This window comes from Meleagris gallopavo, chromosome 7 (genome assembly GCF_905368555.1).
Source record: "Meleagris gallopavo chromosome 7, MGAL_WU_HG_1.1, whole genome shotgun sequence".
In the NCBI taxonomy this organism is placed as follows: Eukaryota; Metazoa; Chordata; class Aves; order Galliformes; family Phasianidae; genus Meleagris; species Meleagris gallopavo.
In genome coordinates this window covers 6,540,875-6,612,353 of record NC_139410.1, presented here as the reverse complement: position 1 = coordinate 6,612,353, position 71,479 = coordinate 6,540,875, and the positions used below count along the sequence as shown (strand labels likewise).

The 71,479-nt window shown below is 46.5% G+C and overlaps 1 protein-coding gene across 1 annotated transcript; it reads right to left on the bottom strand.

Annotated features, from left to right (window-relative positions):
* Positions 1-16,606: 16,606 nt before the first annotated feature.
* Positions 16,607-70,816, bottom strand: COL6A3 (collagen type VI alpha 3 chain). The gene is given in 47 exon segments (XM_010713244.4): positions 16,607-17,494; positions 17,656-17,826; positions 21,007-21,060; positions 21,173-21,352; positions 23,512-23,586; positions 25,309-25,401; positions 25,404-25,568; positions 26,636-26,916; positions 27,009-27,111; positions 28,083-28,781; positions 29,095-29,194; positions 29,817-30,310; positions 30,477-30,488; positions 30,601-30,637; positions 30,751-30,783; positions 30,924-30,986; positions 31,120-31,182; positions 31,288-31,323; positions 31,580-31,630; positions 31,961-32,023; positions 32,237-32,299; positions 32,472-32,534; positions 32,767-32,829; positions 33,544-33,579; positions 34,023-34,076; positions 34,212-34,277; positions 35,009-35,071; positions 35,198-35,251; positions 35,353-35,397; positions 35,510-35,536; positions 36,371-36,442; positions 37,403-37,456; positions 37,872-37,964; positions 39,160-39,305; positions 39,646-39,724; positions 40,202-40,548; positions 41,305-41,907; positions 42,294-42,896; positions 43,660-44,256; positions 45,300-45,920; positions 48,978-49,544; positions 51,162-51,761; positions 54,262-54,864; positions 58,923-59,525; positions 63,486-64,103; positions 64,579-64,728; positions 70,510-70,816. Coding segments are annotated over 46 exon segments (9,642 nt in total). The 5' UTR covers positions 64,667-64,728; positions 70,510-70,816; the 3' UTR covers positions 16,607-17,453.
* Between the last annotated feature and the right edge of the window lie 663 nt (positions 70,817-71,479).

Sequence of the window (71,479 nt, the reverse complement as noted above, 5' to 3'; positions counted from 1 at the left end):
GAGATCCAAACTCGCAGTAGAGGTAGAGTCAAGAACTGCATGAGAAGAACTGAATTTGTAGCTGATAGCTTAAGTGTTTTATTTAGGCATGAGTTGGATGGTTACTACAGGATAGATGCTCGTAAGTGTGATTATGAGACAAATGTGAAGGATCTGCCTCTTTTCTTCTTTCCCCTTCCTATGCCTGATTTACTTATTCCAGATAGCAAGAAACATACCTGGCTATGTCTTTGATCAAGCCAAGGGAAAGGACATAGTCTGTCTCAGAACTTTCAGATAGCTAGCAAGTAGCAATATAATGGGAATCAACAATAGAAGTAAAACTAACATGTCTTTGCTTTACTTCTACCGTTGATTAGAAATCTACAGGATGTCATTGCATAGTTGGAGGAGGACGTCCTGGAGTCATGCCTCAACATACTCTGTTTGGATCCACACATCCAACAGCATTTCAGCTATTTTGAGAAGCTGGCCTCTTAGCTTAGAAATAACTGAGTGCAAAGGAGACCGGGAGATCTGCTGATAATTAAAAGCGCTGTGAACAGTAGAAAGTGTTGTGAAAGGGTTCAGTCCCTTACCAATATCAAGTTGCGTAAATCGATGTTGGCCAAAAGAGTGAAATAACAGCTCACTTCCTAAAATGGAAATATCCCAATGTTTTTCCTGGCAAAGGACTGCTCTCGGGGGCAAAATCAGCAAGCGGACAGCAGTGACGGCAGCACATCCCTCGCCACTGCTGGCCTGCATGGTGCAAGGGAAGCAAGAAAGCAGTGTTTGCCATAGATCTCCTGACAAATAGCACACAGCTTTGCACTTAAAAGAATACCATTATTTTAGCTGTAACTGGCAACTAATAGCCTCCAGCCTAAGTAGTATGCCTTTCTTTTGAAGAAGCTAATGGTTTCTGGCATGCAGCCTCACACAGCTGTGATGCTCTGATGCCCCCTAGAACTTAACAAATGTTTGGGGATTGTTTAGTACAGCAGATAAAACTGGGAGCTTGGGAAGTCCCACGGTAGGAGTTTATGTGTACAGTCTTGCAGCATACTGTAGACTTCAGTTGTGAAGGACAGGCATGTGTCCATCTCTCAAATCCATTGTTGGACTTTCCACCATGGTTTGGTCCAACAAGATCAGAGCAACTAACCTCTCTCTCTGCTTGAGATCTAAAGATTGCAGGTCTTTCTGGATTTTAGTTGAAACCACTCTCATCACCTTTAGCTCTGCCCTGAGGTTTGGGCAACCTGGCCTACACAAAGTCAGGCAGAATGTCTTGCCTGCAGCTATCTATCAATCTTTCAGTCTCTGCCTTTGCCACAGCTTGTGAATGGCACTTGTCCTGATGTTTATTCCACTGTATTTAAGCTTTTTTTTATCTACGTAAGGGCTAGAATTGTTATGTTCCCCATAGTTTTAAGTTCTTGATCATGCTCTTACTTTATGCTTTATTTTTCTCCACATTCATGCTGCTGTTTATTCTTTGTCCAGCCCTTCATTTCTTCAGAAGTTTCTCTGTCCCACACATTTTCTTCCCAAAAGTTCCTTGATGGTGTCTGACCATGACCACCTGTTGTCTTGGCTTTATTGGGACCCACTGGGTTGGCAGGCACAGCTGTGCAACTGAACCAGAGCAAGGTTAGCCAGTTGGTGAGCTCCATCCTTTGCATGGTGCACAGTCCTCATTTACTCCTGCCCTGAAAATTAAAGTAAAATACAAGCAAATCTGAGCACATACAGATCTAATCCAGATTTGCTCATCTGAGTGATCATGCAGAGTAGCCTTAGTTGCCATAACATGCAGAAAACTGGATGGTTTCTTAGATGCTGCTTCAGCCTTTTTTTGTGGACATGGAAAATGCTTTTTTGAAGCTCTGGTTCTAAAGAGCCTTGGTGTCTTTGTCTTCTGCTGCGCCTGTTTTGAGAAAGCCTTGGAAAGGTCATTTGGAAAGACTTACTTGGCTGCCATGAAAAAAGGTATGCATGAAGATCAACTGGAGAATGAATGAGGAAGAGCTATTTCTCATGCCCCAATTGCTTTTGCATGTTTTCCTGTGCTCAGTTCCAGGTTAGGCTGCTGCTAGCAGAGCAGAGGCAAGAATGGCAGGATAAACAGGAAGCATGTGGCTGCTTTGATATTATTGTTCCACTTATTTTAAGTTCAAGGATCAGAAACAGGGAAATTTGCTCTGGAAGAAAAATCAATGGAGTCATCATTCACATCTCACCCTGGTTATGGAGGTTAGCCTATGGATTAATACATGGTTGTGTCTATAGGTGCAGGAAGATACACGCATGTTGCATAAAGCCAAGGTGGTTCTTCTGCAGTAAAAATGGATGAAGTCTTGCCCTGATTCGTGCTCTGTTCATGAGCATTTGCAGACGTGTCTTCCAGCACAGAGCCCCAGCCAAGCTGGGCATGGAGTTGGCTGGCAGAAGAGTGAGGTTCAGCTGTTGGAGGCCCAAATTTCATCTGCCCATGCTCCATGGCAGACTTAATTCTAGCACTGCAGCAGAAAGTGGTTCAAATGGTGTCAGCAGCCAAAATAGAATTTCTGCTTTAAAAACAAGAGAGGCGTCTGATGGGATTCACTTTTGCTTTACTTTCTTCTTTTCTTTCAAGAAGAGGAAAATTAAGAGTGAAAACTATTGTGGTCACTAGGATAATGAAGCTGCCCAGCTTTACTGAAGGATGCAGGTCTGGGATCTGCCTCAGTGATCCTTGGGATCACCTTATGAGTTTCTACTATTTGCTCAAATCTTAAGTTTTATGGAACTGGATGTTCCTTTCATTTATGGAGAAATTCCCACTTGGTAGATACCTTTCCTGGGGCAAATTCCTCCTTTTTCTGTGCCTCTCTAGCTCGTTAGCTCTTAGCTGGGTTGTAGCCCATCAGCTAGCTTTGGATTTGGTTGTTTTCATTTCTGTCTTCCTTGGCACAGGAGGGACAGAAGCCATGACTAAACTTTTCTGGTGTTAGTGCCAGCACAATCATGTGAGAGGTTCGGAGGCTGAAGAAAATGCTGAAGAGTTACATCTGAAAAGAGAGATTTACAGCTTCTTACACATCAAGCTGTAGATGAAGAGGAGTAAACTAAGGCAAAATTCAGGCAAATGCTATTGCTCCTCAACAGGCACAAAAAACACCCAGCACTTTCTGGTACTGGACAGAAGTAGCAGCGTGGCTTTCAGAATGGAAAATTAATGGGCTTGCACTGTGATAGCTTCAAAATTTGAGCTGAAGATTCAATCTGTAGTTACCATCATATATATATATATGTTTTAAAAATAGAGCGGTTACCTGCATTTTTCAGAATGGATGTTGCTCACTAGAAGCACTAGCAATGGTTGTCTGCCCTTACAGTAATTAACAAGAGTATGCTCCAGAGCTCCTGGTGAAGCTCGTTTCCTCATTGTGCTTCTCCCTGTGAGGCCTTGGGTATCACTTCACCCTTGTTACGTGGTTTCCTTTTCCTTCCACCCTGAGAAAGTGGAGTCACAATTTGTGGGGCAGTACTGGTGCACCGAGAGCTGATACAGAAACCCACATACTAAACTCTGGTGGAGCAAAGAGATCACTTTGCTCCCAGTCCACCACTCAACATCAGTACTTGCACCTCTGCGATGGACATGGTCCAGCTGCAAACCTACAAAATAAGCATTGCATGTCCCTGCTTGCAGGTAACACTCTGGTGGCCTTTCTAGGACTGAGTTCTTCCAAATTGCTTTGGAGACATCCAGAGGAACGTGTGGTGCATGCTAGCAGCACTGGGCTCTGGCCTGCTGCCTGTTGCTCTCTGCCTTTTCTTCATGTTTTCCTACAAACAAATGAAAGGTTTGTGAAATTGCCATCCCTGGGCTTCCACATTCAACCAGTTCACACTTCTGCTTCATCCAGAGGCTTGGCTCCAGCTGAGCTCAGCTCAGGCCATAGAGAACGTTGTGGAAAGCTCCAAGCTTTGCTAAAAGAAAGGATAAATTGGGCTGGTGAGGGATCACACCTTATTGTGTCTTAATTCAGGCAGGTCCCAAATGTGGATACAGAAAAGAGCCATGTCACCTCACAAGCCCTGCCTTGCTGGATGACTTTCTCTCTACTACGTCGATGGAAGAGGGCTTGCCTTGGTCCCCTTATCCTGCTGTGCACTGGATGCCCATATGAATGAGCACGTAACAGCAAGCATCAGCTTATAAGACTAGGAGTTTCTTGTAAAACTGTAAGAATGTAAATGGAAGAACAAGTTTCTCCTTGTACTTCTTTTTTTCCTTTTCTTCTTAGACCATGTGGGTCCAAGCGGAGGTGCAGAGCCACATGGAGGGTGGATAATTTGAGTTTTGGACACAGAGCATCACGGGTGGTGCCTTGGCCAGCTGTGTGCTGAGGTCAGCCTGGACTTGGACATCTTACGTTCTGCTCTTTGCCTTCTCCTTTTGTCCCTCCGAGCACAAGAGGACCAATCCTCTGTCACCCATCCGGCACAAACAGGGAAACAAATCCAAAAAGCATGCGAGTACCTTGTTATCACATTCACTTGATGAAACAAACTGATAACATCCCTAAATGAAAGGCATCTCCAGGGGGAGGCTTGCAGCCAGCAAAAGCACACCTAACTTTTTCCCTCCCACTTGTGCCAGTGTTTGATTTGGCAATCTGTGCTCATTTTCAGAACATTAAGGAACTGAATTAAATAATTAAATCTTTTCCTTTGCTAACGTTGTTTCCTGGTCTGCTGCCAGGCTCATATTGGGAGAGGGAGCAGCCACAGCTTGAAGCAGCAAATACAGCATGCAGTTAGCTGGCCAGGCTGATCACATGTCACCCCACCTCCCTGAGGCTGGGGGTCCTCCCAAAGCACCTCTATAGGCTGGGCTGGGTGACTTTGGGCAGCCTGCTGTGTGGGAGATGTCCCTGCCCATGGCAGCGGTTGGGACTGGTGAGCTTTGGAATTCCTTTTGCCCTAAACCATTCCATAGTGCTATGATTCTATAAAGAACAATCAATTTAGGTTGTGGTTTACCCTTTTGCATCTCCTTATGCCCCCAGCACCCCATGTTCCTGCCCAAACATACACACTGGAGGAACCTGGCTGCTCCCAGGGGCACAAGTCTCTCCACTTCCCAACCACATCCATGTTATTGTCTTCTGTCCACGTGCCAGCTCATCACTCAGAGAGCTTTTCTTCCTCCCTGGAAGACAGCAGGTTCAGCCTGAGGGCAGGTTTTTGCTTAGGAAGGATGGATGATCACATATCACCAAGTGCCTTTGCAAAAAGGCTCTTCAGCAAAATCACAGCCACCACGTAGAGTGGTGTATGTAGGCTTTCACTAGTTTTTTCCTTCCTTATTTAAACTTTATCATACAAAATCTTATTTTCTCCTGTCCTGAGGTGTAGGGGCTGGAGAATTCTGGTTTCCAGCTCTGAACTGGTTCCCTTCATGCAGGGAAGATTTTTCCAGTGCATCCCAGCAGCATGGGGCTACCAGCCAGCTCTGCGCCCTTCGGCCGCCAGGAAAGTCAGGCTCTCATGCCTGGCTTTTATTTGCTGTGAAATATCACCCGAGCCTTTCTGCTGAAAAATGAAAGGGAAAACAGCCAAATGACCAAGCTTTTGAGGACACGTTTTCAGCCCAGTGCTCAACCTTATGCTGCTGGGAGGAAAGCAAAAGGCCTCTCTGCAGCTCTCCCCATTGCAAAGCCCCCAGGGAGGGTCCCCAGGAAATCAGAGGGGACAAAGCCAAAGCAAAGCCTGGGGCATCTCTCTTCTGTGCTCCACGTGGGCAACGTGAAGCATCCACATGTGCAGCCCGAGGAGCATGGGATGCATGACCAGGCTTGTTAATATGTGACCAAAGGTTTGATGGCAGTGACAATTTTAGCAAAATTCATTAACACAGAAATGAAACCCTGTCTGTGCTCATGTCTAGCCATGTGTTTCCCTATCTACCAAGGAAAGCAGGACCCCAGGGGGTCTGAAGTTTGCTGTGTTGAAAAGGTACAAAAACAGCCATTACATGACTTAGATTTCCCTTAATTAACATTATACGTCATCCCACGTGTCTCCAGCAATGACTAAAGTCTGACTTGACAGTGCTTGGCTCTCTGTAAGCACAGGCAGGCGGTCTCTGTTGCAAGAAGGTGTTTGGCACTTCTGTGAAACATGAACAACCTCATGGTATGGGAAAGCTTCCTGCAGAGTCTGGTGTACATGAAGTAAGGGAAAAAGCTGATAACTGGAGGAAATTAATAGAAGTTCTGCCTGGGATCAGTTGGTCGCTATCCTTGAGTTTCTGGAAAATAACACATCCACGGGCTGAGAGAGTTATTATATTATGTATATAAATACAGATATGGATATATTGTTTATTATGTAGAGAGTTTAATATATATATATTATATATCCAGCAGCAGGGATGCAGCAAGCACACCATGAGGAAAAGCAGAAAGAAGAATGACCCCGTGCCAATGTTACAAGCAGCTTCCTGAGAGCAGCTTGCAGCCAGGAAAACCGCTGGATCAAATCCCTCGGAGGAGGAGAAAGTCCAGGGTAATGTGGGTTATTTTGTGTCTTTCCAAAGAATAGATCATGTGAGCTGAGGGCTGCCCTGGAAAAGGTGCAACCCTAGGATGTAGGGAGTAGGGAGGGAGGCTCTCGCCGTGATTTATGGTGGAGCTGTATCCCTCTGGGGCTTCATCAGAGTTCCATAGAGGAGGTTTCCCATTGTTTGCACACCTAAAAGCTGCCCTGGCAGCTGGTAGCCCTGCAAGGATGCAGTGAGACTTTGTGCAGTTGGCCTCAGAAGGGGTCTTAAAATATTTTCCATTTGAAAACAGAGTTGTTCCTCCTCTTCCCTCCCCACCCATCCCACTCTGATTCAGCAGATCTTTTCTGGCCTGTGCTCAAAACCATCCCACTGTAGCTGAAATCCATTTTGGTTGACCTTGGTGGGGTTTAAATGCTGCCTTGTTAGCCCCCAAGGTCTCTGTAAACCAGTCAACCATTGCCAAAACACCTCTATAGAGAAAAAAGAAAAATAGAATACGAAGCTTCCAGCTTTGCACCAGTCAGTTGTATTGGTGTAAGTTGCTTGTGGCAACTTTTAGATGGGAAAAAAGCATTTTATGTCTCTTCTACTCCTTGTCAACAGCCAGGTCCTCTCTGGACAGGAGCATGAGGACCACTGGTGACCATCACCAGATGAATCATAGAATCATAGAATGGCCTGGGTTGAAAAGGACTTCAAAGACCATCAAGTTTCAAGCCCTCTTCTATGTGCAAGGTTGCCAGCCACTAGACCAGGCTGCCCAGAGCCACATCCAGCCTGGCCTTGAATGCCTCCAGGGATGACCTTTGTCCTCCTGGACCCCAAAGCTCAGACTGTATCTGACTCACACAGCATTGGCTGTGGTTGGAGCTGGTGGGATTTTCCAGCTGTCGTGATTTTTCTTGTTGGGTTGCAGGAGGTTTAAGAGGTGCTCAGCCTCAATTTCTCCCAAGCATGCTTCTTGGCTCTCCTAAGGCAGAGACCTCACCAAACCCAAATCTCCCCCACTGCAACTGAATGGGCCTTGCTGCTATTTTCCACCCAGCCTGGGACCCTCCTGAAACACCACACCACCAACACGGGCACAGGAGTTTCTCTTCTCTTCCAGGCTGAAAGCAAACCAGAGCACTGCCTCGCTCTTTGTTGGAGTTTGTCCTTGATATTGAGGTGGGATAAGCTGTTCTTAAATTCATGTGAGAGCGGAAAGGTGATGCTTCCTTGGGCCACACTACCTGGTGCTCCTTGTTATGAGGATTAGGTTTGTGTTTTTAATAGGAAATATGTGTTGGAACTGTAAAGTCTGCCTGCAGCCCATTTCCAGCAGCTTTTCAAATTGCTTTACGTGTCCCTGGCGGCCAGGCTGCTACCATCCCTGCACTGATTGCAAACAGGCCGATAGCTTGGGCGCCCGTCTCTTTCCCCACTTGCTGGCTCTGCTCTCACATCATGCTTCTCATTCCTCAGCTCTTCCAAAGTGCATCGGCTCCACTCCCTGCCCTGTGTTTCCACGCTCTCGGCCCTTCTCGTGGATGTCCTGCCCTGACCTTGCAGGGTTTGGCTGCTCCTGGCCCCAGCAGAATGCGGCAGTGCTGGTGATGAGGTGCCTGGGAAGTGGAGTTTCACCTCCGACATGGGTAATGAGCTGCAATGTTTGGGTTTCCCTGCTGGACCCTTTGGCTGTGTTGAGGAATAGAAAGGGTCTCTGCTGCAGAAGGACAGAGAACAAGCTCTGCATTCCTGCACTGAAGGGGCTGAGTGCCCCATTTTGAGGAGCATCTCTGCAGCATGTCTCCGGTTCCCACACTAATGAGAAACAGCTTGAAGTGTGCCTAAGCCTCCCTTGCTTTTCCCACATTTACAGAAGATTAGCAGGGCTTGGTTTGCCTCAGAACCTTCCAGCAAGCCATCAGGAGGGAGAGCCCCTTACCCATGCTGCCTCATTAATAAAATCACTTCCAGAAACTGCAGTGCAGGTGGGCTGGCCGTCTCCACACAAGGGTTTGTTTTTCTTGGTCATCCCATGTTGGCATCACTGATACTACCTGCATGGTTTCCTGGAGCTGGCCATGCACTCCATCTCTTCCACATGAGCCCACATGTGGACAAATACAGTCCTGTCCCATAAATGTCTCAGCTATTCCCAGGGGATGATTAAGAGACCTTACCAGTGACCTATTCCACATCCAGATGAGGAATACTGGACTCTCTGCAGGGTTCCATAGGATGATTTGAATTGGAATGGATCTTTAAAGGCCATCTGGTCCAACTCCCCTGCAATGAACAGGGACATCTCAGCTCCATCAGGTGCTCGGAGCCCTGTCTAGCCTGGCCTTGAATGTCTCTAACACTGTCCACATGGTGAATGTCTCCATGTAGTGTCCCAAATTCTGCGTGAGACCAGCATGGATCACAATAGTGTTAAACCTGTTGGCTCTGTTGGCTAAGTTCTCCTTTATTTCCAATACTCCTGGACCTCAGAGCAAGCAAATAACCAGGAAAGCATCAGTAGGAACTACCTAATGTACCTTAAGCCAAGGGCTTTGTGACAAAAGCACCTTTCCCAGAGCTAGAGACATTTTTACCCAATGCACAGTTTGACATGTCTGCTGTGTGTAGTTTCCTCCGATTTCTCCTACAAGTAGCGTGGTATTTATTTTCATGTCTTGCTCTCTGAGTGTGTGCTGCAGTTGCATCCCCATGCAAACCTCACAGTTAGCAAAGAGATGCTTGAAATCCCAAAGGGGGACCCTTGGCTCTGTACCTACACCTACAAACATTAAACACATGCAAGGTTCGAAGCACATCATATGATTCAGCAGGGATTGTCTGAACTGAAGCAACAGTGATTTTCCCTCCGTTTCTGGGCAAGTTTTCTGGCAGGCTGTTTTGCTACCCTACCTCAGTGGTTTCCCCTACCCCTTCTCCCCCCCATCCCCATTCTGTCCTTTCCCTAAGTCACTGTAGCCTCATCCAGAGTTGTTCTCAAGCTTCTCTCTTCCTTCTTTCTCCCCTTTCCAGCCCTCCTATCCCCCGTGCTGCCTTTCCCTTCTCTTCCCTCCCACTCCAGGCTGGCTGTGCCCCAGCGATGAGCTAAGGCTGCTCGCTGCCGGGTCCCGGATCTGCGGGGGAGGCAGCGCGACGCCGGCTGGGGCTCAGCCTGGGGATGCTGGGGCTGTTGGGGCAGCCACATGGGGCTGGAGCCGGAGGGTGGGTGGGTGGGATGGTGCTGGGGGGAGCCTGGGGGACTCCAAACGGCTCTAGTGTGCGGAGTCTGCTTTGCGGACGCACTCATCTGTAGTCTGTCTATTGGCTTTGTGAGCAAATGGCCCTTTGCAAACAAATGGCCCTTAGCAAGCGCCTTCTCTTCAACAACAACAACAAAACAACAACAACAACAACAACAAATTAAAAAAAAAAAGAAGAAAATCAAGCTCAGCAAGCAAATCATAATAATGAAGAACTATACAGTTCACAGGGGATAGGATACTGAGAAAGCTGTGGTTGTTCAGGCTGGGGAAGAGAAGGCTCCAAGGAGACCTGAGAGCAGTTTAAAGGGGTGCTACAAAAAGGAAGGGGACAGATGCTTTAGCAGGGTCTCTTGTAATAGCACAAGAGGAAATGGTTTCGAACTCAAAGTGTGGAAATTTGTATTGGATATAAGGAAGTTTTTTTATTACAAGAGTCGGGAAGCACTGGCACAGGTTGCCCAGAGAGGTGGTGGATGACCCATCCCTGGAGACATTCAAGGTCAGGTTGTTTGGGGGTCTAAGCACCCCGATCCAGCTGCAGATGTCCCTGTTCATTGCAGAGTAGTTGGACTGGATGACCTTTAAGTGTCCATTTACCTCAACTCTATGCTTTTACATACACAACAATTGGACACAACAATTGGACAAACTTTGGGATCTAGGCTTACTGCTCTCTTGGCTGCCATCACTCACATCCATGCTGTATTCATCATCCTGTGAGACCAGCTGCTCAGTGGGCTGCTCAGTGGGCTTGACAACCTCTCATGCAGACAACATTTAAATCCTAAATTTCTCTTTTCTCTGTTGACAGCTCCCCAGATTTGTTGTCATTCCTGGGGGATGTGATCAATGACAAGTCTTGGATTGCTGTGTCTCCCTTGGCATAAGTATCTAAAGACATTTACGAATGGCTTTCCAGCACTTGAAAGTATCAGTGAAGCTTTGATTTTCATCTTGCCTTCCTATAACATCCCAGTGACAATCTCCTGCTTGCTGCAATCATTTCGTCTTGCTAGCACCTCTCTCTTGCAGGAAATGCCAAACTCCAGATCTCTCACACGGATAGGAAACGTTTCTTCTCAGAAGGAGCAGTGCTGCAGTGGCACAGCTGCCCAGGAGTGCTGGGGTCACCATCTCTGGAGGTGTTCCATAACAGTGGGGATGTGGCACTGAGAGACGTGGGCAGTGGGCATGGTGGGGTGGGCTGGGGTTGGACTGGGTGATCTTAGAGGACTTTTCCAATCTGAATAATTCTACAATACCTCCAAAAAAGCAACCCCTTGTGCTGTCCCATAGTGCTGAGAGCACTTGGAAGTCTTGGTGCAAATGACTGATAGAGTGCTGTTCGCATTTCGTGCCCTACAGACTGCACTGCTGCAGCTTACCTTGGTGCTCAATAGCAGCACACTGCTGTTTGGTGCGGTGGTCTTTTCTTCTCAGCTCTGTGGGCTGCTAGTGACTTCCCAGGACTTTCCAGCTGGGAAATAGCAGCCATGTCCGCAGAGAGACTGATGTCACAAGATTTTTCAGCCTGATTTCCAGAGCAGTGGTCTGGATGCACTTCAAACTCCTGACTACTTTTTCCAACCAGCCTTATTGCTCGGGATGTTGGGTTTTTTTCTTTTTTTTTTTCTTTTTTTTTTTCTGGGCTCTCCCTTCCCCATCACTCATACACTCACAGAGCAATTGGTGTCCCTCCATAGGCACATCTTTTAAAAAATGCAGAGATTTCCTGAGCAGGGTGCAGTGGAAATTCCTGGGATTGCTGCTGCAGACAGACACGTAGTTAGCTGAGTCTGAGAGGGAGCAGCTCAGGAGATGGGTTTTTTACAGAAGCAAATCCTTTCTGCTCATCTTCTCCTGTCTACATGTATGGGAGCAACGCTCTTCCCACCGACACCCCTCTCTGAATGTAGTGTGGTCCTTGGGGTCCACATTGCCCTGACCTCTCCTCATGGTTTGGGCTTTGCACAGGGATCAGAGGGGCTTAAAACTCATCGCACCCTGCAGTGTTAGCAGCATGACCTTATTTGCCAAGTCTGGCGATGGGACAGGGAGTAGAGATTTCCAACATCAGCCCCACTCGTGGGAGTGAGTGCCACTGCCAGGGGCTGGCTGTCAAAAACATTTGCAAGAGGGGATGTTCTCAGCCCTGTTTTTACGTGACCATTAGCAGCAGTCCTGCGGTGGAACACAGCTGTAGGACAATGGATGGGGCTGACCAGAACACGGCGCGCTCTTTCGCAATGAGCTTGGCTCTGGGCTACATGAAAAAATGTCTTTTTTTTTCTTTTCTTTTTTCTTTTTTTTCTTCCCCCCCTCCCCTGACCCTCCCCCCCCAAAAAAAGAAGAAATGGAGCTTTTTGCAGAAGGGAGAGGGGTGGAAACCAGGTGCCGTTTTCAATATGCTGCTTCCTAATGGTGCCAAAATGAGCAAGACAGGTCTCAAACTGGGAGCGATGGGTGGAGGAGCCAAACAGGACAGGGGTGCTCAGCCTGGAAAGGAGAAGGCTCTGGTTGACAAAATTACAAGTGAAGAGACAGTGTTGGGCAGATTGGAAGCATAGTACCAAGAGTGGGAGGTAGCGCCATGTTGGGCTCTTCATCCTAGGGTAACCTCAGTGCCCATCCCCAAGCTGTAGCCAGCACCATGCCTGGCATCCTTGCTCGTCTATGTTCTACCACTGTGGAGGAAACTGAAACTCCTCAGAGACATGGTGAGGGGTTTTTCACGGTAAAACCTTGGGGTTATTTGCTGCTTTTAGGCCCATACGGACTCATACATCCTGTTCTACATCTGAAGTCAGGTATAGGTGCGAAGGAGGGGTACTCTTAGGGGAGCATCTTTGAAGCTGCTCCTCTGCCTTTCCACCATGTCTTGTTTGTCCCTTCCACCCTGGGAGAGAAATAGCCTGAGAAAGAGTTGCTGTAAATAAAAAAATACCTCTTTCAGAACATCGATCATCATTTACTTAGAAATTGCCCCTGCTATAAAACCTGCCAGATTTCCAAGGAAAAATTCTCAAGTAATGAGCAAGCATTTTTAATGTTCCTTTCTGAATGGCCCTTGTTTTAACTTCTGCTTGCTCCACTGTAAGCAATAATACTTTCATCCCAGATTTGCACATGCTGCAATTAAACTCTCAGTAAGTATGGGGATGCTCCAAGGGCTGGGAGAAGCTGTGAGTTTGTGGGGCTGCAATGGGATGCTGAAGAGTAGCAGTCCATTTATTTGAAAATCAGGCTGTTCCATGCCCTCTGCAAAGTTCCAGTCAACTGAATGGAGTGCTAATTGTTTTTCATTAACCTCCAACGCAACCTCCCCATCTGCAGAATTAATCACCTCTGGAAAACTAGACAAATATTTCAGAAATAACAAACTGCTGCCTTCCTCCCTAGCAACTTCTTTGTGGCCTTTCAGATTTATATGTCCACTCCAGTTCACTGGCCGTGCTCAAACTGGAAGATACCATGCATAGGAGATATGATACATATTGATTACTTGCATGCTTAAGGTATTCCTATCCTGTTTTAGGAGTGATAATGTATTTGGCTTTTACTTTCCTACAGTGGAGATCCTCATGTCTTGGACCATGCTCTGAACAAGCTGATCTAGCTGTAGGTGTCCCTGTTCACTGCTGGGGAGGTGAACTAGGTGGCCTTTACGGATCCCTTCCAACTCGTGCAATTCTATGATTCCACATCCACCCTCAGCACAGGGCTGCTTCCAGAGCTTGCTTCTCCTACCTGCCCTTCCTCAGCCCTGCTCTCCAGGAGACTAGAGTGACAGACATGCCTATGTGCAAATCTTCAGACGCTAATCTTCCTGAGTTGCATCTTTGTATTTTAATGGAGTAACAGAGTGAGGTCATCACAGCCGGCTGCACTTTTATTTCAGCGTGGTTACTATAGCAGCCAACGTCAAAACAAAACATATAGTTCACCAAAGCAAAGTTTCCTGGCTGATGGTGTTCATTTTTCTTTATGAGCTGACTTTGGAAGACAGCGAAGCGGCAGCCAATGGAAACTCAAATGTCTTTCTCTCTCCCCTGTCTGCTCCTCCGTCTCTGCAGCGATCGAGATAAAGGTTAGACATCTGTTTCGGATCTGCTCTGTTTAAGTGAAGGAAAGACTCTCATAAATCACCCTGCAGCTGGAGCACAGTCCCAACTCATTGCCATTTACCCCACGGCATACAGCTCAGCCCTGGACTCTGCTGCTGGGAGGGCTGAGCCTCCTGCCATTTTGTGAGCACTCCCCACCTTGCTCTGCAGCTGGCTGTCGCCTACACAAGTGAGGGGTGATCATAGAGTCATGGAATCACCGAGGTTGGAAAAGACCTCCAAGATCATCCAGTCCAACTGTCCACCTACCACCATTATTTCCCTACTAAGCCATGTCCCTTAGTGTAACATCTAAATGTTTCTCAAACACCTTCAGCGTCGATGTCTCCACCATGTCCCTGCGACAGAGGGACAAAAAGAGAAGGATGGACAAACACCTGCCCAACGCCTAGGATGGAAGATAGGACAAACAAGGGCAGCTCTTGCAAGAACACCTGTATTAAGATTGAGTTTATAAGTAAAGTAAAATAGCAAACGCTATTAGAGGAGTGTTTTGTTTCTTCCTGAAAGCACAGGCAGAGGAGGGGAAGGCCAGCAACGTTCCAGCAGGGCAGCATCTAGCAGCACGCCTGCGCTGAGCACATCGGGATGCAGAGCTGTGCTGAGCTATTTTTATTTCTGCTCCAGTCCTGCAGCCACGCTGGCAGATGTGCTCCCAGCTGCAGATGACTTCCATGTGTAACCCCGCACTGGCTGGGGGCCCAGGGCGTAGCGTGCTTCCTTAAAAGGCCTGGGAGAGCAAAGTGATGCCCAATCCCAGGAGTGAGTGGTCATGGGGGCCCCAAGCTGCCCACTGTCCTTGGGAAAGCCCAGGCTGCATGACATGGGTCACTGGGAGTAGTGATGGGGAAAGAGGGGTGGGAAGGATGATTCACAGCTCGTTGTAACCCACCTAACCCTCCGTGCTCGCACCTAAAAGGAGAGGCTGTGGAGGAGGCAGCGTGTTGGAGCATGGGATGGGTCCAGTTTGCAAGGCTTATAACCCCTGAAGGAGAAAAAGGGTGCTTTCAGCATGCCCCTATGCACGCTGGAATGCAGGGCAGACTGCTCTGCCCTCCAGGCACCTCCCGCTGAGTGCAGACATCATGAGAAACAACGATATTAATAAGTGCAATAAAAAATCAATTCCCCATTCCCTTCTTCTCTAATGGAGTCCTTGCAATGTGCTCATGGAGGGTGCCAAATAAACAGCACAGCTTCCCAAGCATGGCTGCCAGAGCTCAGCTCATTCCCAGCTGAAGCAGCATCCCCAGCAACAGCTTGGTACTGATGGGAAATGTCATGAGCTGGGCTGCTCTGTGAGCTGAGAATGACATAGGAGCACCTACAAATGGGAATCCTCATGGGGACAAAGCCTGGGACAGACCTCAGTCCTATGTGTTCTCTTTGCCATGAATCCTACACTCCCAGAAACATCAAGGTGAGCCTCTTGGACTCGCAGGCAGCATTGAGCAGGGAACTGGAGGTATCTTTCCAGCTTTGTAAGAGCCGCCTTCTCATCTCCTCTGCTTGGCTATGGGAAGCATTGCCAAGCTCCTTTGGGAGCTGAGGCTCACCAAGATGTAGGACCCCAGTCTGGCTCTGTGAGGTACTGTGTGGTTGCAGGAGTTGGACTCAGTGATCCTCATGGATCCCTTCCAACTTGTGAAGCATCTCACTTTATGAGAAGCTTGTAGTACTGATTGCTCCACTGGGCTGTGGTAGCAAAGGGCAACCTGGCAGAGGAAAGAGCAAATTCTGAGCTGGTAATTGCATCATGATGTCCTTTTTCTGCATTATCCATACAGGGTGTGTCATGCTCATTGCAGCCTCAATAATTTTAAGTGAAAGCATAGGGCATGAAGCAGCAAGTGCAATGCAAGCTGCAGGGAGCAAGCGGGGAAAGGGCAGGGAAATGGGGCCAAAGCTGACCAGAGTACAGACATGGCACTGTGAGTCACCGGGAGCTGAAGCCAAGGCAGTCAGCTGGCTCTTCTGCCTCTCTCCATGAAGGATTTTCATGGAATCATAGATTCATAGAATGGTTTGGGTTGGAAGAAACCTTGAAGATCATCTTGTCCCAGTTCCATATGGTTATAAGAGGAGGGCTCCTCCTTGTCTATCTCTCCGGGAACCTCTCATTTGTGCTGCTCTTGACAGGTTTTGCAGAGCATTTTCTGGATTAACTTCAAATGACCCAGCTGGCTTTGGAGGATCCACCTTCCCACAGGTGGTTGTTTTGCCTGACTGGTATTCCTGGGTATTCATCTACTTCATGCTTCTAGCGGGGCTTTGTGGACAAATTTTAGCTGCCTTGAGTGAGCTCAAAGACGGACAGGAATAAAGGATGGAATTAAAATTTTCATGACCACCAACAGCAAAGCGCACACTGGAAAATGCCCGTGGTGTCATTAAGTTGTGTAGGATGGAAGGAACCTCCATGCCCCTCTGGTCCAACACCTTTCAAACCAGGGCCAGCTGAGACTGTGTTGCTCAGAGCAATGTCCTCCAGGGGATTTCATGACTGTCATCCCAATTTCCACCTTTCCCAAGCTTGGTCACCATCAGCATCTCAGTGATGTCCCCTTGGATGTCCGTACTACAAACATCCCCCTTCTTATGGCCATTGGGATTGCCTTCCAAATATAAATTTCCAAACCAAAATCACTCCACTGATGCCCATCATGACGTTTACAAACAGAGGGACAAAAGCATGAGTTTCTCAAAACTTCCATTAGACTTTATTTAAAAGTTCTTTGTATAGACTTCCTGACACAGAATCCACAATAAAAATAAAATTCCCCCTCCCACCCACCCACCTCACCCCAAATTGCTTTGCTTTGTGTTTTATAAAACATACAACATGAGAAGAATGCCGGAGACATTCTACACCACAATTAAACAATTCATTAACTGAGGCCTTGGTCCCAGCAGTGCATTTGCATTTGGAAACCTTGCTTCCTTTTCCTTGCTCGTTTGATTGGCCACATATGTTACAAATGCATACAAGAGATCTAGTTTGAAAATCTAATCCAGCAAAAGGAGAAAAAAAAAAAAAGGAAGAATGGAAAACTGAACCGCTTGTTTATCAGCTACTCCCTTACACAAAGGCTTTCCATTTGCAGTTATGCTCAGATATGAAAATGATAAAAGCAAGCATGTAACAGTTGCACTGAAATTATTATGATGATTTTTATTTTTTATTTTTATTTTTTTGCTAATTTTTACACTGCCTTAGTTAGGCAGGCTGCCGGAATTGGAAAGAAAGGGTAATTTAGAGACGTGTTCAGACACAATAACAATCTGCAATCAGGTAAATATTTTGTAATGTTGAAGCTATACAATATATCCTGGACACACGTAGCACTCAGTCCACAAACAGTTTAGCACCATATTGATAGGTCATGCAGCAAAAACCTTTCTCCAAGGTTTGCTTTGGAAGTTAAAAGCATGAAATAGTACAGTGCAAGGTAGTCTATACCCTTAGCTTCTATTGGGGTAAGGTGGCAAAGGTGGATGCTCCTGGCTGTCTCAGAGGTATGTGTTGGCAGGTTGTTGGCTCTATGTTCCTATCGTCGTCACCACGCCAGGGCTGATGTTACCTGAGGAAGTTTGGTGGAGAAGGGGAAGATACATGAGGTTACTGCACAGGATGCTGGGGGAGGGCAAGTGGGTCTCGTGCTGGGTGACCTTGCTACAAAGCCCATATCACCCTCAGCCCTCTTGCTGGCCCAACACGTTTTGCCCACTTCTGAGTGCTTACCAGGGCTGCAGGCTTTTTCACATTCTTTCTGCGTGTTGAATCTGTTCTCGTTGCCTCCACAGCCGCCGTACCAGAACCTGGCACAGCTCTTGGTCTTCACGTCGTAGTGCCACTTCAGCACAAAGTCCCTGCAGGTCCCCTCCTCCTTCTGAAGCAGGCAGATGTCCATGACTGCAGAGAAAAGCAGGAGAAGGAAGAGTCAGCTAGAGGTCTGGGCTAAAGACAGGCTCTCTCCAGATATGTGCATGGTAAAGAAATGCCAGTGAACTGGTCTGGCATGCAAGACCAAAAGGGGTGACCCCAGCCTAGGCGTTGTCTGGTCTTCTGTGGCTGAACCCAGTCTCTGTGTTGGCAAAGAGAAGATCTTTGGGTGTCTTTGCCCAGCACTGAGCCCAGGAGGATGCCAACGCTGCTCTTCAAGCCATCAGCTGTGTTGCTGGTGTGGCACGATGCTGGAGTAAAGGCAGAGAGAAGGACATCTGCCACATGGCAACAATTGTCTGCAGGTCCCTTCGATTTCTAGGAAATGAGTTGGTAGGTGTCAGAACTGGGTCTCAAGGGGAAAACCATTTGTGCCATCATTTTCCCAAAAATGTATACAGAGTACATACCAGCAACGAGTGGCCAGGAAATCCATCTCCTGAAGTTGTCTTGTGATAACCTCATACCCTTTGTAAGATGCTACAGATGGGGTGCTAGAAATCAAGGTACTGTGCCCTACCAGAAACAGTTCCCCCATATCCACAAGGAGAATAGAGAAGAATATAGAAATAAAGGGTGAATTAGTGGAAGGGCATAGTTGCAAGCAATTTTTTTGGGAGTTTGATGATAGAAAATGCATGCTAAACCCTTTCAAAATGTTCATGGGAAGAAGAATGCAGAGTATTATCCCTGAAATCCTGACTAGAAAGTAGGTCTGGCAGCAAATCCTAGAAAATAAGAAAGTGCTGGTGGCAGGTTTGCTTGAAAGGAAATTGCAGCTGGTGCTGGCAGCTGCCCAGGAGCACAGGAATGCTGCAGCCAGCAGGATGGGGAAAGGGAAAATCAGTGTCATGAACCCCGTGCCCATCAGACCCCAGGGATGGGCAGGACCCTGCCTAAATTCTTCCTGTCCTCTCCTTTTAATTGCATTTTCTCTTTTCTGTGTGTGCTGCAGGCATGGAGCTAAGCAGGTCACTGCCTGATCTTGTATGGGTCAAACCGAGCAGAGGTTTGTTGGCAGGTTTGAGGTATGAGCTGGGAATGCATCCTTCTGAGAGAGAAGTGTTGGAAAGGTCTCTCTTGTTCACAGTTTGCTTTGCTGTGATCTAAAAGTGGCTTGTTGAAGCAGGATTTCTTTCTAAATCTCTGCTTCTCCTAGAAATCTGAAATCAATATTTGAACTTCCAATTCAGCTTTGTTATCAGGCTCCTCCAGCCAAAAGCTTCCCCATCCCTTTGGCAAGCTCTTTTCCTCTTCTATTTTTTCTGCTAAAAGCCCTTCTCCCTTCCGTTCTGCCTTCCAAAACACCAGCAGATGCAAACACCAGAATGACTCTGCTCCAAACTCTGTGCACCCTTTCATGAATCCAGCCATCCATCACTCAGCCCACAGGAGGGATCCTGTATTTTCTCTTTCAGCACAAGGACAAAACATCCCTGCTTTTTCACCCCATCGTCCTCTTTGATGGCAACAGGAGCTTTCAGGATCAGCTAATGGATGGGGAAATTCAACAGCAGTGTTGGAGGCAGACCTGATTTCAGTGCTGGCTTCAGGAAAGCTGCCATGCTGTGTTAGCTGAAGGTTCCCTTGAAGAGTGACCTTTCATTCACCAGCCCCAGTATGCATACTGTGTGGACTGGTGCCACTCTCCAGACTCAGAGCACTATGGGATGTCATCATACCCCATCTTTCAATTGTTCCATCCAAACAACAGGATGGCATTTGGTTTGAGACCTCCCCCTGCCAAAAAAACCCCAGCCTTATCCACATTTTTTGAAGAGCTAAGGAGCTAAAATGTGCCTTAAGTGCCATCTGGGCTCCATCATGTTGAAAAGATGGGGGCTGCCACCATGAGCAGGGTTTTTAATTCATCCCACAGAGAAAATGCATCTGAGCCTTGGGTGCACATTTAATTAAAAAAATATAGAGAGAGACCTATAAATTGCAATAATTAAAGGGTAACCAAGCATTGATTCCAAGGAGAGATGGGTGTGGAGCACACCCAAAGAACCATTGGTTTTGGGAAACTGAGGCATTTCTCAGTGTTGCACCTGGCCCCAGACCTTGCTATGGGCTGAACCAAGAGCCTGACCCAATGCTCAGCATCTTAAAAGCTCAGTTTCTTTTCCCACAGCATTCTGTTTTGCAGAAAACAAAAAGAGAAAGGAGAGAAAGCAACAAATAGAGCAGGGGACCCTTGCGGGGTGGGCAGAGACACGAACATCCCTCCAGGGCCCCTCCGTTGCTTTTCTTGACTATCTGCCCAGGTCAGAATTGTGCCAAGTTCATGAAATATCAATCTAAGCTGAACAACAGTTGCTGGAAACATCATCAAGGCATGTGATGATGATCGGAAGGGGCTAGGCTTTGGGATGGGGTTAGCAGAAACACGTGTTGCTCTGGAGAACTACCCACCAGCAAGGCTTCCCCGCTCTGTGAGGTTGAAATCCTGCTCCCAACTCAACCCATTAGTTTCTGCATGAATTCCCAAATTCAGTCTCAGAGCTCTCTTTGCTCCTAGTTTTCTCCCCTTTCTTTGCAGAGGGCCCCAAAAGATTGTGAGAAGGGGAGACTGACATGATGGAAAGGCTTTTGGGGGCCAGGTTCCCATCCCCCCTACTGCTTTGCCAGTACAAGTGACTGCAAGTCCCTGCTTTCTTCCCAGGTCTTGAAACCTAGGGGCTGAGAAATACCCCGAGAAAAGGAGCTTGTTACCACTTTCCTGTGGGCTCCTTCCTCAGCTTTCAGACCTGTGCCACATGGGGTAATTTTCCTTGCAAAGTATTTGCAGTTCTTTGCACCAAAACAAAGGCACGCTGATGAGCGATGGCATTGCTTAGACATGCAGTGATAACAAAAGATGCTTTGGGACCACGCTGCTGCACACTTCTTACAATATCCAGCGTGTTTTTGTGTTAGCTATGGCTTGCACTTGGGTCGTGTGATCACAACTTTTGGGGTGAGACAAGGCATGCAGGTGACTCACTCATGCAAAGCGGATGGTGGGGCATGGCCACATCAGGGAGCAAATGCAAACCAAGGTCCTTCTGCTGATGATCTCGTAATGGACAAGCATGGATGCATGCCATGAAATGGTGAATGTGAATGATGGATGTGCTTTATTTTATGATGAATTTTTTGGTGTGTTACCTGGCGATAACCTTTTCTCAAGGGGTGGCTGCTGCATGGCTTTCTCAGCTGCTGCTGGAGGAAAAAGTGTGTTGGTTTGGTGTTTAAAGGATGTTTTCCCTCTGATCCAAATGTTATTTGAAGTCTCAATAAAAAGTGAAAGGATTAACCCCCGTGTGGTACTTACATGGTTTCAAGCATTTGCTATTGCACTCAGCTTCGGTCTCAAATCTATTGGCATTACCACCGCAGCCACCATACCAACCCTGGCTGCAGATCTTGTGTTTGTAGTCAAAGAACCACACAACCTGATAGTCCTTGCACTGCATGCCCATGTCAAAGTCCAGCAAGCAAGGGTCTGCCAAATCTGCATATCAAAAGTTGCAAAGGTTAAATGATTCCGGAAGGGTTAAAAGCTGAAAAAAGGAAAGAGATTCAGGAAAGGGAAAAATAAAATAAAATAAATAAAACCCAAAGCATTTAAAATCATCAGAAGCCAAGAGGGTTGGATCAGACCATGCGGGTGGGTCATACTTCTGCTGGGGGTGTTTCCACATCACATAATTTCTGTTCTCCCTTCTCACTAAGCACCAACTCAACCCATCCCAACCCTGCATCCCCATGCTGGGGTGCTGTAGGTAGGATTGAGCCTTCACACAGCTACCCAATATCTATTTCCAGAGATCTTTGTCTTGGCAGTAACTTCAATTCTTAAGTGTGTTTATTTTATCTCTAAAGGCAAGCCATACCTGGTAGTCTTCAGGGCTTAAACATAGGTATTTTTCCTGTCCAGAAATGATAACTTAGGCCTAAATCCCAGAGTTTTTATTAGCAAGGGCCAACAGTGCTAGCAGCTGCATTGCCTATATAAGGATAACACAATTTGGGGCGTCCTCCAAGGTTTGTGGGAAGATTTATGTATGGGTCTTTCCCACTGTGCAGAGAACTAGGGAAGACTCAGTTAAACAACCCATCCCTGCTGCTCTGCTCTGTTTATAATATCCTCAGCCTGTTGAAAAACTTCAGATTAGCAGCAGCATCCTTAAAGGCCTCCAGAAAAGGCTTTCCCCTGAGAGATAGATGCCATAAATCCTAGGGCAGGGGCACCTGCTGCAAATGGGAGGTGAAAAGAGCTGGGACTCAGAGATGTGCATTGTTGTGCAAAGCATACAGCACATCCACTACACCTTGTCTCCAAAGGGCTGGCACATGAGGGGTTAAGCAAAGCCAGGGCATGGGTTCATGTCACCTGGAGGGGACTAGCCAGGAGGGGACCTGGCCAGTGGGAATGCATTGGAGGCACTTTGCAGATGCAGCAGGAGAAGCCATTCAGAGCATCACAGCAGTGATGGGACATGCATCAAGACACAGGTAAGATATTCCTTGAGACCACCACCTGTTGCTCATTGAGCCTCATCACACCCTTCTGTCCCTCTTCCTCAAGATCCTGACGAAGGTAATGAGCCACAGTGTGAGCAAGAGGCTTATTTAAAAAAAAAAAAGTGCATATATGGAGATGACTTTTAGACATCAGATGATCCACAGTCAGTGCCTGTGACAGCTTTATGAAGGCCACAGACCCTTCCAGTTCTGTAGAGGAAGAGCTACAGCCCAGCACTTACAATGTGATTACATTACAGGGCTGATACAGCGAGCTTGATGTCAACAAAAGCATTGAGACAACACTGTAACGGCTGCAGTGATTTAACAGGATTACTAAGATATGTTAATGTGATTATCAGCAGAGTGGGTGCTTGTTAGTGGTTTACTGTGATAAGCCACTGATGGTAGAGAAATGGGGAGGGCAGCTGGGAAGCTGTCAATCAGCTAAATTTAAGCAAGTGTTTGCCACTAGCTTCCCTGCAATCCCTGGCTGTGGGTCAAGTCCTTGTTGGGAGCTGTGCTAAACCAAGGAGCCAAGACTTGTTCTTTGTGGGAAATCAGGAGAGAGGGAGCAAACAATTTGATGTTTGATGCTTACAGCAATGTCTACATGCACCAGGTATGCTATGGATTGCAGTGTATCCCTGGTGAGTGGGATCTAGCTCATTTTCTAACTTTATCATGGAAATTAGGCCTGGTCTGAATCTCCTGCAAGGATCACAGTAGTTTTAGTGGGCTTTGGATCTAGCATGGGTCTGAGGCATCATGCAAAGTATAGGCCTTTATGCTCAAGGCTTTCATCTAGCCTGTGTTCTATTATCTCTGCAATGCAAAGGACTTGAAGATCCTTTGGTTCTAGGAGGACTATGCTTGCTCTGGGGAAGTCCATGTTTCGCAGTGGGCAAGGGAAAGATTGGTGCCAATGGTCAGAATCTTTACAGAATAGCTTAGGTTGGAAAGGACCTTAAAGATCACCCAGTTCTACTCCTCCACTGTATCAGGCTACCCAGGTCCCATTTAACCTGGCCTGATCACATTCATGGTCTTCCTTTGGACCCACTCCAACAGTTCTGCAGCTTTCTTTTTCGTGAGGTTCCTTCTCAGAGCTCCCAGCCCATCTCTCCCACCAGCACCGATACTCACCATTTTCAGGCCCTTCCAGTGGCTCAGTGTTCAGCATCATGTTGGCCAAGGCCACTTTGGGCTGCGCTGGGGTCTCTGGGGAAGACAGAAAGAGCAGTCAGCCAAGGGCAACCATGTTCTGCAGCAACACCCATGGTGATCCCCACCACCCACGGCCATACTGGTGAGCCAAGGCACGGTGCTAAACAAACACACTGGCTGCAAATCCAGCAGAGGGATCAGGGGACACACAGGTTGCAGGAATCTGTTTATCCTAGCACGTATGTTTTAGAAATGTTTATTGGATGCAGCTGACACAATGAGTAATCCATCCACAACTGTCTGGCTGTGCCAGGGCACTTCACATTGCTCTCCTCAGTTAGCAGCAGTGCTGCACGATTGGGCTTTTCTGTGGTGGTGGCTATGGAGCCCCAGCTCTGAGTAGCCACCCTTCTCATCACAGCACAAGATGGGACAGAGGCTCTGGAAGAGCAGTTGTTGTCTCTTGGTTTAACTTTGCTCCTCTAGGCTTAGAGAGGGAGGAATAAGACAACATCTAAAGGAACAAAGAGGCTGTGATGGATCTTCTTTTGCTCCCCTGCAGTCTTCAAGGATTGTCTGTGCACTGCACAAAAGGCCTCAGTGATGCTCTGCCCATGTTCCCCACATCACAGCCTCGTAGCTCTCTGGGGATTCAGTCATTGAGGACTGGCACTGAGTGGAGAAAATATCTCTTGTGTTGGAAAGGAGATCATGGCTCATGTTGCATCATTCTCCTTCCCCAGGGCTGGAGGACTGCAGCCATAAGAACTGATGGCTGGAGTGAAGTGTCTTGAATGGATTTGAGTGAGGAAGACAGTGCTACCTGGTGTTAAGCCACGCAGGTGGTATCACTGCTGCCTGCCCAATTTGTTCCCATTCATGCTTTCTATAGGAAATGAAGCCTTCCTGGGCACTGAGGCTCTAAGTCAACACATGCAAATGTTACTTCTCCAAACTGATGCCCACAAAAATGTTGAGAAAACACATGTTTATTGCTAGTGAAGGTAAGAGACTTCAGACCTGATCCAAACCAAAAGAAAGGCTCCTTGCAGGCAGTGGAGGAGGCTCTGAAGTGCCAGAACAGCCAGGGGCAGCACTGGTGGCGCCAGCACAGTTTGCCACATCATCCAGCCAAGGCACCTCTGTGCCAAAATACTAAAGGAAAAAGTTGGCTTTCTCTTATAGTGCAGTTTTTGGCCATGCCAAAGGGTTCAGTGAGTTTTACGTGTGATCTTTGCATGTGGAGCTCGAGCCTCAAAAGACTAAATTCACCGCTTCATCCTTTCTATATCCTTCATTGGGATATTGTGGTATGTGGAGCAGATAGTGACCGTGAAGATTATTATCAGAGAAACAGCTTTTCTTGCTTATTTTGCAATTAGGTTGGTCTGAATTGCCTCTCTGTCAACCCTGTTTGGCACTTAATTACTGTCTGGACGCTAGCTGGACCCATTGTGCAAAGCCTTCTCATGCACAATGAGACAAAACCCCTTTGGGACTGGCTTTAATTCTTGCACAATCTGGGTCAGTTTAACACCTCTGAAGTGTCACTTTGCATTTGCCAAAGAATCCCAATGTTTCATAAATGTGGACAGAGGATACTTGGAAAACAGTGACACAACTGAGCATTGCCAGGGTTGGGACCATTCGTACTGATTCTTATCTATTTTTTTTTCCCCTCTTCCGTACATGTTTGTTTCCATGTTTTGTGTCTGTTGTCTTAAAATGGGGGGAAAAATAGTAATGAATGTTGGTATTTCACTGAGAGGAACTCACTTGTGCTGAATGTCCCTGTGTAGGTCACTTTGGGCTGGGATTTCAGATAGCCGGTAATGAAGACGAGGTATTTCTGTCCACTTCTGAGGCCCCAATGACACGTTCGCTGCCAGTGACATTTTGCTTCAGCACAAGAGAGTGGTCATGTGCTAAGGTGATGGTGAGATCAAACACGTAGGCGCTGTGTGGCTCAGGGCTGGCCCAGCGCAGCCTGGCGCTGTTCTCGGTGACATCTGTGATCTGGATGTCATTCATCTTTGCTGCAGTTTGGGAATAGGGAAAGAAACTATGTGAGGGTCTGGAAAGTCTCAAAGAAAAGTGAGAAACTACTTGTTGCATGTTGATCCCCAGCGTGCTGCAGGGAGGCTTTCTTTTTCATGGCCTGGATGAGGATCTTAAAGCAAAGCTTGCTTCAGACCTAACGTAACCTTAGGCAAGTCACAGAAGCTGTTAGAGAAAGGTTTTCCTGCTCTGGAGGAGCATCGCATGAAGCCTTAACACTGCTTGGAAGCAACAGCGGAACAAGAAATACCCAAAAAAACTTGTTGCCTGCAAGCAGATGAAAGCATTGACCTTGCAAAGGCTGTTTCTAAATGGAGATGTGTTCATCAACTGGCTTTGCTTTTGACAGATGTTCTTTGTTACTTGTAGAGAGCTGCCTGCACCCCCCTGCAGGAGCACATGGGAAGGCTTTTTTACATGATCTGCACTCGTATGGAAGAGCTTTATCATTCCCAATGAGGCCTCCACACTGATTCAGTGATGAATGAACTTCAACTATTTATATTAACTGATAGAGATCTCAAACAACTTTGCTGTATGAATCACCATAAATAGCAAAACATAGCTCGGGGGGATAAAAATACTGAAAGCAAAGGAGCCACACTAGAAAGAGTGTGGCTCTGTCACCATCTTACTGGGCTGGGCAGCAGGTGATGGATTGTCCCATTCTTAAATCCTAGAGTCTTTCAGGTTAGAAAAGACCTCTAAGATTTCCCAAGTCCAACCATGAATGCATCCCCACCATGCCTACTGCCCGTGTCCCTCAGTGCCACATCTCCATGGTTCTGGAATATCTCCAGGGATGGTGACTCCACCACCTCCCTGGACAGCTGTTCCACTGCAGCACCTCTCTTTCTGAGAAGAAACCAGTACAAGTTTCCAGCTTTGCTCTTAATGTCTTTCTGCAAGAGCAAAACCTGGCTTCCTAATGACATTTCCCATTAGGGTGATCCTCTTGGGAAGGAAGAAAAGCCCTAAATCATTACAGCACGGACAAACCCAGACAAGAAAGTGACACGAGGCACGGGGACAGCCTTTTACGTACCACCTTGTCTTCTCCTGCCGCTCGCTGCTGCAGCCGTGGTGCTCGCTGTGGTGCGGCTGGTGGCTTTTGTGTTGGCAGCAGTGCTTCCTTGGCCCTGTACAGTAGCGTTCACCTGGACAGTAGTGCTCTCTGTGGGTCTCTCCGTGGCTCTGGTCTGGGCCGTGGTGCTGGCAGTGGTGGTCTTGGCATGGGCACTGGTGCTTGCAGCAGGCTTGATGGTGGTGCTTAGCGTGGTAGTGGTGCTTATGGTTTGTGTTATGGTTGCATTGGGGGCCACATATCTGTCAGAGCAATAAAGCAGTTCATATGTCCATTTTTCATATTCATTATTTTCCCAAATACTATAGAAACAGAATTTTGGAGGTCTACTTACACTGCTTTTTGTCCGGTATGCCCAGGGCTCTTGGGTGTTTGATCACCCTGAAGCCATTTGCACTGTTTCCTTATTTCTGGAGATAGGTAGAATGCAAAGTCACCTAGGGATGGAGGAAGATTGGCATTAAACACTGCTGCTGACGGTGATTATTACCTACCAACACTGCATTGTGTGTATTTCTTCTTGATTAAAAAAGTTTTTCTCTTTGCTTGTTCTTGTTAAAAGCTATGGACTATCTTTTGATGTTTAGTGCAGCAGCCTGGGCAGAGAGACTTGTTATTCCAACATACAAAAAGCAGTAACTGCAAGATACTAGATGGCTGTATGTTTTAGTCACATGTAAACAGTGTTCTCATAGCAAAGCACTTCTCAGTAAAATACTAGAAGTGTGGTTAGAAGTTTCCAGGATCCCTGTAAGCGGTGGCTGGAAAAAATCAAAATGAGAAAAACTAAACATTTATTTGTCGGGGAAGATGTGTGCATGTTGGCTTATTATTTTACTGCAAGATGAGCTCCAATTCAGAGCCTCAGCACAACCAGACCCAATGGGACACGTTGCAGATCAGCTAGTGTGCCAGGCACAATTAGGTTAGATCTCCAAGGTGAGCCTGGAGAGGCCAAGCCAAGTTAGATGCACACACAGACTCTACTTGGTGGATCCCAAGGACGTTGTGGATGCCCCATCCCTGGAGGCTTTTGAGGCCAGGCTGGATGTGGCTCTGGGCAGCCTGGTCTGGTGGTTGGTGATCCTGCGTGTAGCAGGGGGTTAAAACTAAGAGATCATTGTGGTCCTTTTCAACCCAGGTCATTCTATGATCAAAAAGGTGCGTGGGATGGGTTGCCCAAAAGGACCCCAAAACAAAGACAGAGACAACTGAACAGACCTACAGGCAGTAACAAAACACCAAAAGTTATAGAACATATAAAACAAGGTTACTTCTTCAGTGGTACTACTGCCCAGTTAGATGGTCAGGATAGAGACCACCCAGCAGACAAGCACAACCTGCCAGGTTAATCCCACTGAGGTCAGGCGTTGCCCCTTCCACATTGGTTGCAGGATGTTATACTTACTTCTGATAAAAGATGGCAGCAGTCTCCCAAAGCGTAGCAAGGGTTCTTCATGAAGCTCTCCGGGTTTAGAGACCAATTTGAAGAACACGTCATTTGGCTCGCTAGCTAGGCTATAGATATTCTTGACATCCACATTCCTGCCAATGCCCAAGATAACAAACAAGTATCCTTTGCATTTTGCATCAATTACAGCCTCCCGCAAGTCCTCAAGTTCTTGTTTTTCCATTTTTCCAGTTATCATGAGAACTATGACTTTGAGATCCCGAGGGTTTGGTGCACTTTCAAAAATATGAGCCACTGTGTGTTCAACTGCACTTCCCATAGCCATTGTGCCATACAGCTGAGTCATTTGGTTGTGCAAGTAATTAATGATCTTCTGTTTGGATCCATAATCAGTTAATGAAAACTCTGTTTTCACTGGTGGGAAGCTTGAGTTGGTTTCGTGTTCATAAGGAGCTTGCTGGAGAACTGCCACTCTTGCATGGTGCTGAGATATTTTTGGCTCAGAGCTGATTTCCATGTTGCTTATGAGGTGGGAAATGTACTTCTTCATCTCGTTGAACTGCAGGGGTGTGGTGGAGGCTGAGCTATCCATGATGAAGGCCATGTCAGTGTCTACATCTGTCGGGGCTGCCCTCCTGTCTCTGAATACAGGTCTTTGACTGCCGTAACCACAGATGGGATCGGGTTCACACACATCTAGGGCAGAAAAACAGCAGATTAATCACCTGGAGTAACTGAAGATAACCCTCCCTTATCACTGCTGAAAGTCTCTATCATATGATAGAGATATCAGCTGAAAAACAGAGCTTCCATTTACAACTTGGAGAACACCCCTAATGAACAGTGTGCCTTAGTCACAATGCAAATGTGCTCAGCCTAAACGGATCCCTTGTCTTCAGCAGCAAACGAGCTGGCTCCTAGCTGGGCTTCCCTTCTGTACCACTGACAACCAACTGCTGTGCAACCAGAAGGATCTGGCGCAGTCTAGAAGGGAATTTGGATGCTTTACCCAGACAAATATGACAAGTCAAGAGCCTGCGGATGGTGTCGTTCAGCTGGCTGCCGCTGGTTGGGAGAACGATCGCATGTCCAACTGCTGTGTTGTTGATCTGGTTAGATGCAAACAAACAAACAAAAAAAAAAGATGTTAGTATTGTTGCCTTCTATTATTTTCAACGGAAAGTAGGAGAAGGCAGCCTCGTGGCCAACTCTAAGGGATGCCCTGCACAGCATGCTGGTTTTGGTGTGTCCTATCTGGAGGAGCCTAGTACACCTGATGTCAGTTAGTGGGACTAGTTTAGACATGAAAAGGGTCAAGCACAGTGTTTAGCACGCTCAGTTAGGGCTCTTTTTTCTGCTTTAAATGTATATATCTCAGCTCTCCCTCTATTAAGGATGCTACCATAATTCTGCCTTTCCCCCCATCCATTTTCTGTCTTTCCTTCTCTCTGCAGAGGTGATCATTTTCATACCACACTAAGCATGTGGGGGCTGTGGTCTGGGAAACAACTCATCACAACATCACTAGAGTTTTGCAGCATGCATCTCAGATTTCTCTAACAGACATGCTGGATGAGTTTGCATAGCAATGCTTCTCAGCACTAAGCACTTGAAAGGCCTACAGAAGCCAACCAGCAGCTAGAAGAGCCAAGACAAACATGCCATCAATCTCCCAATGAACTGAACTGAGGTCAGGAGCAGAAAAGGAAAGAAAGGGTGAACAGCCCCAACCTCCAGAGCTCTTTCGAGAACCGCATCCTGCCTGCTGGTGAGGAACACAGGAGTGACCCCAGCGTCATAGAGCTTCAGCACGGCATCGTTGAGCTGCGGGGAGGCTCTCGTCTCCCCGTTGCTGAAAAAGACAGCCACCTTCCTCATGAGGAACCCACTTCGGGCACGCTTGAAGGTGTTCCTGGCCACAAAGGACATGGCAGTCTCCAGGCTGCGTGGCTTTGTGGTCAGGGTTGCCTGGAAGTTTTGGATCTGTTGGAGGAGGCTCGATTTCTTCCTGGCATCAGCAAAGCGGATCTCCGTGGTGACCTCATTGTTGTAGGTGACCAGGGCCACGCGGGCACCTCGAGGGCAGTTGCTCTCAGCAATGGTTAAGTTGCTGACCACTCTGAGCACCGTTTGCTTCATCCTGTTGAAGACATCCCTCCCGACACCTGAGGAGGTGTCAATAGCGAAGGCCAGCTCGGTTGGGAAGACAGGGCACTCCTTGGGACCTGCCAAAAACATGGGTTGGGAAAAAAATTGTGCCCCAGGCAGTTGTCAGGATGCAAGAACCACCTGCTCAGTGAAAGTCAATCATTCGTACCACACGTGTGGGGAAAACAACAGTTCTTGCACACGACAACATCAGGATGCAAAGGACTGAATATGGTAACTTACCATAGCAGCAAGCTGTGAAAAAGATAAGGGGGGGAAAAAAAGCAGTTCAGTCAGTGCCATTCGTGTGATGTGACTGGCATACAAGGGTAGCAATGGGGAATTAGCAAAGCACTGAGGTACTCACGGCATTTATCTTTGATGTTCTGCACAAGAGCACATTGCTTTAGGAAACAGGAAGAGAGAGAGTTAGAAAGGGCAAATAAACATGTGACAGAGCCAACAAAACAATATTTCAAAATAAGAAAAATAAGCATCAAAATGATGCTACACTTACACTGATGGATGGTCCTTTTTCACCTTTAAGTCCCTGTTAATAAAAATAATAAAAATAATTAAGTGTGATATGTAACTTCCATAGGCACGTTTTTCAACCCCTGGCACGCATAGGGACTGTCATATTTGTCATGCAGGCAATGAGGAGACTCCTGGGGTGCAATGAACACTTACAGATGGGCCAGGGTATCCAATCTCTCCCTTCTGACCAGGTGTGCCAGGATTTCCAGCGTCTCCCTAGAAAGAGAAGTCCTCTCTGTGAGTGTCTGCTGCAGGAATCCCAGAAGCATGAGTCAACCCCTAGAGGACATGTACACATCTTCCAGGATGTTCTTGCATAGGGGAAAGACTGTGTCAAAGTAATACTCACTCTGCGGCCTCTGTTTCCTTTAGGTCCAGGGCCTCCAGCACCACCACGGTCACCAGGTCCACCCTGGATGGGGACAAACAGAAATAGTAGCTCTCAATCTGCACAGGTCTTTAGGTCGTGGCTACACTGATTGGAAAAGGAACCCATAGTTCGTGGGCTGCATTGTACCTTGGGTCCTGAGTAGCCAATGAAGCCACGTTCTCCCTGAAAAAAAAATACATATATATAAAGTTTTATTTGAAAATAGGGTTTTAGAAAATGATCCTGTTTCTGTAGATGGATAAGTAACAACAAATTAAAATGATGGAGGAAAAGGTGGGAGAGACTGCAAATTCACCTTACAATTCTGCTCCTCATGTAGTTAACAAAAAGAGAAGAGCCACTCTTTTTGAGGTCTGACTGCTCTTCCTCATCCTTTCTAACTCATGATGATAGGCAGCTGTGTTGAGCACACACGTACCTTTCTGCCTTTAGGACCTGGGCCACCAATTCCATCTCGTCCATCATCACCCTAAAATTGGAAAACAAATGGCATTAATATTCAGTCATACTTGAATATCTTAAAGTTCACAGAGCCTGTGGTATCAATAGAGAAAAACACCAATGCCACAGGCCCTGAAAATTAGTTTTTAGAAAAGTAGTACAAAAAAGTGCTGTTTAAACAACAAGAATGAATTAAAGTCTGCTTAGAATACATACACAAGGTGTAAAACTACACTCATGCCTGGAGGGCATGGGGCTGATTTCCCTCTCTAATATTGTATTTTGAAGAGCAAAAAGTCCACCCGCAACCTAAACTCTCCGCTGTGAAGGCCTGTAGCTGGTCCATGACCACACTTACCATCTCTCCTCGTGGGCCTTGTTGTCCATTCGGTCCCTTGGGCCCAGGATTTCCAGGCTCACCCTGAAAACAGGAGCATCTGTTGAATCATACACCTCACCATCACTGGTGTCTTTTCACAGACCAGTGGTTTTTGCAGCAGAGTCACGTCTGCACCGCACAAACCAATGAAGATGAGTTAATTTTGCTCCAAGAGGTTCACCTCCAGTATTATTTAAATTCCTATGCTCCTCGTTGCTGTTTTGGTTCTGATTCCCAGAGTTCATTAAGACATACCTTTCGTCCCAGTGGGCCGATCCTGCCCCTTTCTCCAGGTGCTCCTGGTTGCCCACCACCAGCCTGGAACAGAAAGGAGAGGCACATTGTCAATGTGTCAGTACAACCTGCATGGCCATAGGAATCACGTGTCAACCGCTAGGGCTGGTGCCCCTCAAAGCACTGTAGGAAATTCAGTGGGATGTCTGGGCTGAGACCTGCTGGCCCCTGGCTGAGAATGGGCAGAAGGACTCACCCTGGGCCCGGGGACACCTTGCTCTCCCCTGATGCCTGGAGTGCCAATCTGGCCAGGTGGGCCCTGTGCAGAAGAAAGGAGAGATATGTCAACATGCATAGGGAGAGAGACACACCAGCACAACCAGAAACTGGGAGGGAAAGCAAACTCCTCAGCACCCGAGAGGTGGCTTCCGAATACATGACGCCTTGGGAACTGCACACCAATCCCACCAGCCCTCACTTCCCAAGCCCTGGGAAGGGGTAATGCAACAGCACGCTGCCACAAGATGTATGTTTTGCTTTCTCTCACTGACCTGTGGTCCTCTCATGCCTTGTTCTCCAGCTGGCCCTGGCTGGCCAAGTGCACCCTTGGTACCCTGGAGGTGCAGAACAGCACAGGTTAACACAGGACACATGGCAAGGGGCAGGGGATGTCAGGGCATGGAAAGCTGCTTTATGGCTATGTGAAGGGCAGGGGAGAACAGTTTTTATTTGTTTATTTTGTAGAATGAGAATGAGCATGGAAATAGTGGAGAGATTTGCCGCAATCAATGAGTGTCAATCTATACTTGGCTATTATCTATTATCGTTTATGCTTTGACCCAAGTATGCTGCCTGGTCTGGTATGGGAAGCAGCCATCAGCCTGATTTCACAGCAGCAAGAGGGAGCCTGTGGAACTGCAGGGGGATTTGGAGGTGAGACAAAGCAGGGAAGAGGAAGCAAATCCTGCAGAAGGAGGCACCAGTGCCAGACCTGTAGTGTAAATGCTAGGTCATGGCCTGAAGCAGTGATTGAACAGGTGGTGGGAAGGCAGGGGAGCTCAGGTGCAAGCAGTGTACCTGAGTGACTGTAAGGGATGGAGCCAGGATCCACCCCTTCCCAGACCTCTTTTAAGGGTTGGCAGTGGAGGAGCAGGTACCTCACCTCACTGGAGGTCCCCATCTACCTGAAGCCTTCTAAGGGTAAGTAGACTTTTTCCTTTGATTCTGTGTCTGCTGCATTTGGGCTTGTCCTCACTTGCTGCAGACTAGGACTTTGCTACCTGCTATCACTGCTGTGTTTTCTATCACGTTACTATACAGATCCTTACCTTGACTCCTATTGGCCCCCTGCGTCCTGCCATGCCCTGTGAGTACAGAAACAATGGGATATGTTAGGCAAGGATGTAAGCAGGCACACTTCTCTATTGCCTTCAGGATAGCACATCTCCTCTACTTCTTATTGCAAAATTGATTTTGAATAGTTTACTGGGGACAGAGGGAGAGAGAAATCTATGCTCCATGTTGTGCCAGCTATTGCAAACCAAGCTTTGGCATGTTTTCTCCTTCATTGCAGCCCCTTGTCCCCATACATAGGTGAGTTGCTCAGTCACATGCATAGCAGTGTGTTTTGCTTCTGCCAAGGTGCTAGCAGCAGCAAAACACATCCCAGCTATATGTTTTCCTTTTGAGTGTGGTTCTTTTCTCCCTACAACTGTGACTTCTGACACTTGTGAAATTAATCAAATGGGAAGCCAGGAGAGGATGGAGATGTTTTTGAAACAGCAGCCCTGCAGATCCAGCATCTCACCTGCCTCCCGACTCCTCCATCTGGGCCTCTCTGCCCTGCGGGTCCAGGCTCTCCCTAAAGGAAAATGCACAAGGGGTGAGATAAATTCAAGGAGCTTGCACCTTTTTTGGCAGCATCTTTTTCTCTTACTTTCTCTGTCCCACCTCATTGTGTAAACAAAAACAACAAAAGACAACAAAGAAGCTTTACCATTTGTCCGATTTCACCCTTTTGGCCTCTGGTTCCCCGCTGAGTATTATCTGCTCCTGAATCTCCCTGAAAGCAATGGAGCAATGAGAAACAGCTGTGTGAGCAAGACAAGAAGCTTGGACATCACAAATTGCTCTGATATAGCTCGTAACCAACAATTTCTTTTTTTCCTCTTTTTGACTGAATTAAGTGAAGTGCACAGTTCTGGTGGTTTGAGGCAACCATGGCTTTTCAGCTGAGAAATAATAACATTGAGAAGAGAAAGGGAATTTCTAAGAGATTGAAGCAATGAGTGACAGCTTGGTATCCTGAGGCATGTGTTCCCAATCTTTGGGTCCTTTGTCTGTTACTGGACCTACCCCTTGCCCATTCAATAGCAAATATCCCTTGGTAGTGTCTTGTCATAAAACCACTGCACAATCAGAAGGCTTTGGGCTCTCAGATTTACCATTTCACATAGCTCTCCTCCTCAACCAGGACAGGTTGTTACACAAAAACAAGCTGGCCTGAAAGTTTGTCTTTGAGAACTCACTGTAAGAGTTGTCCTGGTTCCAAGGGCAGGGAGGCTTCTTGTGGCACAGTAAGTGGGCAGGGTGCATAGACTGAACAAGCTCATGCATTATAAACCACTGCCAACAGCATCTGGGCTTCAGGCTACAAGGCTGAGAGCTGTTGCTTCTGGTCCAGCAGCATTCAGTAACCCTGAGTACATGCTCACTGCTTGCAGAAGACACCTCTCCACCCCTCCCCCTAAGACTTGAGTGAGGAGATTGAGAAGCTCCCTCAGCAATGCTTACCGGGTCTCCACGGAGCCCACGGTCACCTCGCTCTCCTCGTTCACCTTTGGCTCCTTTATTACCCTGGGGGAAAGGAGGGAGAGTTAGCAAGAGCCTCCACCAGCTCCCTAGCCCCAAAGGGAGCAGAGGACCTTCCACCCTCTCCATGCTCCCTTTCTCCCTTTGTAATGGTCTGTGACAAACACCTACCCTCCTGCCAGAGAACCCCTTCTCTCCAGAGGAACCAGGCAAGCCTTTGTCTCCCTGTGAAAGAGCAGGAGTATTTTAGGAGAGTGCTTGCTATTTCCATGGCTTTTTCACCTGAACATCACGTTATAAAGAGAAGTGTGCTGGGAATGACTGACCTCTTCTCCATCAATGCCATCCAGACCCATTTCTCCCAGTTCACCCTGCAGAAGAGATGTGGGGGGCAAATGGTCACCAAAGAAAAAGAGGACCAGGGAGGGGGATGCTGATGCATCCTCACGCTCACCACTGTGTGAGGAGGATATAGTTCCATACCTTCTCTCCTGGGAATCCCCGAGAACCCTAAAGGGATGAGAAAAAGGAGTTAGTGTGCTGCTCTCTGGGCAATCTCTGTGGATGGTGGTGGGGAAGAGGGGCAGACCCAGAGCCAGGATGGGCTGGGATGGACAAGGTGTTCTGCAAGGGGGTTAACAATCCCTCACTTCTCCTGTGCAAACCTTCAGCTGTCTGCTGACCACTCATACTGAGATAAAATATGTGCATCATGGGTTTTAGCCAGCTGACCCAGTAAAATAGTTTATTCCATAGACGTAACTCTTTCTCCATAGATAATGAGTTGGATTACCACTGACTTTGCTTTTTCCCTACGCCCCATCTTAAATGGATCCAGACCTCGGGGGCCACAGAGAGCATCAGTTTTGTCCAAGGCTGGGCAGCTTTTTAAAGACTCCCAGTAGCTCAGCTGCAACTAATGGGCCTTGGTTCAGGCACTCCTGTACTCCCTGCCAGAGAATCCTGCTGTCAGAGCAAACGGTATGAAACAGCACTTTCATATCACTGAATATTACCCACGGATATTAAATCTTTCACCACCTTTTCTAGCTTGTGGCACGGCTGCTGTCCTGAGTCTTGGCTCAAGGATCCCCTCCAAAGCAGCAGTAATGGCTCACTTTTTCTTCCCCCTCTTCAACACCAAATCCTGCCTGCAGGTTGAGCCTGGATTAGCAGTCTCTTTTTTGCTCCTCAGAGCCATGTGATACACACTGGGAGCTTTGATGCGTGGTCAGGTGGACGCTGGTGTGGACTTTGTGTCTGCTGCACAACATTCTAAAGCAGCAGTGGACTTCCCCCAGCTGGATGCAGTATCTGTGCCATGCAGGCTCCTTCCAGGCATACCTTGGTTCCTCTGTGCCCAGGGCACCCTTGGAAGCCCTGTGTCCCGTTCACTCCTGGAGGTCCACGTTCACCCTGTGCACAGAGGAGAAAACATAATGGTCAAGGTTTGCCTCTGCATGCATATCTTTATCTATTGCACTTATTGGCAAGCGAGGGAGGTACTTTATCCTAAGCCACAGAGAATTAAGTTTTGAAGGTCAGAGTTCAGACAATGCACTAGGACTATCTCTTGTCCTCAGCATTCATCGTATAGAGGTCATCCTTACTGCTCGGAGAGACGCATCCTTGCCAAGCTCTCAACTTTGAGAGATCTTCCTCCTTCCAAAAAATGACAAGAACCCCTCAGAGCTCAACAGAGACGACTAACCCAATCCTGACCTTGCATCTGACTGCAGAATTTGGCCCCTGCTTGTGATATTGGGAAAAGGAGTGCACCATCAGCCCCTTGGCCTCAGCTTCACCCCCTGGGCGTGATGCGTGGGGAGATGTTTGTTCCAGCATTGACACGGGATTCGTGAAGTAAGAGTTTGGAAGAAGCCGTGCTAAGAAGAAATCATAGGACTCATACTGGCTGTCACCGTGATGGATTGGAACACCCCTTTGTGGTCTGACACTTGGACTTGTTCGGCTCTTCCAGCTGCATTCAATATGGGTACTTTGGAGTAGGCTTTGTGGCTTTAATGCAGCTGAAGATTTTACTGTGTTGGTGCTTGCTGTGTCCACAACACCCTGCCCTGCTTGGAGGTAGCTGGGACCAGCTGCAAACCTCCCCAGCTGCCTCTAAGGAACAGCACAGAGCCAGGTCAGCCTGCAGCATGGGAGCTATTCCCCACTGCTCTCAATGAGCAGCCGGGACCTGGACCAGCAGCTCAGCCATCACATGGGAAGGACACAAAGTCCTGCCTGCTCTCTTGTCATCCCACCCCCGCATCCCCTGCAGAAAGTATTTAGAAAAAGGCCTCTGAATGCTTTGCTGTGGTGAGGTCTCTGATTTGAGCAGTACTGAGTACTTGGAACAGAGCAGTCACTCACCGGTCCTCCTTCATCTCCAGGATAGCCTCCGTAGCCAATATCACCTGTAGCACCCTAGGAGAAAATACAAAGCATTTTTTGTTTTCATCCTAGTGCTGCGAGCCACCTCTAAATTGACATTTAGGATTTCAGCACACAGCATCTGCATGATCGCCTCCATAAACAAGGCAAGGAAAGCAACCACCCTGCTTTGGTGTCCCCAGGTTGTCTTATGGGACGCTTTTCTCTCCTTCCCTCCTGCCCTCCCTTCCATATCAGTTGGTTAACAGCACACAGGCTGTGAGAAAAAGAAAGAAGAGCAGTTCTCAACTGCTGTGGATGGCCCAGAGGCAATTTTACAATGGAGGGGAGGAGTGAGAGGAACACAACCTCCCCGTGAGCACCACCCAGTGCAACGTGCACAACCTGCATGTCCACCCACCCATCACCGCCATGTCGGATGCTGTCCTCTTCAGATGAAGTGACCTACCTTTGGTCCTATGGGGCCGGGAAGACCTCTGTCCCCTCTCTGCCCTGAGCACTTGCAGTGGACCCCACAGCACGTCCTTTCTGCAATGTTATCCTGTGAGAAAACACAGATGGCACAACTGAATGTTGGGTTCTCTCCACCAGAAAACAGTCACAGCAGTGTGAGAAAGAGGTGTGTGATGGCATAAAGATTAGATTGCTTGTTTAGGGGATATCAACATTCTGCTTGGGCAGTAGTCACAGAGGGCATTTAGTAGGAGACCAGTCCCCAGAACGGTGCCTGTCGCTGAAGAGAGCAATCTCATCTCTGTAGAAACAAATCCAAGCTGTGGAGTAGGGCAGGAGAAAGCAGTTCACCAGCAATCCACGGGCTGAGAACAATTAGCAAGCACGCAGCAAGAGGAAAAAATAAGAAGATATGAATTCAGAGAAATCACAGCTTGGTTTTGCATCATCCACTAGAAAGAAAAAATCCTTTTCTTTGCCAAGTACATTGCTGGCTGCAGATGCCTCCTGCCAGCTTTGCACATTTACATTTTGAAAGGATTTTCCTAGTCAAAAGAACTACACGGGGATGGGCTGAAGAGTAGCTCTTATCCCAAAAACCATGGTTCACTTCCAAGTGGCTGCACTTGGCTCTGCAGAGAAGGGCCCATCGAGGTTGTAATAGCGGATTAAGCCTAATTTTTATTAAAGCTGCTGGAAAAGGAGGTTAACAAATCTAGAGCAGATGTGAAGTTAGGGGGAGCTGCACGTGTAAGGGATGATAGCAAATTAGTTTTCAATAGGCTCGAGAGAGGATATATACATGGAGTGGAGGTAAATTTATGAGCTTCTACCTGGAAGAAAAAGAACTACCGTTTGTAAGAAACACGGCTAACACATAGGTACTGTATCAACTCCAGGAAGAAACCTAGAAAGTTATGTTTATGCAGGAGATTTAGCACTGACAATGCATGATGGTGCATCACCCTCAAGCCTTTAGTTTCGTGCTGGTGCATATGTGGATTGTTAAGCTGTTCCATTTGATTTAGTCTCAGTGGGCTTTGTGCTTTGCAGCCTGAACGGGAGAAGCCTTACTGCAGGAATGGCACAGGACAGAACAGCACCAGGATCTGCTTTTCATTAATTTGCTATGGCATCTGTATAAAGAGCAGACATGAGCTAGGGAGGGGGAATGGCCGGAGCCAAGAGGGTGTGATTCAGCGGCACTCCAGACCTGCAGCACATCCAGCCTTTGACTTTTCCCCAGCATTGCAAGGCAGCGCTGCCTGTGCCAAGTGACTTACAAGCTGCTCTGCCAACTCGAAATCCAAGTCCAGGAGATTAACTCTCAGCGGCCTGTTGTAGGTGAAACCCCGCCCGAACTCCAGCTGCATCACTTCCTCAAAGTTTTTCACTCGATCCAAGCCAACGAAGAGGAGAGCATGGACACCTGAAAGCAGAAGGAGCTGTGATGAGACACGGTGCTCTGCAGAGCGTGCACAACCTCACCTGCAAAGCGCGGTTGTTCTCAGCCTCTCCAGTTGCAAATGGAAGTTTTTTGACCAAGAACAAATACACTTGGTGCAAGTTCCCCCCATGCTTAGGTACTAGCTGGTATCTAAATATCACGGGAAGGTGATGAAAAAACAGCAATATGTGTACAAGTCACTGACGTACTGAAATCCTTATTCAGTGCTATCAAAACACGGCTGATCAGTGAAAAACAGTGTTAAAGCATGTGACATGTTAATGCGGCCTCCATCGTCACTTTCTCAAAAAGTAAAAATTACCTTGTCTACGCAAATCAGCCGAGGCAGTCTTCATCTGATCCAAGGAGTCGTCTGTACCATCTGTAAAATGGATTACCACCTGGGAGAGAAACAAATCGACGTTGGGACCTGGAGATTTTCTGGTGTGAAATCACAGAATCATTCAATTATAGAATCATAGAATTCTTGGAGTTGGAATGCAATCGTGAGCAACCTGGAGAGCCTTCGTCCAAGGGAGATTTTGTCCAAGCTGAGATGGGAGAATTGCTCCTCCTTTCCCAACTTTGCTGGACATGAGTCTATGCATTTCTGTGCCAGATTTATGTGCATCGTATCAGACAGGTGTGAAAGGTGTGTGGCCAAGCAGTGCCTCTGGGCCCTGGCTGCTCAGCAATGACCAGGGCAGGGCACTGACAGTGCTGGGAGGCCACAGGGAACAAGCAGGTGACCAAAAGTCAGGTTTTTTCTTATGAATACACTTTATTGACCAAAATCAAAGAGCAGCCTTCCTTCTCAACCAAAATATACCAGAGGGCAGCTTTCCTGTCCAACACTATCAGCCTTGGTTTTGACTTACCTTGGTGCTGCCAGAGGGTGCTGATCTGAACTTGTTCTGGTAGGATTTCAGCGTCTCAGCTGTGAGGAAATAGGGTCCGCGGGTGCGCATGCCTTGGAACCTCTCAAAGAGCTCAGGCTGGTACTCAGAAAAGTCCAATCCCTCCACGGGTCCCCCCCGGGACTGGGCCATGATGGCCACCCTGACATTGGGCGCCTGGCTGCCAGTACAGCTGATTTTCTGCATCTGTGTTATTCTGTTCAGCACAGCCTCGACCCTGGACTCCAGCCCTCTCTGGGAATTGAAGATGTTTTGGCCGGCTCCGACATCTGACACATCGAAGCCAAGAATCACATCTAAGTCGCAGTCTGAAAGGGAAACGTGGAAAGAGAGGAGAGCGTCACTGTTGAGCAATGCAACAGATGATTTTCAAGCAACAGTGACAGAACCAAAGAATGGCTGAAGTGGGAAGAGATCTCTAGGTACCTCTGGCCCAACCCCAGCTCCAGCAGAGACAGAGCAGAGTGCCCAGCACCACATCAAGGTCACTTAGAAAGGTCTCTACAAGTTTCTACAGCCTCTCTGAGCAACCTGTGCAAATGTTCAGACTTCCCTAATCCTGTTAGACATTGGGTGGAAGGTTGGACTAGATGATCTCAGCGGTCTTTCCAACCATCACTATGATTCTATGATTTCAACAGATGGTCTCTGAACAAAGAAATGCTACTGTTTGATATACAAGTTCTGTGGACTTCCTCTCATCACAGCAACCATAATCTGGGTCAAACAGGATCAGACAGGCAGGAGCCCCTCTGATATAGCAGCAGAGGGTCAGTAGTTTGGGGCTAGCCCATTCCTGAGGTGAAGCCATCTCCATCAAGCAGTGTCTCCTATCTCCTGTGCCACAGCCTGTCCTATCTTTAATTCTTCCACAATTGCAGTCCTGAGGTGACAGTGCACAAGTCATTCATGTGCTGAAGCTCCTGTACAAAGGGCTGATCACCACGTTCTTGGAGGAGGTCCAAGCTCATGCCTGGACTCAGCTATAGGCAAGCTGGAGGAGTCCATCAAAATGGACTCCAACTGGGAGTAACCTGAACATTTTATGCAAGGATGGTGCTTACCTCTCGTCACGTCTGTCGTTCCTGGGCACAGTTTCTCCTCCATAGCAGCTGCCAATGTAACCAAGACCTGCTCATTCAGTTCAGATAACTCCTGAGCTGTCGACACTCTGAAGCTCGTGGCACTCTCGCTGGCCAACTTGCTGACTTCCTCCAAGTCGATGTTCCTTACGCCAACTGCAAACACCTTGACACCTTTCTGTGCGACTTCCATGGAAGCACCCTGCCCATCATCTGAAGATTTCCCCCCTGTGATGATGAAGGCGATCTGAGGCACCCTCTGGTCAATTCGGCTGCCGGCCTCCTTTACAAAGTGTTTTGCCTGAAGGTGCCTGATGGCTGCACCAGTGTTTGCCACTCGGCCACCTTTGTAGATCACTTTGTTGATGGCATCTAAAATCTGAGGTTTGGTGGAGTAATCCTTGAGGAAAAACTCATCAGTGACATCAGAGTTGTACTGTGCCAGTCCTACCTGGATGGAGTCACCATCCTCATAGATGGCATCCACTATAGAATACACAAACTGGAGAACTTCCTGGAAGTTATCTCTTCCCAGGTTGATGGAGCCATCCAGCAAAAACACAATGTCAGCCTGCTTTTTGCCTCCTGAAAAAGAAATTACAAAAAAATCAAAATGGCTAATCATTGTTTGCGACATTTATAATACTTATGGTGCTTAGTGCTATGTCAGATAGCATTGCATTTCTCTCTCCTTTCAAACTTCTAAGCTTTGTTGGTCTTTGGAGTGATTTTACATGCATACATGATAAAACCTTTTACACAATGTTTTTATTACACCTCATGTTTTCATGATAGCCTCATCTCTTTTCAAATTCTATGCTTTCCTGTGATCCACAAAATCATCTTCAAAGTGTTCTTCAAAGCAACTTAACTTTTGGGGATTAAAAAGAGTTATGGAGCCATTTACACATTGTACAAACTCTGTCTGTGTTATATTGAGAAAAGCCTGCAGGATACATTAGCAATCTTACCAGGTCCTGGATATCCGGGGCTTTCTGTTGTAGGTACTGGAAGCTCTTCAAGAATGTTCTGCACCCTTCTTTCTAAAGTGGGCAGCCCTGTGAAGTCCTGTACTACAAGCACACGGCCAGGATCATTGGTAATGACCTGCAACTGGTTCCTGTCTACATTCCTGGCTCCTACACCCAGAGGTTGAATACTCGTTGAAGAAATCACATTAGCAGGCCTGTTGACATCATCCTGGGACTGATCTCCAAGGATGACAACTAGATGCTGGGGCACTCCATCTTCTATCCTGCTCCCTGCAGACTTGATGAAGTAGTTCTTCACCACGTAGTCTAGGGCTTTGCCAGCGTTCACGGGGTACCCTCCTCTAAGCCGTAAGCGGCGGATGGCTTGCAATACGGCGTTTTTAGATTTGTGGGTTTTCAAGAAGAACTCAGGGAAGACGTTATTGCTGAACTGAACCACTCCAATCCGCACTTTGTTCGGCCCAACATCAAGCTGCTGAACGATTCTGCTGATGAAATCCCGAATGTGAGCAAGCCCATCAGTCCTAACGCTGTCGGAGCTATCAATAAGGAAGACTACATCCTTTTCCTCACCAGAAACATCTGCCGGGAAGCAAAAAGAGGGGAAATTATTTGTGCGCCAAGTCTTTGCTTAGACTTTTCTGCAGGATTTCTGTGCTATATCTTCTCAGGTAATGTAAAACTGCATGGTATATTTTACCCAAATTTAGGCACGGTGCTTTGTGGAGCTCATCCACAAGGGCTTGTTTGCAAGTGCATGCATGCATTAGTGACTTGCCTAATATTCTAAGCGTGTACTACTCAGACCCTTATCATCTGAGGGTGGTGATGCATTGGAACAGGTTGTTCAAGGAGGTTGTGGATGCCCCATCCCTGGAGGCATTCAAAGCCAGGCTGGATATGGCTCTGGGCAGCCTGGTCTGGTGGTTGGCAACCCTGCACATAGCAAGGGGTTGAAACTGGATGAGCATTGTGGTCCTTTTCAACCCAGGCCATTCTACAGTTCTATGATTCTATGATTATCCGTTTCATTCTTCAACACTCTTGTCTGCATTTGGCAATGTTTCTAGCTCTGTTTTGCCAAAGACTTATGTCTTTCTCTTAGTGAGCCACTAAATGGGAACATGCAATCAAGCACCTTGCAGTCTTTGACTTGAAAATAAAAATAAGTTATATATTTAGGTACTAAGGAAAAATTTCTGCATGTTTAGATGTGGTCTCCAAAAGCAGTATGTGTGCTGCCCCCACTTTTAACTAAGAAAAGAAGGAATTGAAAATCGTTTACCCAGTAGTGTAATATTTACTTGAATAGCAACAGAGGCAGCTGGTAATGACAGGGTCTTACCTGGAACTGTCACATCTCCCAGGAGTTGTCTGATTTGGTCCGCACTCAGGGTTTCAATAGGAGCCAGCAGCTTCTGTTCAAGGCTGGGCAGTTCCTGGAAGCTGGAGACTTGGAACACATAATCAGGGCTAAGGGAAATCTGCACCATCTCCTCAGGATCCATGTTCTTTGCGATGACCAGAGGTGCCACTCCTACTTGTTTGACTTGCACCGATGGGAATTCTAAGTCATCATCAGACTTGCGGGAGGAGAGGATAACCAAAAACTGAGGGACACCCTCTTCTATGCGGCTCCCAGAGGGACGGGTGAAGATGGTTTTTGCCACAAATTCAAGGGCTTCTCCCACGTTCACCTGCTGGCCACCCCGTGGCCGCAGCCGCCTCACTGCACCTTGCACCTCATCCTTGGTGGAATGAGCATTGAGTAGGAACTCCACATGGGGATGTTCACTGAACTGGACCACTGAAACCCGGGTGGTGTCAAAGCCCACATCCAGGTTGTTCACTATCCTCTCAATGAGGTCACGGATAAGGTAGAACTCCTGGGCGGCGTAGCGGGAGCCATCGACCAGGAACACAATATCCCTCTTCGCACCCGCTGTGGAAAAGAAAGAAGGAGTCAAAAGATGTTATCAAGCATTGCTTATGGAGAGCAGCTAATGTCATCATCATCTACATCACTGGCCTATGCTTTGGGAAAAGGCCTGTTGTTTCTTCCCTTACGATTTCTCCTGGGAGCCCCAGAGACTAGGCCAGTCTACTAGGCACATCCCGAGGCAGTGCAAGAACAGCAGTTTCGAGAGAAAAGGAAGCAAGAGAGAGCAAGAGAATCTTAGAACATTAATTCCCAGTGGGATCTACACACAAGGAAATGTAGCATGGTGATCCTTACTCAGGCCAGGCTGCCACACAAGCCATTCCTCTTTCCTTGTCTTTCTCCTCTAAGATAGATTTTATCCCATGATTCTCTCAGTAATTCAGGTCAGAGTCTGAATTATCACTGAATATTACATTGACAAGTGGGGCTTGGGGAAAACAATCTGACTTTGAAGGGAAGGAACAGATAGAGTAGAATGGTGAATTTCGAAGGGATTGATTTGGGTTGGGTATCCTTCATGCCCTCAGGACGAGTGAGTGCTGGCTGGAATTCATTCAAAGTGAGACCAGAAATGGAAGTTTCTGATTCTTTTCCATTTTCCTTTCCCCCTGTGAATGAGCGTAGCAAATGTTAGACACATCAGAAGAAGGTCTTAAATTTAGCAGAAAGGTGACGTTGGTATGTAGTTGTGTGAAGGAATCCCTGTAACATCTAAACGATGCCATTTCCTTTTTGGGAGGAATAGTACGGACTGAAATAACAGTTCATTGAATTAAAATAAGATTAAAATCCTGGCATCCACTTTGTGTGTCTTCCATGTTGATGTAACATGGATCACTTTGTAGGACTGTGATTAAGGGTGGGTCAGCTTAATGTCACAGCTCCTACTAACCCTAAGTACATCAGAAAATACATTAACAGTGAGACCAAGGTGGATGTAGAGCCGTGACCATCTCTGCTTTTCTGTTTGTGTTGCAACCATGATGTTACTAAACATCATATTTTGCCGCTGGCTCTTGGTGCAGACACAAACTTCTTCTCACCTGGGCTGGGTGATGTAAAAACCAGATCAGGGGCAAGTGACTCTATTTCTTTCTTGGTCAGTCGGATGACTCTGTTGGACACGGCCTGTTGCACTGAATCCAGCTGGCTGAAGTCAGGTACAGAGATAGCAAAATCCGGGAGGAAGGAAATCGTCTGAAGCTCTGTGAGGTCGGCGTTTCCAATCCCAATGCCGAAGGGCACTGTGCCACTCGTCTTGAGGACCACCGAGGGCCTCCTCACATCATCCTGGGATCGGTCAGCAGTGAGCAGGATCAGGAACTGCGGGACGCCCTCAGCTATCCTGCTGCCACTCGACACGGTGAACACGTTCTTGATGAGATAGTCGAGGGCTGCTCCAGTGTTCAGAGGAGATCCTCCCATAATTGTCAGAGCCTGGATGGCACTGACTAAATCGGCTTTGTCTTCATAGGCATCCAGCAAGAACTCAGGTTGTATGACGTTGCTGTACTGCACAATGGCCACACGGACCTTGTCACGGCCAATATCAAGGCTTTCGACAACTCTTTCCACAAAGGTCTTCAGGAGAGGGAAACCTCTTCTGACACCATCCGAGCCATCGATTAGAAACACCACATCCTTCTTCTCACCTCTCTCAACTACTGTTTGAGACAAGTAAGGGAAGGGAGAATAAGTGAGATTCTCTTTTGAAGTGATTGTTCTCTGAATTCATTGAACCAAAGGAGTACAGAAGTGTAAGGAGAGGACAGCGAGGTGTCAGAATGGGTTTTTCAGTTAGTTTGCAATAGGGTGCAATCCCTGGTGAGGAGGCAGATGGGTGGAAGTTGGTGGAAACTACAGTGCAATGTCTGCAGTGCCTTATCCACCAAGTCATAGAATCATAGACACATAGGAAATAGGGTGCCAAGGGCCTCCAGGTGTCATCCTCTACCTGAGGGATTTTGGCTGACAGATAAATCTGGTTTTCAGAAGGAAATGTCTTTCTATGATTACTGCAGAGGGGGTGCTGACAGGGAGCCAGCAGACAGGGAGACAACAGCTTTTCTCAGGCATCACTGACCTCAGAGAAAGATGATCCTGCACATGCCCAGACAAAATAAGAACTTGCCGAAAAGCACATCCAACTGAAAATGCTGAGCTGCTTTTCTGAAATACAAGTCACTGTGTTTGTTTTTTGTTTTTTGTTTCTTTTAAGTTTGAACTTTCTTCAAGGGCAAAGAATAATAATGGTGAGCTAACACTCAGTATTTATTATTTATATAACTCAGAGATCAGGCAAATTGTTGTTGAATTCTGCTGTTGGCTAATGGAATTGCAAAACTTTGGCTCAGCCACACAGAAAACATCACTGCATTTCAAACATCAAGCAGAAGAATGGCATCCCCATTGCTTTTTCATAGCAATGGTCATTGGGACAACAGGGGCATGAACTGTTCCCCTGAAGGAAATGTTTTATGTTCATGAATGCTTGAAATATAAAAAGTTATCAAGGGTAACTGAAATCTTAATACAGACTTCAGGAAAAGCTTATTACGTAGGAAGAATGTCAGAAATTTGGTAGATTAATACATAGGGCTGGAATATTAAAATAGCTTGTTGAGCAAGGCAAGTAGGAAGAGGGAGCAGACACTGCCTGGCATATCCTGGTTTCATATAGCTCTTCTGAAGCTCAGGAACAGAGGAAAAGAGGCCTAACAAAAGTCTCTAGGTAGAAGAAAAATTATGTGTACACTGATGAGGTGGGTCAAGAATACTAGGAAAAGGAGGTGGGTGCAGCTCCTGGGGAGCAGCTAGTGGAATTGGTTGCAGTATCTTGTTGTCAAAGGAATTTTAAACCCTCAGTCTGCTGGGATTAGTTTGCAGAATGCAAGCTTCTTAACAACATTAAAGACATCTAGCTATCCCTCTGAAAAACAGTGTAAATCAAGAGCTCTTCATGGAGCATGAGAGGATTGACATAAAAGCACAGATGGGATCAGATTACTAAGAAGTAATACTCCAAACCAGCACAGAGAAAATGAGAATGGCCAAAAGCACAAACTGAGATCTAGCAAGAAGCATCTGCAGTAGCAGAGATCTGATTTGTAAGTAACTTGCAATAAAAGGAAGATCAAAAAGAGCCTGGTCATCCACAAAGTGAAGGCTCCAGGCAGACAATGCCAACATGGGCAAAATGTTTAATGCCTTTTAACTTCCACCTCCCAAATAAAAGTACAGATACTTCCAGCAACAATGGGATATGGTTTCTGTCTCATGTAAGAGAAGATCAGCTTAAGAATATTCAAATGTCCTTATTTATACCCTACTTTTCAAACAAATTGAGCCTAATGAACTAATCTTAGGAGACTGAGAAGGTTACACAGCTAGAGACATAATGACTAAGAAAAGACATAGAATTGTTTGAGTTGAAAGGGACCTTTAAAGGCCATCTAGTCCAACTCTTCTGCAATGAACAGGGACACCTACAGCTCCATCAGGTGTCCAGAGCCCCATCCAGCCTGACTTTGAGTGTCTGCAGAGATGGGGCATCCACCACCTCTCTGGGCAACCTGTGCCAGTGCTTCACCACCCTTGTATACATGGCAAGCTGAAAGTGAATGAAAGGTGGTCAAACAAAACACAAGAAAGAGCTAACACCTGTATTCCTTCTGAATTGAAAGAGATGTACGTGGATTAAGCCGTAACAAGAAAGGCAGAGGATTGACACTTATGTCAAATATCTACCAATGAGGATATTCCATCAATTGCATCGATTGATTAGAGAGGCCAGAGGAATTTTCTGTACTAGAAGGATTTTCAGAACAGGTTAGAAAAGTGTCAGCCAATTCTGGACAAGCAGATCCTCTTGGGGAAGTGGATGTGTAGCAGATGGCACCCTGAGATCTCTTCCAGCCCTATTTCTTTTGTATGTTTCTATGATTCTAAGTCCATCTGCCCATGAAGAGATGATGTGGAAGTCATTACAGTTTTCCTTGTCTCCACCTGCTGTTGGAAGACAGGTCAACTCTCAAATTATGGTTGCCTTTGGGAAATCACCCAGTTGCACAGTTTCCAGTACTGCGGTTTCAATTTCTGATAGATGTGATTCTTTTGTGATATGTTATGTTCTTTAATTCATCCCTTTTCAGCAGGTGAGCTTTTAATAGTAACTGTGTGAAGATCATCTGATTTATTGGTGCCTAGGTACAAAATGTAAAGACTGCTGTTATGCCCTTTAAGTAATAGAGAAAGAGTGAATAAGGGGGGGTTGTGTTGCGGGATCACACTGACTCTACAGTGCTTCTTACACCCTATCACTCCTCCAGGAAGTGGTGAATAGAAAGAGGAATTGAGATAAGCCTTAATTTGCTCCTCCAAGTCCTTGCCCAGCACTGTATTTCAATTTATTTAACTAGGGCAATGGGTCTGTTACTTCATGCTTATACCATCATTTACGCATCAGTAACAGCATTTATTGCAGCTCTTGCAGCTGAACAAAAGGCTTTTTCCTTTAATGGAATGACTCATCTTTAAAATTCAGTTTGGACCTTAGTGTTTGCTGGATCAGGGTGTGACCAGAGGAAAATCCAAGTACAATAGCAGTTTCTACATAATCATTTTAAACATCACCAGGCCCAAGTGCCCCAGTTACTGAAAAGAAGGGGCCAAATGGTAATTCTCAGCCCCTTGGAAACCACAGAAACCATGGGGCCTTGTACCTGTTGGCTGAAACTGGATAGTTTTCAGTAGGTTCACTATGTTTGCCTGGAGCTCTGAAATCCGAGGAAGGGATTCCACATTCAGAATGAACTGTGGGGCGTAAGCTATCCTTTCCAGCTCTGATAAATCAGCGTTTTTGGCTTTGATAGCAAAGGTCACAACTCCAGCTTCCTTCAGAGCTCCCGATGGTCGCTCCACCTCATCATTTGATTTCCCAGCAGCGAGGAGGACCAAGAACTGTGGAATGCCTTCTTCAATCCTGCTTCCAGCTTCCTTCACAAACAGTCTCCTCACGGCTTCATCGAGCGCGACTCCGATATTCAGCTGCTTCCCAGTTTTTAACCTCATCCTTTTCACTTTCAGAAGCATATCTTGCTTAGATGGGAGTTCAGCAAAGTCAAATTCAACTTGGATGTTGTCACTGAACTGAGCCACAGCTACTCGTGTGGCGTCAGGACCCACGTTCAGGTCAGAAATGACTCTGTGTATAAAGTCCCGGACAGCAGGAAAGCTACCCAAGAGGTTGGCTGAACCATCAATCAGGAATAAAATGTCTTTCTTGCTTTCTAGAATAAATTCACAAAGGAAAAGAGGGAAAGAAAAGATATGAAGGCATGTTTCTTCTTAAATTTCACCCTAGAAACTTCTCTCTAAATCAGATGGATTTCAATATGCAAAACAAGTGATTCCCATTTACCAAAGTATTCAGAGATAATAGGATTAAACAGTACCTTTGATGCGTTTATCTGATAAGGAAAGGTAAGTAAGGACACCTCTCAGTAAATTCAAGCACCAGGATCTCACATCATATAGCATATCATATACTTGTATCATATCATGTCAGTCATATCATAAATTGGCCATTTTGGAATAGACCAGTGACATCTATTCTAGCAACCTGCTGACAATAGAGGCATGAAGTACAACAGAAGTGGAAGGGTTTGTTGGTTTTTTTTTGTATTTAAAGGCTCGGTAAGTGATGAATATATGTTAGTTTATACACACAAACATAGCATATTTTCCATGTTCTCTTAGAGTATTTCTCTCAATTGCATCGCAAGGCAGTCAAATCCTGAGGTGAGTTATGACTTTGGGAGTTGGAAATTTCTGTTACCCATTATCAATGGCTCTTTTAGTTTCATCAAGCATCCAAGGCAAAACCAAGCACTTCATATTTGTGCATCTCAACATCTGCTGTGTTAATCTTAATGACCTCCTTTCCAGCCTAAACTATTCTGGATATTCTTGTGTCTTTGTATGTGTATAGCCATAGTGTAGTGGAAAAGCTAAGCCATGGCCTGAAGCAGTGATTGAGCACCTGGCGGAAGGCAGGGCCGACCCAGGAGAGCTCAGGTGTATGCAGTGTACCTGAGTGATTGGAAGGGGTGGAGCCAGGATTCACCCCAGACCTCATTTAAAGGTTGGCAGTGGAGGTGAGGGTATATCATTGGAGATCCCTGAGACCTTCTGGAAGTAAGCAGCTTTCTCCCTTTGTTTCTGCATCCACTGCTGCTGCACTTGAGCTTATTCTCGCTTGCTGCAGCCTGAGACTTTGCTACCCTGCTGTCACTGCTGTCTTTTCCATCATGTTATATAGTTACACCATAGTAAGGGAATTATTGAACAAACAGTTTATAAAAGGTTAAGCTTACCAACAATTTTTAAGCTTAATGTTAGAGCCTAACTTTGAATATCTGAAGGCAAATTCAGTCTGTGACAGACTCGTAGTATCGCTTCTACAGAGTGCTTGTAAGGAACGATTTAGCTCCACGTACGTGGCTAGAACCTTGCTCCTGCATGCTCACTGGTGCTACATCTATCTTCACATAACAGTCTCTGTGGCCAAATTACAAGCTCCCATTGCCTGAGCTAGTACAAGCAATGAACTTGCAGGTTGTGATGTTATTATGGAGGTGAAAAGGGAACACCTGAATCGGTGACTAGTGGGCATAGACTCACTCTGTTCATCCTTCAGTCCTTACCTCCTTCAAACCGTGCTGTCTTTAAATTGCAACTTCAAAATGAAGAGCTGACTGTGTCAAAGCATGTATTTAAGGTTGGGCACAGTCTTCAACGCTTTGACTGAGGGCCTTGGACAAGTGTGAAGGTGTACATTGGAAACAAACAGTCAAGACAAACAAGATTAATTTAATGCAGTCAAGATGAAGGAAGGTAGATATTACCTGTTGGGGCGAGTGGAACCTCCTCCACACCTCCACTAACATATGTTGTTATAGGCTTATTTAACTCCTGAGGTAATGCTGTCAGACCACTGAAATCATCCACAAAATATACCATTCTTGGATTAAACGCAATCTGTTCAAGCTCTGCCTTATCCGCATTCCTAACTCCAACAGCAAAAGTCAGCACTCCGGCCCGAGCTAAGTCATTGGAAACTTGCAGGAAGGGATCGGCAGACCTCCCTGCCGTCACCAGGACTAGGACCTGCGGCACTTGTTCATTTATTCTGCTCCCACCAGCTTCAGTGAAGTGATTCGAAAGCACAAAGTTCAGTGCAGAGCCAGTGTTCAGCACTGACCCACCCTTGGGCCTCAGCTGCCCCAAACGTTGAATTATGTCTGATTTGGTTTGGTATGAGTATAGGGAGAACTCGGTTTTAGGAGTGTCGCTAAATTGCACTAAGCCAACTCGGATTTTGTCAGTTCCAACATCAAGGTTGTTAACTAAAGTCACAACAAAGTCCCGCACAAAGGGGAAGTTGGCATTTCCGACGTTGAGTGATCCATCCAAAAGAAAGATGATATCCCTTTTGGTTACTTGAACTGCGGTAGAGCACAGAAAATAACATGAGACATCATGGAAAACAAAATGGATATTTTCATGTGTGCATACAGCATGCGCCGTACACACATGTGAACCTTGTTAGGAGGGAGGGGGGCATGGGGGAGAGAAAGAGAAGAGAGAGAGTGTGATCACAAGACAAATAACAAGGACTTTGGACATCACTGAATTTGGCAAAGGAGCTTTCTGACTCGTATCAAAAAGCCTTTAAGCATCAGATTTATCAATAGGGCTCAGCCTTTGTTAAGGAAGATGATTTCAATGGCTACTGATGCCAGATCTGCATGTTCTGGGTCATACTTCAGTTGGTAAAAGGTAGCTCTCTTGACTTTAATCGAGCAAAACTGATTTATACTCACAGACTTTGCTTATCTGGAAGTCAGCGTGGATTTCCTCAGGGCTTATCACTTGAGGGAATGTTGCCATTTCCTGGCACACAAAGCATTTGTTGACACTCAGCTCTGCTCTACCACCATTGCCAAACAATCCCCTTCCCATAGGGATGCAGAGAACCACATCATGCTCTGCAGTGCCTGCTCTGGCCACACTACCCTCACACTGTGCTGGGCTGTCGTGCAGAAAAGGGTTCTGCTTGCATGGGAAAACTCTTCTGCCAAGTAACTAATTTGGTTTTATTTTGAGTGGGTATTAAAAATAGCTTTTACTATTGGCTTTAGAACTTGGTCTGGATGAGGCGGTAACGAATGCCCAAGACGCATGCTTTCCAACGTCTGCATTCGATGCTGAAAATTGCATTTTATATCTCTGCAATTACAGACTTGCACGTAGCAAGCAGTAAAAGGGGCAAAAGTCTCTCTGTTTGGGCTTTAACTGGCCAATTCTCAGCTCCTTCTGTAAGATTAAGTTGACCCCCAAGTTGTCTTCCTGTGACTGAGCCCAGAGTTGCAGATCTGCATTGTCACCCTTAAGATGCTGCAGGTTCTCCCTGTGTGCTTTTTGCTCTTAATACATCATCTCCAGATGGGAGATGATGAGCTTTTCTTCCCAGCACAGTTTCATTCAAGGCCCAAGGTGAGAGGATATCTTTAGGTACTCTAGTTGAAATCTAACAGACTGCCCAGTGTCAAATTCAGTTACGTTATTAACGATGGTCTGTTTACAGAGTGGGAGATATTTATTTGCTTATTGTGCATGTGTGTAGCTGTGAGTTCAGAACAATAAAAGGAGTAGAAAAGAAAACAAAAGCTGCATGAGTAAATTGCAAAGAGCAAGAAGGTGTAGGAACATTTTTAATTTGCATTGCAAAAATAAAAATGTCAGTTTTGTTACACAGCCATGCAAAACTGTATTAGCAGGAAACATGCTCTGAGAAAAGTTTATTAAATGATGAGCTCCGTGATATTCATCTTAATTAAGGACAAGTATCAGCTAACTGATTTTAAAATGTCTACTCTTCATATAGTCAGTCATAGACTTCAGTTTTTTTTAAAGGACTCTTTCAAAAAATCTGTGGTTTGTAATTTTGAATTATTTAAAAAACAACAGCATGGATGGTTCAACACCCACTTAAGCCAACAGGAATCTCACTACTGGCCTTACTGGAAGCTGGACAAAGTCTTGTTTTACTGATGTCCATATGCCATGGGACAGAATTGCAAGGCTCAAATGTGACCTAGCACAACAAGAATTCAACGTCAAGCATCTCTACTGGGGACAAACCCTGAGAAATTTGGTATAAAATCTCTATACAGATTAAAAACCTCCTGAAATACCAGGAAACTGCCTCGGAAGACGTGACTCTACCTTCTGGATTTCTTCCAAAAGTCTACTGATGTCAATGGAAATAGCAAGTAAAAAGAATACATTGGTTTCACAGGGCTTTGGATCATCTTCTAAACAGATTAAATTAAAGTCAACACTGCAGATTAAATTAAAGTCAACACTGCAGCAGTCTCATGTGCCTCTTAAGGCATGGGCTGAATAAATGTTGGTAAGAAAACTATAAATATGTTATGAAAGCAGCTGTTTCTGGCCAACAGTGTCAGGCTAGCTTTCTCTGAACATCTCCATGAGCAAATGTTCTTGTTTTATTTACACTAAGAGAAAAAAATCAAGGTTTCTTGACTATATATCCACTATTTGATGATTTTCAAGCTGGGGAAGAGATGATGATAGTCAAAGTGTCCTATCCATTGGTTACACACATCCTAAGGGAAAGCAAAAACCTCCAGTGTATGATCTGAGTACCTAACTAGTAATGTTCCTCTTTTGCATCCAGGCTTTGAAGGCTGGTGACTAATATGGTCTGGGACAAAGTCCCCAGGAAGGAATAGCAAAGTTATCACGACAAGCATGCTACCCGTTTATCTGTCTGTTCATGCACATTCTGCAAATCAAAGAGACAATATTTAGCTATGCCGAAATGTTCTTCATGCTTTTTCATGTTACCTCTGCATGTAACAAAATACAAGCCGATCAATTTATAAAAATCGCTCTAATTAGAACAAGATAATCAATTACCTGATGGTGTTTCATGGATAATCATTCCTCCAGAGAGCGTCCGGATGGGTGACAGCACCTCAGGAAGAATGGCTTGCATGAACTGAAGGCGGAAGTCATTTGGGTTGAACACAAAATCTCTCTCATGAGCAATTTCTTGGAGTTCTGCCATGTCAGCGTTTCTCGACCCAACGGCAAGGATCACTATCCGGTTCCTTTTCATCTCTGCTGCAGCTTGCTCAACAGCATCCATGGACTTACCACCAGTGATGAGTACCAGCATGGGCAGCACTCCTTCCTCCATCCTACACCCGGCAGCACTGGTGAAGAAGTTGTTCCTCACAAAGTCCAGTGCTGAGCCAGTGTTGAGGGCCGTACCACCCATGAGCTTCATTTTCTTCACGTTAGCCATCACATCCTTTCTGTTCTGATGGGTGTTAAAATAAAACTCTGGCCTCACAGTGTCTGCATACTGAGCCACCGCGACTTGGATCAGGTCGGGTCCAACCTCCAGCCTTTGGACGATTTTGGCAACGAAATCACGAATTGAGTTAAAGGGGCCAGTCCCCAAAGCTGTTGAGCCATCTATCAGGAAGACTATATCCTTCTTGTTCACTTCAATAACTGCAAGTAATGATACACACACATGAATATAACATCAGTGAAGTCTTCCACTACACTATCTGCATAAATTCTATGTCAACAGCCCAGCAAGATTTAGGACTTACTATTTGTTTGTGGGACTGTTACTTTTCGTACCTTTTAACGGTCTTTCTTACTTAAAAAAATAAATAAATAAACACTAAAGAATTGTTACTTGGGTTCTAGGAAGGGAGTAGCAAGAAATCTGCTTAAGTGTTTCCCATTTCGAAAACACTGAAGAGCTGCGAGACTTAAATTGTTTATAAAAATACTAAAATGCTTATACAAACCAAAACAAGAAAAGTGCAAAAATTCAGGAGAAATCTTGGCAGTTAGCTGGAACGTGAGGCAAAATAATCTGGTGATGCTCCTCAGTCTGCAGTAGAGCTATCTGAATAAAACCTGAGAGTGGTTTGATCTCAAAAGGACTGGATTCACAAGAGCAGTGACACAAGTAAATAATAATCTCTGCTTACTCAACATACCTGGACTTTGGGTCTTCGTGTCATACATCTTATTCCTTATCTAACAAAAACAAGCTATGGTTTTTCTTGGCACAGCCAGTCCAGTCATGGAAGAGCTGAATTCTATTCTGCTTGCCATGTGTTTAGCAAAATAGATATCCTAGGTTGTAATCTCTGAAACTGTATTATGGATGATAGAATAGGATGAAGAAAGGGCACATTTAGCTTTCCAGTTCTCTGGATTAGTTTGAAAGAAGATTGTTAGGGGGAAAAAAAAAACACCAAAAAACTTGTGCAGCACTGGAACCAAAACACCATCATATTTAATACACCAGACGTACATGATGCAGCAATGAATTTTAACAAGACCAACACTTGTTATGACAAAAGCACTTGTTATATGGGATCATGATGGGAGATAACACCATCTTTCAAACAACCCACTTCTATCCATCATCTCCCAAGCTCAATGCACAGCCCCAGGGAAGCTGAGACCCAGCCATTAGGACCTCGCACTGCTCAGGGTAAGTGGTAGCAAACAGAACGCCCTGCCCAGATGGAAAAGGGCAATCCTTCATCCCATCAGGGCTCCTCTGCATGGAGGCTATTTACTTTGGATATGAACAAAGAACAAAGCATTGGCTGCAGTCCTCCTTGGCCAGACACCAGCTGGCTGCAGAAAGCAGTGCTCACAAAGGCCATTTTTTGCCTGGGGAGGCTGGTCTCCATCGGGTTTCTGATGATGGACAAGTACTGTAGGACTGCGCTACCCCAAGGAGTGATTTACAGCTGGAGACAGCTTCTGCAATGTGCCTGTCCTGAGAGACTTGCCTCTGTTGGCAAGCATGAGCCTTGCAAATGCCCCTCACACCCAGAGACCAGATGGAAATTGTTTGAAGAAGGACTGATCATCAAAATTTGAAGCACAGAATAGCCTGGTGTGGTCGTTTCAGATAAAAAAAAAGTGATGAAACTCCATGTGAAGTGAATGAGAGCTCCCACCCCAAGCTACAACCTGACTTGAACTGCCAGTGCCACGGGCTAGCAGTGTGTTGACCACCCAGGCTGTCCAAACAGAGCTACTCACACAGGAACAAGGATTTGTTTGAGCATTCCCCTTCCCAGAGCCAGGATACATCCAGTATTTATCCCCTTGGACAGGTTTTTTCCTCATCAATTACTCCAAGGGGAAGAGGGCTGAATACAGGAAACTTTCCAAGCAGAGAACAGCGCCTGAAATCCCTGTTTTGTGTCATCCAGAAAAGATGAATATAGTGCTTTCTTAGCTTTTCAGCAGCAGATACCCAAAAATGGAGACCCTGGGAACTTTTGACTTTATATAGAAGTCTGTGGAAAACATCAAAGGGGCTTTTCAAAGACAAGAGAAGCCATGAAGGAACAGCTCCCTCCTCTATTAATTCTTCTCAGTTCTCTCAAATCCTGCAATACATTTCCTTAGAGAAGAGGAATTCAAGAACTGACCCCAAAACCAGCAGGAAGAAAGACCCTGTGGTGTTAATTCCAATGGAAAAAACAAAGCAAAAAAAAAGTAGGGAAAGCTCTCATGGGTTCTTATGTAGCACCCAGTGAAATTAATGGCAAGACTGCCAGGAATTTCAAATGGGTTGGGACCAAAGCACTATCTTGGACTTTCAAGATTATTGCAATCCCCTAGGAATGTCTGAAGACGTCCCCATCAAACCTGACCCTGCAGAGATTCCTTCTCAGTGCCATCTCTGTTATCTTTGGTGAAATGCCTTATCTTCTGCTGTATAGCTAAGAGAAAATGGAGAGAGGCAGAAGGGCACTTTGGGAGACTCATTCATCCCCAGAGGACTAGTGTGCAGCCCCAGAGCTAAAGTGAAGCAAGATGACTTGTGTATTTGACAGGAATGCTTGGCATCTCCATGGGCTTGGTATCCTGTTCCAGATGCACTGAACATCTCAAACCACTGCTTTACACTGCAGACATCCAAGGCATCAATGTGAATTGAGCAGATCCATCCAAATGGATGCTAGGGAAAGGAAATTCCCCGAAGTTCCTTGGAGAACACCACCTTCTCTATTTAGCTGATCCAGCTATATATATATGATTGCACTGGCTGTTGCAGCACCTTCTGCAAACGAACTAGAGTTGGAAGTGGAAATATTCCAAGCGCAGAAGAAATCAGATGTGCCCACATTACTAATCCGAGTATTTTCCAATTACCAAATTGAAAACTTCAATTTCAAAAGCTCAAAGCTTTGGAAATAATTTTGAACTAAAGATTCCTGTCCCAGCAAACAACCCAGTTGCTGGGATTTGAACAGCGTTAGGATCAGTGGGGCAGAAGAGGGGATTTCCGTTGACATGCTTGGGTGCTCGCACATGCATTTTAGCTAGACTTGCACATTTCAATTTATTTAGGTAAACGTGACACTTGTGGAATGCCACAAGGACAGGTTATCTTTGTTCCTTCCAGAAATAACGAAGGCAAGGTCATAAAATGATCTTTTAGGCAAATTCCTCCCTTTGGTTTGAGCCACGAGATAGCAAACATGTTTAGACATAGATTAGAGAAGACATCTGGGATGCATCTTTATAGGTTAACATCCATCATGAGTTGAACGGTACGTACAGAACTCCAGACTGAAACACAAATCCCAGAAGTGTTGTTTGCATTAAGCATTCTGGTGATTATGTGCAGGAACTCTAGCCTGGCCTTTCCCAGGGGCCTCTGAAAACATAATGTGTTGGATCTTTCATAAGGCTCACTACCACTACATGTAGCTGAGCTGTAAAATCACAGTGTGAGAAACTCTTAATCACATACGTGCTCCATAAATCCAGCATATAAATCCCAGATATTGTTATTCCACTGCCCCCAAGATCACGCTAGATCAGAAATAATGGTCATAATGACTTAGAGTGACAAAGCGACCTCAGTGGAATATGGACTTTTTGTTCTTCCATGGCCTGGTGGAATGCTGCAAACTCAGATTAGAGACTGAAGGGGAAACATACGATAGGCAAAGAAGGGATTTCACTTCAGAAGAACTAAGGGTTGTTTTTCTTTTAAGCCCAGTGACACAAAACCCTCTATAGAGGCCTCAGTGCACATTTCTACCCTTCTCCCAAGGCTGGTGCATAGTTTCAATGAAGTAGGTGATTCAAGTGCTGGAGGCAGGGATCCATCTTACATCCCTATTAGCTTCCCCATCCTTCTGATGCCACTTTCTACTGACACATAATGTAAGCTTATCTGACATAAGTGTTCTCAGAGCCAAACACACTGCAGTATTTACTTCCAGGAGCGCTGAGATACAGTAATAAAGATTACATGAGCCTTTTTATACCTTTAGATATCACAGTAAGGATTATACGAGCCTTTTTATACAGTATTCTTTAAAACCCCATGCCATGCCTTTTATAGACACAGGTTTTCAAAAGATAACCCACTGAGCAAACGAGTTGCTGCACATTAGCTGCACATTTTCTCCAAAATCAGATCAGAGAGATGCAATGCAAAAAGTAAAAATTGTTTTTAAAGCGTGCAAAATTCATCAAAATGCAACAGTCCAGAAAGGCATACATACCTTCAGTCACAATGGTTGGGGCCTCTAACAAAATGAGTCTTTGGGCCACTCCAACAATGTTGGGCAGTAATAATTCTCGAAGAGCAGCAAGGTTACGGATATCCAGGGCAGTAAATGCGAAGCTTCCATCAGTAGCAATCTGCTGCAGCTCTGCACTGTCAGCATTCAGGACCCCAATGCTAAACGAAAATATACTAGCTTGCTTCACCGCTAACAAGCCCTCTCGGATATCATCGCTAGACTCTCCACCACTTATCAGCACTAAGATCTGAGGCACCGCTTCCTCTATCCTGCTGCCTCCTGCCTGGGTGAAGAGGTTCTCCACCACATACTCCAGTGCTGCACCAGTGTTAGCTTCCTTGCCACCGCGGAAACTGAGTGCCTTGACGGCATCCAGAACATCCGCTTTTGTGGAGTAGCTGTTCAAAGCGAACTCGGTTCTGGGTTGATCACTATACTGCACCACCCCAATGTGTATCTGCTGAGCTCCAACTCTGAGGCTTTCAATCAAATTTACAAGGAAATCGCGTATGGCTTGAAAATTGACACTTCCGATGTTGTTTGATCCGTCAATAAGGAAAATAAGGTCAGCAGACTCTTGAGCTTGAAAAAAAGAAATGCAAAAGGTGAAAGCATTAAAAATGAGTGATTACATGCAGTCGTACAGTGTTCTGACATGTTTCGTGGAAAACCAGTAAGAAACAAGAAAATGAGAAAACAAAACACGTGTTCAATGAGGTGACGTTTGCCTCTTAGTTCTGCATTCTGATTGAATACGAGTTCCAGCCCCAGCATCTGCTCCAGGGTTGAGCGCAGCCTGAGCTCATGGCTGCTGTCCCTTGGGCATCTGTGCTTCTGACACGTGAGGAGAAAACTCAGCAAAACACTATTGTTGAAAATCTAGATCCACTCCATCCGTACCCCGTCCTGTCGGGGGTCCAAATATTTGAACTGACAGAGTCAAAGGAAACGGTGGATTTTGGTGGCAATTCACACTGCAGATACTGGGGGACAACAGTAACATTCACAGGGCCTTTTTCTCACTGTAGTCCTTTTCTTTTCTTTTTTAAGAAAAAGCCATTATTTACCTGTTACATGGAAAGTTTCAGCCTCTCTTTTGCAATTCTGCTCTTTTGCTTTTTAAAAACGGTGGCTGAATATATTGTCTTTTCCCAGCATATGTAAATGTTATTTGAAACGCAGCTGTAAGAAACAACTGGAAACGTTTTGGTTGCTGTTCTTGCTCTGCAATTCTTTTACCAGCTGTCCAGCATATGCACAATGATATCTGTCCATCAAACTGACCCATACAATTATCGACACATGCCACACAAATGCTGTCTTGCGTTAATTGCTTTGCACAGATGCACTAATTATCAGTAGATATGTCTGATCTGTGCTTTTTCATATGGACACTTCATATTCAATCAAGGAATGCAGAATCAGGTTAAAACGGTGATGAAATCAGTCATGACACAATTATCCAACTCTATTCGTTGCGACTATACCCAGATGATCACAAGCATCTGCTGAGAATATGCACACACCAAACAACACTTTTATATGGCATTAGCATGGTTGTTGAGGGGGGAGGCATTTTTTTTCTGTGAGACTTACCGAAGCAGACCCAAAATGGCCTGGTGTCTGCTCTTCCTTCTTTTTCTCAAGTGACTTTACCATCCACATCACCACGAGTTGTATGCACTCAATAGGCAGGGGAAGAAGACCCCAAAGCATGCTCAAGTGGTTCCATGCTACCATTCTCCAATCTCATCAACAAATCAAACTTCAGATCATTTGCAAATGACTGACAAGCCATGTTTGGAAATCTGGCTTTTGGTTTTTGAAAGCTGAAGGTGAGCCTGGCAGCAAAACTGGCCCATAGTTTAGCAGAGCCAGGAATAAACGTGCAGTCATTGCAATGAGCATCATCCATCATTTTTTGGCAACTGTGTAGCTGCTGTTCTAGTAAACGTTCTCATGCACCACAATGCCACCAAGAGACTCAACTGTGCGATCCCAGCAGCAAAGGAAAAGGCTCTCCAAGGAGTCACCAATTCCCTAGCCAATTCAATGGCCAACACCAGCTTGGAGAACACCAACACAGTTCAGAATTGCAAAGGGCTCTGGAATTCTTTTCCACTGCTGAGTCAAGAGCTGTGAGAGTGCTTAGGGTTGGCTTTGCTGTGCCGTTTGTGGTTAGGATGCTCACGCTCCACTTTTATAACACAAAGGGAAGAGAAATCTCGAAGTACAGAGTGCTGCTTCAGATACCCTGAGGAATGGCGTTTCAGACACCAGTGGGCATCATCACATCATCACAGGTTGCTCTCTGAGAAAACAGTGTTTATGAAACAAGTGTGTTGGATAATTTGTCATCACCGTAAAAACTCTTGTACTTCAGTGCACATTTATGGAACAAGACGGTGCTGGAGGACAAATGAACGCATGCTTGTTACACAACTAAGCAAGAAGGATCAGATGAGACAGACAGTTCAGGTTTAATGAATACACCAGGGCAAACACAGGGCTGACTTTCATACTTACGCCAGTCAGCTCTGGGGACTGCCACAGACCAACAGTTCTGGTACTCTATATTGGAAATACTACGGGACTGGTTGGCTTTCTTTCACATTATTTCTTTACATTCAGGTTCATTCCTAGGGTAACATCCATGGCATTTCTACACATATCAATGCTACATGGAGTTAGCAGCTGAAAGAATGATTTCCTCAGCTCTTAGGCAAACTATTAATTGCAACACGCTTTGCACACCACATACTGTCATGCAATGTAACATCTTTTTACATATTTAATGATACTCCATAGAGAGCTCATGCAGAGTGTGCTGGGACAAAACTGCAACAGTAGGATTAGCTTAAATTTCGTGACACAGGAGGGGATGGGAAGGCTTACAAAGAATATCTCTCAGTAAAAATGAACTTGGAAGTGCTTCCCAATGTACATGAAGTGGGAATTTGCCTTTATAGCATTTAAAGAAGCATCTGAAACTTGGGACATCTGTTACCTGCTGGCATGTCCCAGAGGAGGACAGCCAGCCTCCAAGGACAAATTCCTCTATTGGTTTCAGCAGGGAAGCACTGTGGCCCTTCACAGTGATGATGCTGAACAGCCTCTGCAGCACTGTCAGCACATCATATATGGCATTCCTTTAGCACATGTATCAGCATGTTTACTTAGAAATGGTGAATATTACATCTTCTTTCTGGGGGAGCTCCTTTCCTTCCCTGTGGCTTTCACGTGACCTGGATATTTGCCCTGTCAAGCACACTGCACAAAAAAAAAACCAACAGCACATGTGAACACAGCCTTTTGGTGTCGCTTGGTGTCATGCAGTGATGGAGAGCACCCAGTGGGGTGGCGTGAGGGTTAATCAGACAAGACAACACAGAGGATTAATGTTACACCTCATCACACTGCCATTGCCTTACATCACCCCACAAGCTATTGACCTTCAGATGGAGTCTCAGGAATAAAAAGAAAGGTTTGATCTCTTGGACTTCTGTTTTGAAACACAACAAAGCTGCTCAGAAGGCCCTTTACACACTGCCATTTCATAAACAAGAGGAGGGACAGAGGAAGGCTCTCTTATCTTTTCCTGGCAAATTGTGGTCAAGGAATCCCTTGAAGCCAGTGCAGAATGCAGAGAAGTTAAAGCAGGTGGGAGTCACCAGCTTGGATAGAAGGCAACTGAGTGGCATGGCAAAAAGGGACTGTGAAACCGCACGCTTTCTCCAAGCAGAGGAGAAGTGAGGTCTGTGGACTGGCTGAGATGGACCTTTCACCCAACCTACTCTCAGCAAGCACTGCTTTTGCTGTCTTCGGCTGAAACAGGAAAAATAATGGGGCTTTCTAAAGCCACCCCACACTGTCAGTGGGAATACGGTCTCCCAAGAACCCTCTGTACTCGCAGGGCTGTGTGGAAGCTACATCTTCCAAACCTAGAGGACTCATGAGGTCTTGGGGAGGGGGACCAAATCCCTGGCATGTCAACTCTGTGCTGCTCCAGGCTATGATAGCATCTCAGTTTGTGATGCCTGCATCCCACCACGTCCCTGGGGTCCCCTGCACAGACCTCATTTTCCACTGCCCCACCAGCTGCAAGGGAACATCCCATCCCATGTCCCTGCAGCCAGCAGGGAGCTGTGCAGCCCACAGAGGGCTTTGGTTTGACACCAGAGCTGATGTGTTTCTCTCCTATTTCCCTACTGGGGAGTGTAAGGGATGAAGCGATTTAAGAGCTCTGCAGAAGCCCTAAGCTTGCATTTCTGTGCCGTGAGTGCAGAAGGATGTCTCCAAGGGGCCACTGCCCATGACAGGGCTCCTGCACTGCCTCCTGCAACAGGAATTTCAGCTCTGTTTGCAAACCGTGGAGTACAAGTACAAGCACAGGGCCATACGCTTCAAACCTTTGTTTTTAAACCTCTGACCATCCATCTCAGTCCGCACTTACAAAGGCTTCACACAGTGCAGCACCAGCAGTCGCCATGCTGACGGGAACCACCAGCACGGCCAGGACAGAGCACAGCAGTCGGCCATTACCTGTGATGTCTTTAACCAGTCCTTTAGCTCCAGCCTTTTCTGGAGTCATGGAGGTACGGACACTTGCCACTAAATCTCCAACTATGCCATGGAGAGCGGTAAAATTCTCTAGGTTGAAAAGGTGGGTATCGAAGGGTCGGCTCGCTATCTCCTTTAACTCCCCTTCCACCGCATCCTGCACGCCGACCGCAATCATGTTTACATGGGCCGATTTAAGGACAGATGATGGCAGAGCCACATCATCCTGGGATTGTCCGTCCGTTAACACTATAATAACCTGGGGAACGCCTTCACTCGCTCTGCTTCCAGCAGCTTTAGTGAGATGGTTCTCGATTAGGTACTCTAATCCTTTTCCAGTCTTGCTGCCTCCCCCCATGTAAGGCATATTCGCGATATGGGAGAGCACATCTTGGTTAGAGGGGTACGTATTTAACTGGAACTCTGTGTGTGGGTTTCCGCTGAACTGGACCAGTGCAAAACGGAAATCATTTCCTCCCACATCTAAAGCCTTTACAACATCATACAGAAACTCTCGAACGAGTTGGAAGTGCTCCTTCCCAATGTTCCAAGAGGAATCCACTAGAAATATTATATCAGCCACGGCAACGTTTCTGACAGCTTTAAAAAAACAGATGGGGTTTAGGATTTTCTAGCAGTCAGCACAAGCATTCCTCCTCAACCCAGTGCCATGAGCTCCACTCCAAAGGGTGCCGGCACCTCCTAGAAACCCAGCAGCTCCCTGTGGGTTGGTGGCAGCGCTCATCTCGCATCTCCCCTCCGCTTCCCACGCTCATACGCATGCAAGGAGGCCAGAACAGCCCTGCCCTGGAAGAAACCCATTTGGGGTCACGCTGGGGCAAAACCCCACATCCCGCACCCCGGCCACGCAGAGCATCCTGGAGCTGGCCCGCTGGCTAGCAACATGCTGGGGAAGGTCCAGGCTCTGAGGTCAGCCCAACGGGACTGGAGTAGCAGGAGGTAAACCACAGTGTACCATCAACATGCACATTAAAAAACAAACAGTGCAAACATCTCGGAGCGAGAGAGCAGCGTGCTCGTGGACGACTGTGGTCAGTAATGGGTCTTGTCTTACCTGCTTGCTGCTGGGCACCAACTGAGCAAAAGCCTGAGAGCAGGAGGCCAAGTATTGCCGCAAGGGGCAAATGTCGGTGTTTCCTCATTCTGTTCTTTTGTTTCAGTTTTCCTTTTTATTCTCCTTGTTTCAAAGCACCTGGTGTGAGACCTAAGGGAGAGGGAGAACGGGGTTAAAAGCCTGGTCGTTATTAAATACCTTATTGTTAATGAATACTGATAGCCATCCCACCTCCTACAAGATGTCAGTGAAGGAGGTTCATAGAACCATAGTATCCTAGAATGGCCTGTGTTGAAAAGGACCACAATGCTCATCCAGTTTCAACCCCCTGCTATGTGCAGGGTCCACCAGACCAGGCTGCCCAGAGCCACATCCAATGCCTCCAGAGACGGGGCATTCACAGCCTCCTTGGGCAACCTGTTCCAGTGCCTCACCACCCTCTGTGTGACTGTGATCAGTCATACAGTCTGATTTTTAGGTGGTCCTGTACAGAGCCAGGAGCTGGATTTGATAATCCTTATGGATCCCTTCCAACTTGGGATATTCTATGATTCTACACATGTGCCTGGAATGAAACAGATGAGATGGGATAGAAAAGTCAAACTGTGTGGTTTTGTGATGTTTTGGTGATGTTTTGGTAAGGGAAAATGATTTTAATGCTGGTCAGGTTCTTTATTGTAGAAGAACAGTCATTCCCACCATTGATATCCAGTCATCACTGTAGGGCATAGATGGCTTCTCACCTGTACTGCCCAGGTAATGCTGAGTATATTGGCAAATGGTCAGCCTCGATTTCTTCTCTGATGATTCAACAACCAAAATATCTGGCCACCCTCTCCTTGCCCACAGGGCACTAGTCAAAACATCTGGGCAAAGCACACTTTCCTGCTGTTACTGCTCCTTATTTGAATTTTTGCAGAAAGCAGATCCTCCTGAACGCCCCTCTTTGCCTCATTTCACCTTTTCAGCTCTCCCAAAGCTACAAATGGAAACTTAATTATCCCAGGTCCAAGCGAGCCACATGTTCTGGCTATACAGCAAAAAGCCCTTGGACTCCCTCAAGCTCGCAGCCCCGGCGGTGGAATAGCCTGTCCTGGCTGACCACATTTTGGAAAGGCACCAAGATTAATATTTTATGTGCCGGAGCCAAAATATAATTTATGGACGTTTCTTATCTTTGATCCACCTGGAAAACCTTCTGAAACAATGCCTCCTTCAGGGAAGTTGTGTATCCGTTGTCATAGTGATGGCCAATTTATTATTTAATCCACACATCCAAGCCTACAGAGCAAAAACCAGCTCTGTAGGCTTGGATATGAAGAAACTCTTGCTTCACTGAGCAAATATCCTCCCAGAAGGGAGCACGGTGATATAATACTTCTCATTCCCCAAAAGGAGCTCAATTATTCAAATGAGCCAAAAGTGATTCAAATACACCAAGCTGTTAACCGGGTCATCACTGAGAAGGAAGAAGATCAGTTTTCTCATAGCCATTGCTTCCAGCTCCATCAGTCCAAGCAACTAGGAGAGTCTCAGAGAGTTCAACAGCCTGCCCTTTCAGAGAAGCCTTGCAAGATGCATGAATGGCAAACCTGGCACAGCCAGGAGCACAACCAAAAGCACTCGTAGTAGAAGGCAGGCCCTGACTCTCCTCCTACTGTTGTGAATGACAATAATAACACCAGATGGAGAGCTGTTTAATAGGCACCCAGAGCCAGCAGCTAGCATGCAAGATTACTTAAGACAGGACGAGGCTTCCCTATTATTGGCAACTCTTCAATTAATAGAGGCAACAGCTGCAGCTGGGGTATCTCTATCATTTATAGTCCAAAAAAATGCCTTGTTATCTGGCCACCATCCATCTCCCCAGCTACTGGAGCCCAAGCCAAACCTCCCAGTGCCTCTAGTGACAGAAATCTTGCTCTGATGGACACTGCCCCTCACTCACACCTCAGTCCTTTGCCCCCAGGGATGAGAAAACTAGGCAGCACCCAAAGGACACTGTGAGATAACCTTGCCCAACTCACTCTGCTGGAGCAACACTCAGTCTCAGGTTTGTTTGATTTGATTCAGCCAGCTTAGAATTAGGATATATTTTTCAAGCAGTAATATGCTGGCTGTTCTTTTTAATTGCCTTCTGTTCCGTTTTAATCCTTAGAGGATCTATTTCCAGCTCCCTCTGTGATCGCTGTATTTTTGGTTACATGTCAGCGAGAGCCCTGTTGGTTAACACAGCTGCATTAATCCCTCTAGCATCACACTTTTTCAAAGCCATCTTAATATCCTGGTTATCTAGAAGGAGAGAGGCAGAGAAATGTTTGGGGACAGGTGTCTGCTAGAGACTGATTGACCACTCAGGGAGAAGAGGAGTCTTTAAGCACAGGTGTTCCCTAACAGGGTTCCTCCTTATCCCCAGCCACAATGCAAGGGGAGGTGCTGGGTGAGGAGGTGGCTACGGAGAAGAAGCAAAAGCACTGCTCAGGTTTCATCTGATAGAGCAAACAGTAAGTCTCTTGCTAGGTGGAAGAGGTGGATGATGTGATTTTTGTTTCTTGGGTAGGGCTGCTTGGTTTGTTTGGGCAAGGTATAACCTACTCTGTTCCATTTTTCTACCCCTCTTCCTACACTTCCTGCTCTCCACAGAAACTGTAGGTGGATTCAGCTTGCAGGAGGTGGAGGACAAAAGCAGGGAACGTGAATTTAAGGCAGTTCAAGTTAATTTTGTGGTTGCTGACAGGTGTCCATTCTGCAAATGTATTCTTCTGGTTTGCTATCTGGGCAAGTTACTTTCATCATGAATTTATCACTGATTTTCTCAATGGAAAGTTTCTCACAGTCCTGGGTGTGTGGAATCTCCAGCAGAGCTTTTGATATAACCCCTATAAGACTGGAAGCAAGACTGAAAAGCCTGAAGCTGGAGTGCTTCTGGGAGGGCAAAGAGCTTTCTGAGCTGCTAAGGAACTCTGGAGAATCTATCTGTTAATAATTCCTATGTGGTCAAAAGGACTGGTGTGCTATTCAGTAATCTGCAGTTTTTTGATCTGCCTTGAGCTGATGCAGTGTGTGGTGACCTCTGGTTGCAACAGCATCTCCTCCATTTCATCAGAAGATATACATCTGTTACCAATAATGCTTTCAAAAGGCAACCCTTTCTGCCACTAACGCAATGATTTCCTTAAATATTTTCCCCAGCAGCTATGTTCTGCTTTATGCACAGACAAGTATGCAATAAGTTGAACATCTCACATCATTCTATATTTGTGTGGGGGCTTCGAGCTTCCTACGAATCATCCACTTGTGTGCATTTCTCTCACCAGAGCATAATTAAAATCCAAAGAAGCTCGAAGCAGATGAGATGAGTAGGCTTTAAAAAGCAAAACATAAAAGGCAGGAAAGAATTACTCCAGCTTTTACATATCGCTTTGATTTGTTGCATATGCCTCTCAGCTGGGCTGGCTGCCTTTCAAGGGGGGGGGAGGAGGTGTCTATGGCTTCAGTGCATATAGGAATGCAATGTGTGTCACGTGTAGATGCAGATGAGTGCTGGCCAGCCTTTGGGATGCTGTCCCAGAGCAAGTTACACGTGGTCCCGTTTTCCTGTCCAGCTTGAAGGCTCTTCCCCAAAAATCCCTTGAATAAAAGCAATTGTGGGGCCCTAAATCCCTGCTTTGTGTGTGTAGGGTGGGTCACTTCTTTGCTGCTGCCGCTTGGCATTGATGGCGCTGGAAAAGTGAGGGCTGCTTCTGAAAATGTTTCTTCCCACCAATGTAGACTTGAGCAACCCAGCCCAAAAAGCATGGAAAATCCTCCTGCTTTTGCAAACCTGTTTAGTTCTGACCAGCAGTTAGCAAAACTCCAGGGCTATGCTGCCTTCATATCACACCCAGCATGCCAGCATCTCATATGAATTGCATACTCATTTCTGTTCTTATAACTATGCAATTGGTTTAAAATCTGCTTGTTTTCCCCTACTTAAAGACAGAGACTAAAATAGGGTTGTTAATAAGAGGAAAGGCAGCATTTGCTGGGGGAAAAAAAAATATGAGGATACTCCCTCAAAGATCAATGACTCTTTATGTAGGGTAACATAAGCCTCCCAGTGCCTCTCTGCTCAGACAAATCATCCCCTTAATGTGGAACACAGAGCACTTAAAAAAAGGTGGAAAAAATGATGGGCACGTGGGCAGCAGGCTGGCCATGATTCATGCAATGCCAGCCAGAACCTGGCCCTGCAGAGAGCAGGATGGTCCCCATTGCAAGTCAAGCACGAAAGCAACGAGGGGATAATCTGAGGTTGGCCAGAGTTTGCAGTGATGTAAGGAATAGGATGTTCCCAAACAGGCACGTCTCAGAAGTTAGGAAAGAAACGTTTCTCTCCTGGTTGCAATGGGGGTTGGTTTAGCTCACCCTGAAAGCAAGGGGAGATGATGCTTTGAATGGAAAATTGTGAGCGTGTTTCAAAACTCACGGAGGGTTTGCTGAGAAGTGCAGAGGTATGGAATGAATGAATGAACTGAATGACATGGGGCATGCTGCTCCTGTTGCAGAGAAACCACCTGCCTCCCAAAGTTAGTGAACCTGTCTGCAAAGAGGGTAAATCTGTCCAAATCTGTATCCAAAAGGGATTGAAAAGCCTGGTTCCTAAGGTCCACACTGGTGAGTTGAGGGATGGTGCTAGGGAGGCGTCCTGCTCCATCCCTGTGCCCTTGGGGATGCTTTGGCCTCCACAAAACTCCCAAACTGGTTGTTCCCCTGCAGCAGAACTACTTGAACATGGCAATTATCTGACCATCCATACCAATGTATAATTTTAATTGGTAATTTTTAATTGGTAATCGGGTAAAGCCAGAAGTTTGAAAAATGCAGAGTCTCTCCCCTGGGAGACCCTATGAATCATCACCAGGAATGAGTTTCCCCTTTGCGCCTGCTGGAAGGAAAGTGGCTTTGGCCACCTCCTCTCCAGCCCCTTTTGGCCTCTGTGCCTGGTCAGGAAACCAGTTTGGCCACAACCAGACTGGGTTTGGGAAGGGAGGGCTCTGCAGAGGGGAGAGGGTGGTGGGATGTCTCCTCCATTAGTCACTGCCTCCCTTTGGTGAGAGCACTGCCGCCTGAAACATCTCAGGGAGCTGAGGGTGAGGGGACTATGAAGGGAAAGGGGAGATGGCTCTGTGTTGGGCTGAAGAGCCCTTCCCTTAGGGAGAAAAGGTGATTTTAGCAAATTTTTATACAGATGACCAGGAGATGATGGCCCCGTTGCAGGGGACAAGCCCAGCAGCAGGACCCACATAGAGTGGGCAAGTCTTTGTTAGTGCATCCTTCTTGCCTGTGGGCAGAAAGATGAGGGCTGCCTCAAACAACTCCAAAACGGGGATGATCCTGGGGAAGATGCACTGAGAAACGTCTTTAGGTTGTCCCTATTCCTCTTGGAGACCTTGTTGGATCCCATGCATGCCGTTGGCACATTGCCGTGCCCAGGCAGCCCCACAGACCACATCCCTAGCAGCACACCCCTAAGCATCCTTTTTGGTCTCCAGCTCCATAGACACCCCCTCCTGAGCTCTTCTGTGCTCCCACCCTACCAAGCTGCTGCAGCAGTGATGTCAAAGCATAGAAGGCAAACACCCGTAGAGAAACCCCGTTGGGTTTAAGTGAGTTTAATTCAATTCTGTGCTCCCCAGAGCATCCCCATGCACCTGCAGTACTCCGGCTCTACATGGAGGCTCCTGGGGTGCCCTGCTTTACAAGCCTGTTGCAGCACTGCTTTTCCCTGCAGACTGAAAGCGAAAACACAGCTTTCCTCCAACACTTTTGCCCTTCCTGCTCTGAGTTTTGCCTAAAACGCTTTGAACCCTTTCCCCCGTTAAAAAAAGCAGCAGCCACGAAGGGAGGCGAGCGCAAGCTACGAGCTCCCGCACGCACGGCGGCACTTACCCCTGAGTGAACCCCCAAAACAGATCGCTTATCCCGGGGTTCTCCCCTTCCGAAGCACCTTTCTGTGGCCCCGCCGGTGCCGCTCAGCGTCCCCGCTTCCCTTCGCCTTCCTCGTCGGGCCGCTCGGGATGCTCTGGTTCCCCGACAGGCGGCCGCCGCGGCTCTGAGCGGGGCCGGGGGAGGCGGCTGGCGCGGTACCGGCCGCTGCAAATGGGATCCAGATGCTGTGCTCTGGCGGCGGCGGAGGGGCTGAGGTCAGAGCTGCTCATCGCACGCCGTCCTCCTTCCCTCCCTCCCTCCTTCCCTCCCTTCCACTCCCCCCCCCCGCCCCAACCAGAGCTCCCCGGGGACGCCTCCCCGCGCTGTTTCCCCTTCCCAGAACCCTATTTCCTTATTATCTATAAAGGCAAAAGGAGGGATGGCGGATTATTTTAATTGCACGCCTTTCAGTTGAGAAGGGCTGGGCTTGGATGCTGGCGGCAGCCAGGGTGCGCCAAGGGCCGTACCAAGTTACGCAGGGCTCTCTAGAAGCACTTCTGGGATGCTGGAGAGCCCAGCTGAGCCCTTCATGCATCTTCCCATCAGATGCAGTAAGGGTTAGGTTCCCCACTCTCTGTGCCCCTTGGGAAATCAACATTTAGCCCTTAGGCTATGTTTTCTAACACAAACAGCCCAGAGAAAGCTTTCTAGAGATGATCTGAAAGGTGCTACAACAGTCAGATGAGTGAGCAATCTGTGCCATGAATAGCTACAGTTAACCTTTCACTAGGCAGCACTAACCAGGTTTGGGGTTTGTTTTTAGCCTTCTGCATGCTGAAATCAAACATTTCATTCTGGTTCAGGTTGTGTTTTTGCAAGAGTATAGAAGCAGTAATTCTTATTTCTTGCCCTTTCTTTGGGCCGCGTGAGGCTGGAGTTGCAATCATGTCCTGGGAATCAAACAGTCAATCTCTCTTCCGTTGTTTCAAAT